The sequence below is a fragment of the Eucyclogobius newberryi genome, unplaced genomic scaffold, assembly GCF_026437365.1.
Source record: "Eucyclogobius newberryi isolate DKJ021-1_F unplaced genomic scaffold, fEucNew1.0.hap1 SCAF_3, whole genome shotgun sequence".
NCBI lineage: Eukaryota > Metazoa > Chordata > Actinopteri > Gobiiformes > Gobiidae > Eucyclogobius > Eucyclogobius newberryi.
Window position 1 is genome coordinate 24,016,546 of NW_027315945.1, and position 71,617 is coordinate 24,088,162.

Below are 71,617 nucleotides of genomic sequence, written 5' to 3' on the forward strand. Positions count from 1 at the left end.
TTAAGTATCTGGGGGAAATATACAACACTTGGTGCTTCTGTTGAACAGAGGTGGATAGAGAAGCAAAAATGTGTAAGATAGTAAGAGCAACGTGACTTATATTCTATTCCATTAGAAGTACAAAATAGTTACCATGAGCCTAAAAACGTAATATATATATATATATATATATATATATATATATATATATATATATATATATATATATATATATATATCAAATCAAATCAATTTATTTTTGTAAGGCCCAAAATCACAACAACAGTTGCCTCTGAGGGCCACAGGGAGAAATGAATCAACAATGTCTGTGGTGGCGATGGAGTCAGACAATGTCTGTGGTGGCGAGGGACGATGTCCCAGGGTCCTCTGTCCTTAGACTCTCCTTCTCGGCCAGGAAAAACTACAAAAAAAACCTCTTTGGGAAAAAAGCGTAGAAACCTGGAGGAGTTCCAGTGAAGGAGAGATCCGACTCTCACAGACGGACACGAGGAGACTGGAGCTGGACCCACTCTTCAGGCAGATGAGGGACCGACTGAGGCGAACTGGACCCACTCTTCAGGCAGATGAGGGACCGTCGGATATATATATATATATATATATATATATATATATATATATATATATATATATATATATATATATATATATATATATATATATATATATATATATATATATATATATATATATATCCGACGGTATATATATATATATATGTTTTTTATGAGTTAATGTAGGCCTAAATCGGACAGAAAAACAAAAACATAAAACATAAAATATTGCACAGATGTTTTTTTTTTTTTTTGTAGTAGACACCTTTAAAGACATATATCTTATAGCTGTCATGGACTAGAGGATATAATCAAAATGTTGGAAGAAAAGAAAGAAAGTTGTCCAAATGTTTTATGGAAATCTAAATATCTTATCTAAATTATTATAACGATGCAAAAAGTATATGCACTATGAAATGGTCTTGAGATTTGAATTTACAAAAAAAAACATATCATGGAATAGCATAATGCAAATTGCAAAGGAACCGTTTAAATGTGTTAAAAGCCGTGCCAATTTAAAATAATAAATAGACTATACTATTCACCCTCTCAATTGTCTAATATGGGTCCATTGAGGTCTAATTTATGTGCAAAGTGTCATTCAGCTGAAGGAACTCTAATGCACATGTTGTGGGTCAGAAAATCCTACATTTATGTCTTAAAACGACTAAGGAAGCCACATCATAGCTATTTATAGACATTCCAATAACACCACAGACACGTGTTCTTGGTGACTTGCATCAATTTAGTCATATTTCAGTAAAGAATAAAAACATATTTTATTATTCTGCGTTATAACCAAAAGAATAATACTAAAAAAACGGATAGTCACAGACAATGCACACATGCTCTAGAAATTACATTGTTGGAAAAAACAGCAAGATTAGCAAAATAATGATGCAGATTACCAAGACACATGGGAAACAGTTTCTATTCAATCCATTATAAAAAACTTATATATTCTTTGTGCAATTCTTTGAGCATTATATGTGATTCATTGTGAACATGAGGCCAAACTCTGTATATGTAATTGGAGGGATAACAGTTTGAATGTAAAAGATATGCACAATTAACAAAGAAATACAAATCTAGGTTACAATGTACACAAAACAAAATAATTTGGTTTCTTTTAAATGCACCTGCCAGAACTCCTATTGGCGCTTCGGAATTTGAGACGGTCAATATGTTACCGGTTGAACTACGTGTACAACAACTAAAATTAAATATTTTTCATAACATTCTTAAAGGTAACGCTCCAAATTATTTATCAAATAATATTCGCTGTACACGTAGCCAGCATAACATCAACACACATTCCAGCACATCATCGTTTGGCAAATCCACTTTTTTATATACTGGAATAAAAGCCTGGAATCAATTGCCTAGTCATGTACAGCATGCTCAAAATAAGTCTCATTTTGAATCTCTAGTCAAAACCTTTTTATTTGAATGTCTAAATAGCCAGGAATCAAACTTGTATGTATTTTATTAACATCTTTTACATTTCCTTTTTACTTATTATACAAGGACCACAATGGTCCTTGTGCTTTTTTGTGTTATCCTGGCTTTTTAAATTGTATTTACATGTGATTTTATATATATATATATATATATATATATATATATATATATATATATATATATATATATATATATATATATATATATATATATATATATATATATATATATATAAACCGAATAAACATATAAGAATCCGCGGTGAGGTTTGTCCGCCAGGGGTCGTGCGAGGCCCTGGTTACGGGGTCAGGGGACTTTCAGCGTCTCCTCGGATGCTACCGCCGCGCATGCGCACTGACCCGGGAGAGGAGTCGTGGCTCAGTTAGCATCAGTGCTAACAGAGTGGATGGGAAACACCGCGCTGAAGAAGGCGTCGTGTGCACAGTAGGCTGCAAGATTTCGGCGACTTGAATATCCGCAGCTAATCCCCGAGCAATCGTTATCTGCCCATGCTGTCCCGTAAAGGAAGATAACGCTAATAGCACACACACTGCCTCTTAAATTAGCATCGTGCAAGAGAGTTTAAGTGCGTCGCGCGTCAAGAGGCTTCCGTGTCTTCGTCCGGAGTTTGTTTGGTTAGAAGAAAGCGGCATTTCTATCTATACTTTTTTACATTATTTCAGCAAAATGAGGTTGCCTAATAAACGTAACGTGGAAGGAGATGGAAAGAAGATGGACCAAGCTCCCCCGACAAGAAATCCATTTGTGCACATCTTGAAATACACCCCTATGGAGAAGGCAAAGGTAACCTTTTATAATGTCCTTTTAGATTAGAAACAGCAGCTTGGCATGGGATTTGACCAGAGCATCTCAGAAGTGCTATTATAACATGTTTCTTGATGATTAATTACCTTCAGCCAGTTGAGCAGTTAGCAACAAAGCTAATATTAGCCACATACATGTTGCTCCTACACAAGCTACGTCTTCAAGTGGCCATGTGTAAACACAAACGGGTCATCCTAAAATACCCTTGGATAAAGCCAACAGTTTGAATAGATGTGTGACTCCAAACAGCAGATATTGTATTAAGTCTAATATCGATGGTGGACTGGGTGCGCGGGGTTTGGCCTATCAAACTGACTATGAAACAAACATATTCAACACTAGCATTAGGATTCTGTGGTTTTATTTATGTAGTTTGGGACACGTTTCCCCAGGGGTAAGCATGACCAGGCTGGTGACTGCCCGTTAGGAGCATGTGTCTTTGTTGATGGTTCCCAGAGTGCATTCCTTTGAACAGCAGAGGTTCAATGAGCTGACGGAGTCAGTCATTTGTTTCTACTTTGGATTATTAGTCCAAGCTCTTAATTGATCTAGTACTTGAAACAAGTTTGTAAGTAAACACAAGAGGGTAAATTCCAGTGTTGTAACACTGATTGTGCACAAAAGTATAATCATAAAACTGATAACTTTTCTAATAATACTGATTAATTATGGCCATTAATCCGTTTTATCACTGAAGTTGGTGCCTGACCAAAGACAAGGGTTCTCTGTAGATAAGAAATGGATTTGCTCCCTGTAGTGCCTTATCAAGACTAATATTGACAAAAGATAAGTGCTGCTATCACAGAGTCATAACACACTCTGAGATAAACATTCACTATTGCCACCAACCGCTGGGCAACACCACAGAGTGTAGCGTGTCATGTTCTACTGAACTAAACTGTTGGCTTGATATCCCTTTCATGAAAAGTAGAGGCTGGCCCTGAGCTGCTCTATGCTTGCAAATGTACTGTTTTGTATGTTAAATGGAGAGATTTGAGTAACACTAATTATGATGTCTTCTCTTCCTCTCCTGCAGATAGCAATAATGACAGTCACGCTGTTTCCTATCCGGTTGCTCATGGCTGCATTCATGATGCTTCTGGCCTGGCCTTTCGCCTTTTTGGCCACAGTAGGACGCCCCGAAGACAGTGTCGAACCTCTGTGCTTTTGGCGAAGGTTGGTGTATTTTTTAAAATCTTGTGCATAGTTTAATTGTCTATCACATTTGCATGCATGTCTGGTTAACTTTGGATTGTTTTTGTTTTCAGGCTGGTGGATATCATTCTGAAGATCATCATGCGGGTCATGTGGTTTGCAGGAGGGTTCCATTGGATCTCTGTAAAAGGTCAAAGGGCGCTGCCTACGGAAGCACCAATCCTAACCTTGGCGCCTCACTCTTCATATTTTGATGCCATTCCAGTCACAATGACAATGTCCTCTATTGTCATGAAGACAGAAAGCAAGGACATACCCCTCTGGGGCAGTAAGTAACATCTTTGTTTCAAAACAACTTTGAAAACGACACTTAGTTTGTGGTTCTAACAATATCTATGTTCACAATGCACATTGCATTTATGAGTTGTTGGTGACAAAATGCCATGTGCTTGCTGTACTTTTGACAATTACATTGGCACAGTTGTATCCAGATTAGACCTGATCAGCCACAGTGACGTGAGAAGTGTCTAGGAGAGCTTTAATCCTCTCTGGTCACTGGCAAGGGAGACGGAAATGTGCTCTTTCCTGACTTTGCCTCTCTATTTAGTGTTGGTTTTGTAAATGCTGAAAAAGCATACTCACTAGGGCTGTGTATTGCCAAGACCCCCGCGATATGATATCCCGATACAGGGGTCACGATATGATGCGTATCCCGATACAATTCCCTCATTACAATACGTATCCCGATACATTTTTTTTTTAAAAGGGTCTTAAAAATTTACCAAATGGGTAATGTTTTTACTCTGGATAAGAAAATTTATGAAATTTCATGTTTATCCACAAAGCACTTATTTACAAATCCATTCTGCTCTAATAACTTCATACATCGAACCAACTGATCTAAATATAAATATAAGGAACACATTCTAGTAAAGTATTGCATGTTTCTTGCCAAACGAGAGTCCATGACTATATATATATATATATATATATATATATATATATATATATATATATATATATATATATATATATATATATATATATATATATTTATATATTTTTTTTTTTTTTTAACACAACCCTAATGCTCACTTTGTAACACAGATATTATGTCTACCCTTACTTTCAGCATTAATAAAGTTCATCCGGCCAGTGTTTGTTTCAAGAACTGATCAAAACTCAAGAAAGATGACGGTTGAAGAGATCAAACGTAGAGCCCACTCCGGAGGTGACTGGCCCCAGGTACATGAAATCAAATGTCTTTCATCGCCAACTACAGATCCTACACTCAAAATGTGCTGTAAAGGCATAACTACCAGTAACCTTTATGTTCATTTCTATAGATAATGATTTTTCCAGAAGGAACGTGCACAAACAGATCCTGCCTGATTACCTTCAAACCAGGTATCTAAGTCACTGTAACTTTTAGTAAGGATAATGTCTTTACAAACCATGCAAATATTATATGTTGCTACTTGTCTTTTGTACAATAGGTGCATTCATTCCAGCTGTCCCAGTGCAACCTGTAGTTATTCGATATCCAAATAAACTGGTATGGTTATGATGCCATTATTCTGGCTATGAGTAGTTGTTAATCATGCTTTTTAATTCATGATTCTCATTTCTTGCTTTTCTACAGGACACAATCACATGGACATGGCAAGGACCTGGGGCGTGAGTATGAATTAAACTTATTCTTTGAGTTGGTACATAATGTGGTACCAACTCACAAATCTGATGGTTAACTGGTCAATCCAGACTGTAATGGTATTGAAAATTCCCCATGGCACGATATGTCACCCACTTTCTCTAAAAGTGTGTTTTAGTGAGACAAAGTCGATGCATTATTAATAAAAAATTTAAAACAAATAACTAATGCATTGTTGTCACAAAGCTTACAAATGTTTCTTAAAATGTTTTAACAGGTTTAAAATTCTCTGGCTGACCCTCTGCCAGCTTCACAATGAATTTGAAATAGAGGTAAGCAGTTTGAGGTCGCTGTTAGTTTATTAGAGTTCAGTATTACTAGTATTTTGGCTTGTGATTGTTTTGATTGTGCCTTTAACTCTAGTTTATAGAAACTTATTCTTTGAGGGTCTGCTCCCTAATGTTCATTTATTTAAGACTACATTTTGCCGTCTTTGTGTTTTTAAGTTTCTTCCCATCTATACACCATCAGAGGAAGAAACAAAGAACCCCGCCCTCTTTGCTGTTAATGTGAGACGGATCATGGCCAAGTATGTCCAAATAGTGTGTCTGTGTGAACGTCCTTTTTTGCTACATTTCTGTGTTCAAGAATGTGTGCAAAGTCATTGCTGCACCTGTTGATTATTGCATTGAACATACTACCTATAATCATGTGACTGAGCGATCACCAGAGTTAATTTACATACTCCTACAGGCGTGCGTGCGTGCCTCCATACATTGATCCAGTGTTGTTGTCTCTTTGCTGTGCTTAGAGCTCTAGGGGTCCCGATCACAGACTACTCATTTGAAGACTGCCAGCTGGCCATGGCAGAGGGCCAGCTCAGACTGCCCGTCGACACCTGTCTGTTGGAGTTTGCCAAGCTTGTCAGGAGGCTGGGGTAAGGGACACAAATTACCAGTAATATATGAATGCTACAATGTAATGGTCAGATAATACAAGCTGGCAGAAGCCAGCTACAAGAGGAAGATGGAGGATCAGCTGCAGCAGCAGAACATTCAGGGAGTGTGGAGGAGCCTGAAAACCATCTCAGGCTTCAAAGTTCCCCCTGAGGGGGACCTACAGCGGGTGAATGAACTGAATTCTCACTTCCTGAGATTTGATCAATCACCCATCCCTGCACAGCTACATGCTCTCTCTCCCACAGCTTGACAATGGCCCACACCCGTTCCTCTTCACACCTTTGCTCTGGCCCATCAGCTCCCCACTCCACCCAGACTCACCCATCCCCCCAGCACACTGTCCCCCTGCCAACCACTGACTGTCACAGCAGCACAGGTGAGGGGTGAGCTGAAGAGGATTAAAGTGAGGAAGGCAGCAGGACCTGACGACATCAGCCCCAGGCTCCTGATGTCCCGCGCAGATGAACTGTGTGGAGTTATGGAGCATGTCTTCAACATGAGCCTGAAGCTGAGGGTGGTACCACAGGTCTGGAAGACCTCCTGTCTGGTACCTGTGCCCAAGACACCGCGCGCCAAAGACCTCAACAGCTTCAGGCCAGTGGCTCTCACGTCCCACCTGATGAAGACACTAGGGCAGCTGGTCCTGGACCACCTCCGCTCCACCGTTAGCTCAGCCATGGACCCGCTGCAGTCTGCATACCGGCCTGGCATTGGAGTGGAGGATGACGTTATCTCCGTGCTGCACCGCTCTCTCTCTCACCTGGAAAAGCCTGGCAACTCTGTGAGGATCCTGTTCTTTGATCTCTCCAGCGCCTTCAACACCATCAGCCGCTGCTCCTGAGGGACAAGCTGGAGACGGCTGGTGTGGAGTATGACCTGGCAGAGTGGATTCTGGACTACCTAACGACCCCAGTTTGTGAGAGCACGGGACTGTGTGTCTGACACTCGGACCTGCAGTGTGGGGGCGCCCCAGGGCACTGTCCTCGCGCCCTTTCTCTTCACCCTTTACACTGCAGACTTCAGACATGACGCAGACAGCTGTGTCCTGCAGATGTTCTCTGACGACTCTGCCATCATCAGACTCATCACGGACGACGATGATGCGGAGTACAGAGGACTGGAGCTGGACTTTGTGGACTGGTGTCAGCGGAACCACCTCCTCATCAACGCGGAGAAGACCAAGGAGATGGTGGTGGACTTCCGCAGACGCCACCCCACTGCCCCCTCACCAGTGAACATCCAGGGACGGGACATTGAGAGAGTGGACCTGGGTGTTCATCTGAACCACAAACTGGACTGGGCTCATAACACAGACGCACTGTACAGGAAGAGCCAGAGTCGGCTCTACCCCCTGAGGAGACTCAGGTCTTTTGGAGTGACAGGGCCACTCCTGAAGACCTTCTATGACTCTGTGGTGGCATCGGCCCTCCTGTACGGTGTGGCCTGCTGGAGCAGCAGCATCACAGAGAGGGAGAGGAAGAGGCTGCACAAAGTCATCAAGAAGTCCAGCTCCGTCCTGCGCTGTGCTCTGGACTCTTTGCAGGAGGTGGAGGACAGAAGGATCCTGGCTAAACTCGCATCTATGCTGGACCATGAGTGTCACCCCCTGCAGGACACTGTCCGCTCTAGAGAGCAGCTTCAGTGAGAGACTGATCCACCCTCGCTGTGTGAAGGAGAGGTTTCGCAGGTCTTTCCTTCCTGCTGCTGTCAGACTTTGCCACAAACATTGTTAGCCCTGAACACGTGTATACTGACATAATCATGTGCAATACTGAACTACTGAACTTTTTAATTAAGAATATAAGAGTTTTTTTATATTTAGTTATTTTCTATTTTTCCGTACCTACATTGTGTTGCAGCACTGGAATTTCCCCACAGTGGGACAAATATAGGCTTATCTTACCTCAGTGGGAAAGATTCAGCTGTATCTAAGATGTTCAGTATGTACATGATGATGTTATCAGTATGAACAGAATTTGTCAAAACTTGTCTCGGAGACCTAGGCTATATTTTGCATCCGATCTTACGGTAGTGTTGACGAGTTAATTTGCTGACATCCAGCATCGGTGCCTCTGCTGAAGGTGCTGGGTGTGAGCATGCCAAAATATGAGGAGGAGGGATGCAAAAAGGAGAGATTTCGCAGGTCTTTCCTTCCTGCTGCTGTCAGACTTTATAACAAACACTGTTTGTCCTGAACACTCGCAACACTGTCATATTCATGTGCAATTATGTCCTGACACATATTCATGTGCAATTACTGTCGTGATCACATGCAATGGTATTTATTTATTTATGTTCTCTTTATTATTTTTCCCCTCCATCCCTTGTTGGGAAATGGGAAGTTTTGTCTATAGGAGTTTTTGTTTATAAGAGATCTTCTATTGAGAGTGTTTTTCAAACTTCCTATAAGTTATCTGTTCTTTTCTTCTGTATCTACCTCTGTATCTACCTGCGTTCCAACAATGAAATTCCCCCATGTGTGGACAATAAAGGATTATCTTATCTTAAATTGAGGGCGTGGTGTGCCGCAGTCTGAATGGCCAGCATCATAACTAATCAACTTTAAAACTAATGCAGTCGTATTACTGTCTCCATATGGACAAAATGAGCATAATAATAAACACACATTATACATTATAAAATAATAAATACAATCCAATTAGGACAGTCTGTTTGCCTTAAGTAGCCTATAGGGACTGTCAGCAAAGAAGAGGTACGTCTCGTGTAAGATTCATTCAATTGAGTTTCTTTTTCAAAACAACACAAACAATTTCATTCACAAAACAATATACAATACAAATTAGATTTTTTCCCCACTCACGTAAAAACTGCGTAGTTACACACTCTTTGCTGGACACATCTTCCTCCTGTACGGGGAACTCGGTCAAGTGCTCCACTGTTGGACACCTGGACTCGCATGTGGTCAGCTTGGAGATGAACGTTTATTTGGGAAAATGGATAAATCCCCACCATCTCCGTGGACATTTAACCAAAAATCCTTGTCCCAGTCCATGTAAAACTGTCTACTTCACTTGGCTCCAGAACCGACCACAGTGGGCTCTGTCCTCACGTCCTCTGGACCACGCAGCCTTCCACTGAGCTGTCGTGTGCAGCTGTCGTGTGCAGCTGTGTGTAACTGCGGTGCTGTTCTGCACGCGACTCATGCAGTCCTTGTTGTCCTGGAGCTGGCCTTGGTCTAGTGCGGTTAAATTGGGACAAGCTCATCGTGAGCGAATGCTCTAATACCCAGGGGTAACTGACTGAGCCACACGGTTACACACAGTTGTGCCCCTTTCACGTGAGTGTACAGCACTTTTTCACCCCCGGGGAATGGAGTGTATGTCCTTTATGTATGTGCTTTTTCCCAGTCTGCCCGGCCTAAACTGAGACAAAACCAGATCCAAAACTTGGAGGCGCTGAGCACAGAATGCACCGCCCCCTGGCCAAGCCTCCTGTTGCCCCTAAGATCGGGGGAAGTACAGCTCCTAGTGTTGAAAGGAAAAATGTCTTGTGTAAACAGAAGGCCACATGCCATTTCTGCAAAACATCCCTTGAATCTTGTCCGTGGCATTTGCTTCAGAGTGAAATTATCCTCCCAAAGAATGATACAATGTTCACTGTGAGTAAAGGTGTAATATCTACACTGGGTATTCATTGTTTTCTTTTTTTAAGGCTGAAATCCAAAAACGCAGAGAAGGATCTGCAGGAGTTTGGAAACAGAGCCAGGAAACTGGAGGGTCAAAAACTAAGTCTAGAGGATTTTGCTCAGTTTCTGGATTTGCCCGTCTCTGACATGCTGCGGGACATGTTTGCTCTCTTCGATGAGGTAACCGAGCATTTATAGTGTTTTTCTTATGTTTTGATATCTAACTACTATCTGTACTGGAAATATCCCAAAGTTGATGAACTGTCTTTTACCCGTTTTTACTATTTTTGCTTGTTTTTGTTCCAGCATGAAGACAACCGTATTGACGTCAGAGAATATGTTATAGCCTTGTCTGTTGCATGCAGACCTGCCAAAACTATGGATACATTAAAACTGGCTTTCAAGGTGTGTTTTGTTGATATGAAGTTACTGACCAAGTTCATTCTTACTTAAGGTGTTTGATTCCTTCCCCAATTTAATCAATTCTGATGCATCCGTAGATGTTTGAGTCGGACAATGATGGAGCCATCACAGAGAGAGAGTTGTCTGTAATATTGAAGACCGCTTTAGGCGTGTCAAACCTGAGTGTGTCACGCCTCTTCTCCTCGATTGATTCAAAAGACACAGGGAAGGTCACATATGGTAAGAAATGTATCTAATATTTATTTTGAATTCAAAATAAATACAGATCATTGTGATGATTCTGGGGTTTGGCGCTCTCTTGTGGCACTTTCTGCACAGACCTGTTCAAGCGCTTTGTGGAGGAGAACCCTGAGTTTGACGAGGAGTACTTGTATGTAGTAAATCCACAGCTCCAGAGAGGCCCCTGTCACCAGAAGAAACCAAGTCTGTCTTCCCTCGCCTGTCTCAACCTGCCTGGCATCGCCACCACCAAAACTGCTAACGGTATCTTCTGCCCAGATTTTAGTGATGCTAAAACAGATGGACTCAAGAAACACAATTGACTTTCCTGTGCATTTAAGGGAGCGAGCGACACTCTCCTGGTGAGAGTGAAGTGTTACAGCAGTTACATATTTGAGTAGAAAGGGATGATTTTTCAATAGTTAGTTTACCTGAGGTTTTATTAGTATTCTGTAAGTGTATTTTAAAAGTTATTTTCAACAATATATTTTTGTTATTATACACAGGTTTTTATTTTGACAAATCAAAGATTTAGAATTCAAAACTTGGACTTTGAAAGGGCAAGCACTTAAAACACCCACAGGGAAAATGTATGGTGTGCACCCTCACACATAGTACTGACTGTGCATGCGACTCGAGGAGGGAGAACATGACAGACGCCCATTTAATCTATTCAGTATTTGAGTTTTGATTTGTATTTCTACGATTTCTAAGACTCCTGTCAGCTGCCTTGGTGACCTTAAAGTGCAGATTGCATGAGCTCATTGTTCTGAGCGTTTATGACAAATCTTTTATTTTAAACTGAGACACCACTGACATTCTCACCTTTTGAAGCTGATCGTTTCATCTGGTAGATTTGAGGTGACTCATGTCTATTTTTTATTATCAGAAATTGCTGTGAGCGTGTTAATGTATTTATAAACACATATATTAATTTAGCTCAGGGTTCAGCAACAAAAAAACCTATATGATGTCATCACTTTTGACAGTAACAGGGATGTGTATTTTTCCATACTCCAGTTCTTCCCAAACATTCCTCATCCTTTTTTGTTTGAACTGTTAAAAAGCATCCTGTGGACCAAAAACACATTAAGTGACAAATGTATCACCACATACTGTTTGTATCATTCTTTTCTTGTCAAAAGCTGTAGCAGCTCAAAGGAAGCACATCCATTTTTGACTAACTTGTGACTATTTTCTGCAACATGCTGCAATTTTTATTTAATTTTCATCTGATCTGAAAATGTTTTATAATTTCTATTTAATCTGGGTGCTGTTTGTGCCTATCACTTGTACATTTACTCTTTACTATAGTTTTTATTTCTTTTGGACGTATAGTATTGGACGTCAGATCTTATGCTCATTTTAGTTGTACATTTCTGTATTGAAGGAATTTTAATGTAGCAATTTATTTCAACATTCATTTAAATAATACTATGGCTGCATTTTTTTACAGAGAACAACATTTTAACATGTAAATATTCCGTCACCTAAAATATGACTTTCACATTCAAAATATGTATTTACTCATTGGATGTATTATTTTCATGGGACAAACACTATTGTAAAAGTAAAAGGAAAACTTTTTCTTTTGGGATTAATGAACAAATCGGTCTTGGACATTTTATCATAGGAATTTGCCAGTCCAAGATCTTCACATTCCCGTCAAGTTTATTTTTTTCTAATTTTGAATTCTTGCATCTCTTGAGCATTTTCAAGTCTACACTTTAGAAAACCCCTGATGTGTACCAAACATTCCAAATGCTGGACATTTTGTGAATGTCTTTGATATACATCGTATTCTGCAAGACTGGATTTTATTTTCACTGCCATATCAAAGATTCATGATCTCCAGATTGTATTGATACTTCAAAACTAACCATGTTTTTCTTTCTTTATTCTCTTTATTTCATAGTGCAAAGTGATAATGTATAACCAAATTATTGCTGAGTAAAGTGCATAAATCAAAATGTAAATGTCATTAGAAGCCGATGGCCTTGAATCTACATAGTATTGTTATTAAAAAACGAGAATGTATAGACAATCTTGTCACAATCAAACCCAACCCCACACTGTCGTACAGTAGATCTTTTCCTCCACTTTGTTTCAAGTCTGTGTGCCGTGGGCGATCCTGAGTGCTGAGCCTCGTGACGGTCGCTATGACAGGCCCCATGGCACACACTGCACACGTTCAATGGTTTTGAAAAGTGCCCCTTTCCTATGTGTGTTGAATTCTGCTTGCACTTTAGATTATGTTCATTGCTGTATAAGATGTCGGAACCATTTGTTACAGTATTTTTTCATGTATTTTTTAGTAATATAAAGATCAAAAAGTCATTGTTTGTTACAAAATGGGAAAGTGGCAACTTCCATTGAGATTAATGTAGAAATATTAAACTGACTACAATTGCATGCTGATAAAACTGGGTTCACACTGAAGTCATGTAGGATAATTTGGGCAAAAACTGACTGTGAATTTTACCCACAGAATGTTTAAGTTTCTTTGAACATTTGCAGATTATTGATCTGTTCCTGGGTTTCTGGGATCTGTTGGGATAATACTTTAACTTTGTTTTGTTTTTTTACTTTTGTTTCACTACCTCACTTGATTTGAGGCTTTTTCTTTATTTTATTTTTTTTGTAAAAATGTAAACTTTGCAACAAGACAAAGCTATATTGATGTGACTGCTGCCTGCTGGTTCCAGTTGATCCAGAGGTGAGCCTAAGATGAGAGACTTGTGTGCTCAGCCAGAGTGATGTCTCTTTGATGGCTTATTATGGTTTCAAAATGGTCTGTTTCTCTCTGCAGCTTTACTTTATTTTTCTATACCAAGTTTTATTTTATCATTGGATTTTTGATGAGTCAATACTGCAAGATGCTATGAATTTTGTCTAAAATGGACTGCTATGAAAACTTGTTCATGTGACTCAAACAGAATTAAAATATCAAGAAAAGGTTACTGTGACAGGGCATTCTCCTTGTATAATGCACTACACTATTTGGGGTTGGCTTTACTGGGATCCATTTCTTAATAGCAACAAGAAAAGAAACAAACATTCTTTAAACAAATGCATTTAACATTTGGTCTGTCCTTAATTATTGGTCAAGAACAGTGTCCTGTGGCTCCACCCCCAGGATGAGTTGTATTAATTGAGGCTTTAATGTGTAAAACTGTCCTGTCAGGGCCAACATGCAGGATCTCCCTCTGTGCCTCTTACTTGTGTCTGGGCCCCAGCTGTTGCGTTCATACAAACAAGACACTCGATTATGTCTTTCGTTGTGTTAACGCCATCGGAAACCTCATCTCCAACTGAGCCAACTTCGACCCAACGATTTCTGATGCGAGCCCAGGGCGCTTCGGTGATTGCTCTTTAAGCGCGCGCCGCGGACACCGCGCGCTGGGCGGCAGAATTAATGGCCAATTGATCATTTTGATTGGAGAACAACGAGACGTCTGGACGTGAGACGCGTAAATGTGTCCGTGGGGAGACGCCTGATTGAGTTATTTAGTTTGTGTGGGATTGGAAATAGCAGCCCTGATGTTTGTGCGCGTCATTGCGCGTTATGATTTCATGTGTCCAGGACAGTGCAGTTTGACTTGGAGAGAGTACGTCATATTACAATACTTCGTGTACTCTATTACTATTATAAGACTAGTATGATTTGTCTTTTGTAAAAATCCCCTCGTGGAGACTTGTTTGAAGGTTGGTAAGTTTTAGACGCTACTACAGCTCTGATGTAATCGTAGTTTTAGTTTTCACATGATTCGTTTGTTTAAAAATCAAATTAAACAAACTATATTAAATTAATATGAAGAAAATCAAGTAGCCTAAACTTAGTCAGCCAATCATCCATTTAAGTGAAAGCGGCGCACTCGTCGCGCGCCATAAGGATGAACGCCATTGGATGAAGTGCGCACGAAAACCACGGTGAAGGGTCAGCATCCCCCATCTCCTGTCAGGGACGGGACATTATCATAACTACAGAGCCAACTCTTAATTAAATGGTTTTATTGTCCCAAAAACAACACGTAAAGGTGTTTCAGCGTGAATCTCTATTAAAGCAGTAAAAATGAAAGTTTTAGGCGAGGCTAAAACTTGTCTATGTCTCTAAGCCTACATCACATGTAGACTAAAGCTAGACAGCGCTGTCATTTATGGTCAAAAACTTAAGACAGTTTTGCATGACAGGACAAGATAATTACTACTCTCGTTTGGTCCATGTCATTTGTCTAAAATTCTTGTCGAAGTGTCGTGTCTGAGCCTCAAAGCCATGGAAACTTAAGCCTTTAGGAGATAATATGATGTGATAGCTTTACAATGACAAACTTGGGTGTGTTTCATAAAACGTTTTTGAGTGAAGATGAGACTAATGGTTTGGTCTTGGGTAGGCCTGATAAAATAATATATCATGTTTTTGTGCAAAGTGAAATAAATCTTGATCATACATGTATCCTTGAAAAACAACTTAGGAGGAGGAAAGATGAGCGGGGAGAGGGAGGAGAGTGATGTGTGTGTCAGGGGGTGTGTTGCTGTTGATTGTGGCTCATATTTCAACAGTGGTCCCTCAGACACATCCTGGGAGCCAGAGAAGGTGGGAGGCTTCTCACATCATAGACAACAGCTTTGTGTCATCTTTACCCCGCTCTCCTCTGTCTCTGCTTTGCTCTGCTGCTTCTTTTCTTTACAATAACTTCTCAAGAGCCACCTGCACAAATATGGTTAGAGTCAACACTCAGCGCCCCAGGAAAAGCCAGTCCAGTAGGAAATACTTTTTCTAAAGTCATCCCTGCAAGTCCTGGGAGGTAAGTCTACCATTTCTAACTGTTTATTTTGTGGTGATGGTCTTATAGGGTTTAGACAAGGAGATGATTTACACAATTTAGTCTCTTTTCACTCTCTTGCCAAAATAAATACGATGCAACTGCAATCTCCTTCATAAAAATAAAAATGCTAATTTGTTGAGCAAAAAGCAAGCCACCATTATGGCGTTATCGGCGTTCATTTGTGGCTCCTTTTCTAATATACTCTATTATTATATATATATTCAACAGAACATAAATGTATAATGTTTTCATGAATACTACATATATTGATATATGTTTTCCTGATGATTTCAATTTTAGTTTAAGCTGTGTATTGCCACTGCTCCTCACCCCTCCTTGACAACTCGTTCAGCGGTGCAAAACACATCTCGTCCAAATGTCATCTGTCGTAGCCCCAGAAAAACCCTCCTCCAACTTCATGGGACCCAAAGAGGTTTGTGCACGAAATGGGATTGTTATATGAATTTCACTTGAAAAAGCCTTTGTCACCAGACAAATAACCATAAACATTTAAAATCTATTTAATTTAATGATCAACAGGTTGGTGTTTTTCACTCTTAGATGCTTACATTTGTCACTTTCAGGTTTGTAATAATTATATTTACATTCATGTCATCAGGTGGAGCTGATTCTAGTGAAGGAACAAAATGGAGTTCAGTTCACGTCGAGCACTTTGGTCGGTGCGGCTCCTTCTCAGACGAGTCCCAGTGGGGAAGAGGAGCGGGAGACTTGGGGAAAGAAAATTGACTTTCTTCTTTCTGTAATTGGATTTGCCGTTGATCTTGCCAATGTGTGGAGATTCCCCTACCTCTGCTATAAGAACGGAGGAGGTAAGGCCTTGAAAGTTAGGAGGAAAATGTTGTTTTGTAAGAATGATTGAAACCACAATTGTTGACACGTTCATGTATGCACAGGTGAGGATATCTGAGGCTCTTGAGTTTGCTTGCATTTTTCCTGATGCTTTAAAAGATCAAAAAATACACAAAACCCCACCACAGCTGCGGTGAATAGATTAGCCCTTAGAATTAGTGCCAGTAATTACGGCTGTTTAACATAGAGGGGCCACTACATTTAAGAGCTGTAAATGATGCTGTAGCCTTTCTCAAACCGCTCTGCTCTGCTCTCTTTACTGAGGAGGAAACACGTAACATTATGTATTATCTTACCTTTAAAAGTCTATTCAAATCTTGTCTGCAGGTGCGTTCCTTGTGCCGTATTTGTTCTTCATGGTGATAGCAGGCATGCCTCTCTTCTACATGGAGCTGGCACTGGGCCAGTACAACCGGGAGGGCGCAGCAGGGGTCTGGAAAATCTGCCCCATATTTAAAGGTAGGTAATTACACATAATATATCATATATTCTGTTCTGTGACATGCCCACACACTGCAACCTTATAGAAGCTCACTTTCTTCAAAACAGCATGTACAGGAGTGAGAGAAGACAAATGTATATAAGTATATAACTATAAGTATGCCATATTCTATTAGGGCTGCCAATAATGACTTGTCAAGCTAGTTCTATTGTACTTGAGATTTTTTTAAATATACATTTTAACCCAGTAAAAATTCTGACTGAAGGCCCAGATAGAGAATATTTTGAAATGGTAATGATTTAATAATTATTTGAAAAAAAATGTATACTATTTTTAGTTGTTTGGTGTTTTATAATCTTCAGAATGATTAATCAATTGATTAATTCTATCAGATTAGAAAAGTTAGTATCTTATGTCCATTTCCCAGAATCCTCTGCACCCCTTCTGCACCTGACGTGGATTGACATATTTGATAAAATGATGTTAGAATCAAAACTTTTTAAAATGTAAAGGTAACATCATTATTCATCATTACCGTATTATATCTCCCAAGAACAAGAACAATCGGTAAACTCCTGACCAAGCCTGAATATCTGCTCCTGACAGCTTTAAAGATGGTTTAAATGCAGAGGATGAATTTTATATTGACAGATGGATCAAAGTACACCTTAAACCTTAACTAAAACTCTAAAGTCCTTTGTAAAAACATGGTGTTTTTTTGATATACATTACTTTATCTTTCGTGCTGGCGAATGTCCTCCCTTTAATGTCTACATATCGCCTCGTCTGCCCACATGCGGCTGTCCACATGCCAGTCTCTTTTGTCTACTCGTCTATTGCATTGAGCAGCGACAGCCATTGTTTATCTCCCAGAACATCAGCTTGAGTTGGCACTCAAATGGAAAGCAAATGAAAATTGGGCTTTTAAGACTCTGTTCCTGATTGTGCATTTTCTCAAGATAGACGCTGGCAGGTAACACCGGCTGACTTGCTGTCCATACTTTTCAACACTTCAATAAACAAATTACATGCACCAACACTATTGGTGAAGCTAACACAAAGATTCAAGCAAAAGTTATATGTTTTTGTCGCCAGATGTACTTATAAACTTTGATAACACTCATGAAACATAATACCATTGTTTGTAAATTCTATAATGTAATACTCATGAATAAGATCTGAAAAGTATTGTAGTATATACAACATACCCACAGTACATACATTTTATGGGTGTTTATTTGTTTTAATCTTTTTGAATTCTGTGGTATTCTTCAGATCTGCATATACTGTATATACAGTAGGTTGTATTTGCGTGACATTATAACACTGTAGAATGCCTAGTTCAAAAAATATATGGTAGAATTTGCTTTTTATCTGTCAGAATCCCGTGTGACTTGTTTTTCCGTTACCATCTGATTAATTCAGATATTACTGAATATCTGATTGCTGAAAGTCCAATGTCTTCTCTGTCCATAGAAACGAGCTAGAACTAAAATGTATTCACTGTGGCTTAAAAGTGGTGAGGTAATATGAATATGAACACTACTTATTGTCTGTTGAAAGGACTTTGAGACATAAGTTTATTTGGCAAGTTTGAAGAGCCAATTCCTAACAATATAAATATGTTTCACAATTATATAATCTTATACAGTAGTCCTGACCTCCACCTAAAATGAAAGAAGAGTTTCTTCACTTTAAACACATGTATTGAAAATGTGTATTTAGCATTTGGTCTAGTTTTACACCAAGATTATTTTTTTTAGAACATACATAAAAACAAAAACATAGAGAAACTAAATAAGTTAAAAGTAAAATTAGAAAATAAGGAAGGGGTGGCTTCCAAAGAAAATAAGGTTAAATTGTATTAAATCTAAAATAAAGGTCCCATTTAGTCTAGTGTCTTTCAAATTTGTCCATTTTCAAATCAAGTCCAAAAGTGTTTTTTTTTTTTTCATATTGCATATGTCAATTATGATGTCGGCCCAGTCCTTAATTGTTAGTGCAATTTGTGTATGAATGGGATGGTGGTGTCATAAACAGTCCGCTTTCCCTTTCTATTCCCATTTCTATCCAATATTTTTGTGCAACAAGACAGTCCCAGAACTCATGATTTTGTCGTCTTCCACTGTGAAGTACAAGTATTTTCCCATTCTTTATCATCTTTCTTTTCATTTGAATATATTTAGTAGAGTGGCTGTCCAGCTTAGTAATGCTTTTATATAATTTAGATATTTTTCTTTCTTAACTTCCGATTTGTAAATACCTATAAAAGTCCTGTTTCTCCAGGCCAAAGCTTTCCCTCAACATATCAAAGCTTTTCATGTGATTTTCTTTTACTGTCCGGTAAAGAATTTTAAGATCTTTTATATCCAGGCCTTAAATCTCAGGCATGAGATCCTTATCATAAGTTTAAGTTTTTGACATCATTTTTAGTTTATATGTTTCCAACACAGATTTTATCCAGGGATTCTCCACTTCCTCCTGATGACTCAGCCGTTTATCTTCTACCAATATGGCCTGTACAGGGATCTGCGGCACAACATTAATCTCAATATTTTTCCACTGCACCTTCCACTGCTCTTTTTCTTTTGGTAGTTGTAGAGTTTTTATTTGGACACAAGGTGTTTTACCATGTCATATACGTCTTGAGATTGTTTTATTCCGCTCATCAAACAGCCAGTTGGGAATGGAAGTTGCCAGAGCAATCTGGGCAAAACACTCATTTTAATAGTTTCAATCCTTTGGCTTAGAATGAAATATGGAATAAGGTTAAATTTTTTTATTTTATTTTTTATCTTTCTTTATGGAGGAATAAAGGCGGGTACAGTTTTTCTTTATGGAGAACCACATCCAAATATTTGAGGGATTCCGTTTGCCATTTAAATGGGTAGGTCTTTCTAAAAGTCAAAGGGGTCAAAGATTTTTAGATTTTTTAAATTGTATCCAGACATTGGGCTAATATTATCAAGGCAACGTATCACTTAAGATATGGAAATCTCTGGCTTGGTCAAAAACAATAAAACATCATCTGTCGTAAAGAGCCCCAATATATATATATATATATATATATATATATATATATATATATATATATATATATATATATATATATATATATATATATATATATATATATATACATACAGATGCCCAGGTGTTTTGGTGCACTTTTTTGTCTGTTTTTGTGCGTAAATTGTGCATCAGCTCATACACCCGCGGTTTGGTGTGTGTGTGTGTGTGTGTGTGTGTGAGAGAGAGCATATGTTGTCTGTCAGACCTCTGCTGATGTCCTAATCACATGTGTGTCACTGTCGCTCAGTGGGGGAATTACAGTAATTATTAAGACATAGGCATACACATGCTCATATTGACAGTAATTATTCTGATCAACAAGCTGGGTTCCTCCAAGGATCAATGCATCTGAAGAAAGGGACTGAAGGGGGGAATAACATGGCCACATGTTGTGCTAATAGAAGAGATGAGGCGTCGCACAAATATCACATCCACATTACAAAGAAATTGATAAGCCACAGTTGTGTCATGGCTCTTAGCAAAGGTTAACGATTATATTCAGCCTTAGAAGAGTGGTCAGTGTTTGGATGTTGGGAAAGGGTAGATGTATAGATAATTAAAGCATGAAAAGGACATTTGGAGATATTGAGAGGTTACTAGAATCTAATTTGTGTTATCACTCTCTATCTTCTGCTATATAAATACTACAATGTATACAGTGTATATAATGTATACAGTAGGGCTGGGCAATATGACAAAAAATTATCTCAGTTTACAATTTCAGTTAATTTTGTCTAATTAAAAACAAATAACTTGCAATATATATTTTCTTAACATCAACACACTTTTAATAATGCCATTTAATATGCTTTTACTGACAGAAGATTGGCTGCCTTGAGTTAAATTACACAAACTGAATAATGACGATTAGATATGTCTGAATCAGGTTTGATTAATCACACAGCCCTAGATTAAAAATATAAACTCTGTTTTTCCACAGGAGTTGGATTCACGGTGATCCTCATCTCCTTGTACGTGGGCTTCTACTATAACGTCATCATCTCGTGGGCGCTCTACTACCTCTTCAACTCCTTCACTGGAGATCTGCCCTGGGTTCACTGCAACAACTCCTGGAACAGCCTCAACTGTGCCGACTGGGCCGACAACAGCACGCTCAACAACAGCCTCAAGAACACCCCCGCTCAGGAATATTTTGAGTGAGTTCAGGATAGTCGAGTTAAAGAGAGACTGAACTCCTAAACTCCGCCCACAGCCACAGTCCAAACGGGGCGGGGCTTAGAGGAGTGAGTGAGGGGAAATGAGGGACACTCACGCCCCTGCAGGTATGTGTGTCCCACATGACATCAGAGGCGTGTGATGTTTATAATTGAAAATAAAACAAGTTTAGACATCAGATAGGAACAAAGCTCAGAGTGGAGCAGGTGCTTAATCCTAGATCAGCTTTATTCAAACTATGGCCCAGGGGCCAAATGCAATCCTCAGTCCAATTTCTGGGCCCTCAACCGTCTTGCAATATTGCATTGTGATAAAGACGTAAGGTTAATGTTTCTTGCATTTTTAAAGGCGTGGCTTCGGGACGCTGCCCTCTGTGAAAATATGTTTGGACACCACTGTTTTCTCTGTTGAATACAATGTTGCATGACTCAGAAAATATGAACCAACCAAGAAAGAATAATAACTGATACAGTGCAGAATATTGGGTGATAAAATGTTTCTTTGTGGAGGCTGTTCTGGACTTCCATATTTCAGCAGCAGCTTAGCTTTGAAACTGACCAGGTGTGGAACGGCTCAGCGGCTGCTGTGTTGTGACATTTCAAGCATTTCATCTACGCAAGTTGAAATTACAGAATTTCTACAGAACCACCTGGGAACAGTTTTCTGCTGAGAATCATAGACATATTATTATTAGGGACTGATTTACAGCTTTCAGCCTTTGTACAAGTATTGATCGCAATGGTTCACAGTTAGCTATTTAGAAGGATTTTCACAAGGCATGAGCGTATCAAATTTAAATGATTATCTACTTCAGTTGTGGCCACAGGAGTAGCTTCTTTTCTTTTCTTTTTTTTTATAGGTAAGGTATGGTAAAGCTCTAGCACATTTAAAATTCAGTTTCCACTGCCCAAAGTGCTATGTGTGCAACCATTAAAATAAACATAAACAGTAACTCAGCTTCTGATAAAAGCCAGCCTGAAGACCCTGAAGATATGTATTTTTAATTGTGATTTAAAACGCTAAAAAATTATTTAATTATTTCTTAAGTTTATATTTTTTACAGAACTAAACAAAAAATAATAATAATAATATCAATGAAGATTTCTAAAAGGATTTACATACAGTAACACTTTCCCACTGCTCAGTCACTGCTTCAGCCTTTATATTTACCTCATGTTGAGCTGTGTTAACACTGTATAACAGGATGGACATGCAGAAAATCCACAATAGCATTCAATTTGCCTCAAATATTACTGAGTTTTCAATGATTCTGATGTTTTATGTCTTTGTTTTCTAGACGAGGAGTGCTACACATCCAGGACAGTCAAGGCATTGGCGATCTCGGGCGTCCACGGTGGCAGTTGACTTCCTGTTTAGCTGTTGTCATTATTCTGCTCTACTTCAGTCTGTGGAAAGGAGTGAAAACCTCTGGAAAGGTAAACATTAAAACTCTTCTAAAGATACATACAGTATATAAAATATTTTGGCATAAGCCTGGTTTTGAAGTAGATATTGCATTGAACGTGTTCATATTGTGTTTTTCTGACTCTGCGTGTGTTTTCAGGTTGTGTGGATCACAGCCACCATGCCCTATGTGGTCCTGACTGTGCTGCTGCTCCGAGGAGTCACCCTGCCCGGAGCAATGGATGGCATTAAGGCCTACCTCTCCGTGGACTTTCTGAGACTCTGTGATCCTAAGGCAAGCTGCAGGGAGCAGAACCAGTAATATTTACAAAAGATTACCCTAAGAAAATTATATCATTATATGATTTTTTTTTTTTTTTTAAGTGAACTTTTATTACATCATCTCAAAATATTTAGTAATGGGCTGTTGAAAGATTTGGGAAAAAATGGTGTAAGTTAAGAAATAGACAGATTGATGCACCAGGCCAATAGGAGAATTAGATTAGATAGACACATGGAGCAGTAATTTGCAAAATTACCCCTGTATTCACAAGCGCCTTTCATCTACGGCTGTTGAATGAATTTCCTGCAATTATCCCTAATAATGGCTTTTTCCTCTCCTGTGCCTTTTGTCTGCCGCTTCACACGAGTGTGGTCACTCTGTTTCTCCTCAGGTCTGGATTGAGGCTGCCACCCAGATCTGTTTCTCTCTGGGAGTAGGATTTGGTGTGCTAATTGCCTTTTCCAGCTACAACAAATTTAGCAACAATTGCTACAGGTAAAGACACTGAAAATAAATCTGTTGAGCAATTTGTGCTCAGAGTGTGTGTGTGTGTGTGTGTGTTTGTGTGTGTGTGTGTGTGTGTGTGTTTGTGTGTGTGTGTGTTTGTGTGTGTGTGTGTGTGTTTGTGTGTGTGTGTGTGTGTGTGTGTGTACCTTTGTCTTGTGCTCATTTGCAATACTATATTCATGTTTTAATGTTGTTTTTGGACCACTCAGACTAGAAGTACTATTGTATTTCTATAAATATCAAAATCATCTGACAAAATATCTTTAATACAATTAAAATCTGATAACTAGCCACATCTGATAACTGATATTTGAATATATATTTTTGCCTTTACTACAGAGACGCCATCATTACCAGTTCAATCAACTCCCTGACCAGTTTCTTCTCTGGTTTTGTGGTCTTCTCCTTCCTTGGATACCTGGCTAAAAAGCACAATGTGTCTCTTGATAATGTTGCTCGAGATGGTATGGTCACGGTCCCACAAATTGTTGTATTACTTTTCGTATTTTACACATTTTCCTTTTTAGGTGCGGGATTAGTGTTTGTGATTTACCCTGAAGCCATAGCAACTTTACCTGGCTCGTCTGTCTGGGCTGTTATATTCTTCATTATGCTTTTAACACTCGGTATTGACAGTGCTGTGAGTATGCCGTCCACTTAAATGACTGTATTCAAATGAGGCGGACCTGGATGTGTGACGTTACTGTGTGTATCTGTACTAAGTCTTTTTAACTTATCTAATGTGTAAGACCTTTTTGTTTTAGTATGATCAATGCACTTTTGTTATTTCTGTGTATCCTTGTAGATGGGGGGTATGGAGTCTGTTATCACTGGACTTATAGATGAATTCAAATGCTTACAAAAACACAGGGAACTCTTCACTCTTTTCATTGTCGTAACCACATTCCTAATATCCCTGTTCTGTGTGACTAATGTAAGTATAAAAATCGAATTGTATTATAGCATGTAACTATTAGTTTATTCATTTACTGATTTAAAAATAATTACTTTTTCCATCTGTCTTTCAGGGTGGCATGTATGTGTTTACGCTCCTGGACCATTTTGCGGCAGGGACATCAATTTTGTTTGGAGTGCTTATTGAAGCTATTGGCATTGCATGGTTCTATGGTAAGAGAGACTAACAGAGACAAAGAAGATGATTCATGATTTCATGGTCAGAAAAGCTGATGTCATATTAGAGTCTGATGAGAAATCTGTTGGTATATATGGCTTGTGCCTCAAAGCATCGTAGTTCTATTAGTCATAAGGATACTGCAGCTAAGCAGGTCTATCCCCACTAATGGTTTGTCTTGTTGTGCTGCCGGTCAGGGCCTGGTGCCATGTGTTGTTAGATACAAGAAAATCTATCAGTCTCACAAGAGCTCAGATAAAATAGCCTGGAGGTGCCTCAGTCACTTTAGCGTTGTCCAAACTGTGGTGAACCACAACATGAAAAATATATGTTTTTTCTTTGTCCCTATTGTGTTTGTGAAGCCGGCTGTGTCACCTGTCTTATCTTAATATATTATGCTTCAGGCATTTCAAATAAAATCTAAAATGTAAATGTAAAATGTTGAATTATTCTGATTCAAAATGGTTTTACACATTTTACATGATATGTAGCTTTTAGAGCTCATGTTATGTTCAATATTTTTTACATTACATTCACACTGCTGGAGGGAGATTGGTAAAGGGCGTAATATTGACCTGGGCTCAAGCAGACTGCTCAGTTTTTGTCCCACTTTCAGGTCCTGCCCCTGGCACAACAAATACATCAAGCCTAAGGCATCACCCAACCTTTACATGTTCCTTCCTTCTGACAGGAACACTTAACCTGGAGAAGCTGTGTTCTTTTACTTGGCTGCCAGCCACGGTGCAGTTCAGCTGAAGGAAATATATATCCTGAATGACCACCCACACATTGGGTTGTCATTCAGGATGTATATTTTCTATATCAGATGAGTGTGTAAAACCAACCGATTTGTAAATATAATTTACAAAATGGAAATCTAGTGAAGACTATGTTATCAGTTTTTTACCATAGACACATATTTCAGATGATTACTGTTATGTTGTATGTTCAGGAGTGGATCGCTTCAGTGACGATATTGAGGAGATGATCGGACAGCGCCCAGGCTGGTACTGGAGGCTGTGCTGGAAATTTGTCAGTCCCTGCTTCCTTTTGGTAAGACTTAACAACAAAAGCATTTTATGACATTTATCTATCATGTAAATATTACCATAATAACCCTAATTGCCTTTGTAGTTTATGGTGGTTGTGAGTTTTGCCACATTCAACCCCCCAAGCTACGGCCCTTACACATTTCCTCCATGGGCTAATATGGTTGGCTGGTGTCTGGCGATGTCATCGATGGCCATGGTGCCGCTCTATGCCATCTATAAGATGTGCTCACTACCTGGAAGATTTTGTAATGTAAGTCAAATCTATTATTTGATTATCAGCGTTTACTATGTAAACTACTAAGGGTCACTCAAGAGTGATAAATAAAGAGAATGATGTTGCCCATGTCAGCTCAAAGTGCAGCTCATAGTTCATATGTGGGCAACATACACGTCGTATGATATTTGGTTCTGTGTTGAATTCTAACAGAGACTGGCTTATGCTATCACCCCTGAGACAGAGCATCATTTAGTTGACAGTGGAGAAGTTCGACAGTTTACGGTATGTTTCAGTTTTCATTTTAAATAAATGTGTATATCATGTACAGTCTGTTTTCCGGCTCAAAACAGCTGTAATTGTTTTGTTTGTTTTGGCTACAGTTGAAGCACTGGCTGGTGATCTAAGGCTATGAAGAAATGGTCTGAAAATGACATAGAAAAATAAGAAGGAGTGTAAGTGCAGACACAGATGTTTATGAAGGTATGCATGCACAGCAATGCAAATGAAAGATGAGAACTGAGAGCCATTTCACTGATTCACTATGAACTAGGGATGTTTTAAAGTGCCAATTATTTTGAGTGTTATGTTACCAGTGAGTGTGACATTTGAGAGTACAGAGTAATGCTGCTAGAAACTGTTGTTTTTCTCTTTATATAAAAAAAAGAAAAATTATATAGTAATTTTTATAGTTTTTATTTTATTTTATTTTAGAAAATTACAAACATCTAGTTATTATGTGCGTTACGATTTACTTTGATTTGATTAAATGTATTTATTTTAAGACATTGCTTATCAACTCTTTTTAGGTATTTAGGGCCAAAGAAAACTGTTTAAATATGAAATAAATTGGTATAGGCTTATTAGCAACTGACCGTCCTGTACTTCAGTATTCAGTATAGTATACAGTATTTCACACAATAAGAAAAGTCACAATTTCTTTATTTTAAACATACACATCTACAGTATTTTAAATCTCTCCCAGGCATCAATATTTGCCAAAGGAACATTTAGATTTATTTCGTATTTATTTCTATTGTACTCTTGAAATTTTGTTTGCGGAAGGTGCCATTTGACTTAAGACTGTCCTGTTTCCAGAAAGCATAAAGCTTTAATTTCTCCGTTTACATAAAATTAATACTATATACATTTTAAGACTGTTTTAAGAGCGTTTTATTAAGCTACAGGTCAATACTGTAGTGCATATTGTAATTAATGAAGTAATTTATGGTCTATGTATACGTATGTACATGTAATGTAGAGAGGCTTGTATTGTACTGTACTGTAACATAAAATCAGATATATAAAGTCTAAATGTTACTGTGAAAGTATGCGTATTAGCCTTACAATTTTCAAATGAACATGTAAGGTTTCTTTTCATGGGCCATGTTGAAAATGATGTCTAAAAGTGTTGCAGACAGGTTTTCCAATCTTTACTCTGTGCTACACGGGTTAATCTGTCCAAACTGTACGCATGTGCTGCTGTACTGTGCCTTGTGGTGAATCTGACTCTATTCTATTGTTTTGTACTGTCAAACACGGTCATTAAATTAGAGTAATACAGTTAACGTGTCTCTTATTTTGATGTTTTTCTAACTACATGCAAAAGAAAAAGGCTAAGGTGTAATGAAGAGTATAATGACTTTGTCCTTTTGAAGCAGGTTCAGCATAACCCTGCATCTGAAATGTTTATTACAGGAAGGTTCCATCTCAAAACCTGTAATTACTGCAGATAACATTTAGGAGCAATTCCCCTCTCAACAGCTTCACAAGTCATTATTGTGACGTCGATACTTTCTAATACTGTGACTGCATAACGCACAGCTCAGAATAAATATTGTGATAAAAGCCCTTGCTTGTCTGCAGATGACCTAATGGAACAGACAGAAATAAACGCTGCGCTTTTCAGGACAAAATGTGTCACTGTCTTCACTTCTGACAATTTCAGCCTTGACCAAGCACAAAATCCCACACTATTTGTAAAACAAGCTGTCATGCGTTTAAAATGGGACTGGCACAGATGGAATAATAAGCACTCATTTTAACACTTAATACAATTCATAATCTACTACTGCACTGCTCCAGACAGATTTTCCCAGTGGCACTAGTTGAAGGATTGGGTCAAATGCAGAGGACACATTGACACACTAATCTAATCTAATTTAGCAACATTTTATCTGATTTTATTATTGCTTACAGGGGAAAAACTGAAAAGACAAACTATCCATTTCTGCTCCGTGTGTTCGTCATGTCATGATGGAGCCATGACAAAGCAATCTGTGAGCTGCACAAATAAAGATGCCATTTTCACATCTAACGAAGCAAAGCAATTATGGATAATTTCTTGTCTTCACTATGACGCTCAGGCTGAATGAGCTGTGCATTTAACAGTGAAGAAACAGACAAAAAATATAGGCTAAAGATTTAGGAATAAAACTGCATCAGGGTCCTGAACAAGGTCAGGAAAAATACTGCACCACTGTCTAGACTAAAGTACTTACATTTGCAGAAAACTACACTGTTTGATTATATTTGGATCATGGTCAGTTACTGAAAATGTTTAACAGCGCCCTCTACCGAGCAGAGGTCGCCACCACACAACTTGCACACAAAGCGTCACATTTTTTATTATTTAAGTGATGCTTATTCAAATAGAACCCTGAATGTGGGTTATTTTATTGTATGAAGAATAAAACACATTTTCCCATCTGAGAAAAAAATAATTAAACAATACTACTTAATGCTGGATAATGTGGGGAGGAAACATGTGTTTTAGGTGGTGAGCAAAGAGCGCTATCTTGTGGCATCAATGCATAGCTCAAGTTCAAGTTTATTTTTTCCCATCAGAAACTAACAATCATTTATTTAAGACTTCTCTGTGTGCATGTGTGTGTATGTGATCTAGGAGGGGGCGATGGCGCAGATTGCCAGCCACATCCTCAGTCTACCCTGGGGCACATGCGGCAGCTGATGGGGAAAACGTGCAGAAGCTCACACATCTCGGCCTATATAAGGCATCTGGAGCATCGTGTATTACAAATAGGTCTGCTATATTTTGCTGTGCTGTGCTTGCGGATTGCTGCGCTGTGATCCTTACTTTAGGCTACAAAAAAATGGGTAAAGCTCCAAAAGCTCCTCCAGACGGGACAGATGCTCTCTCACACTAACAGCGGCCTAACACAAACATGTTTTTTGTCCTTCTTGGCATGTCTCTGGCAACACCGCTTTCCAATTGGTCTCCTGATGCCCAATTAACCCCCGTCAATCTCCCACGAGGACGGAGAGGTTTTAATTGTCCATCCACTCTCCACTAATTTATGAATAAGTCCAAACCTACCACAGGTATTCGCCCGTGTCATCAAAACGCGTTGTGCCACTTTTGGTGCAACGTTACAAATTGGACTGGCATTTGCTACTGATTAAACTGCATGTTGATCACGACTGCTCCACGTGCACGGGCCTCGACTGGGTTACCATAGATACACCCTGATGTTTTGATCCCATGACACCCGGCGCCGAGGCAAAGGGCCAGGTCTCTCTGCGCGGCGCACTTGCGGTTCAACTCTGCAAAGACGCACCTCGCGCACACTCAGACACGTCACATTTAGTGGGAAGATTTTTTAAAATGCTGTAATTTACTAACGCGCCATCATTTTTTACCAACATGCGGTGATGTGATAATGGGCAGCGCGCAATACAGACAAACTGAACTATTATTACTTGACAGCCAAGGATGAACGCCGAAAAGCCCAACTTTCTCTCGCAGCCCGTGGTCAAGAACGTCTTCATGTACCGTAACGGAGACCCGTACTACGAGGCCCGGCGGATCGTGATCAACCAGAAGAGAGTGTGTAACTTTGAGACTTTGCTGCGGGAGGTGACCAGCGGGATCCATCCGCCGTTCGGAGCCGTGAGGAACATCTACACGCCCAGAGGGGGGCACAAGGTGGACCAGCTGGAGAGTCTGCGGAGCGGCGAGCAGTACGTGGCCGCGGGCAGAGAGAGGTTCAAGAAGCTCGAGTAAGACCTGCTCATAACGTTACAGCATGTTTTATGTTGCAAAGCTTTTTTTTTTTTGTTACGTTTGAATTGCATTGATGAATTTGTTTATTTTGAGTGTTGAGTTCATTCCTGGGGTAGATCTATTCTGAAGGGAATTATAAGTATGTGGACTTTAGATAACACATTGTCGTGATAACATATTTTTGAGTGCAATATATGATGATGATAATAATAATAAATATAGCCGCAAGCAGCAATGATCGGCCCTCGCCATGCCGCCGCCACGCCGCAAGAGGAGGGGGCGCTAACGCGCCCCAATTGTCCTTTTATTACATCTACTGCTGAATCTGTGACGCTGTCACATCTTCTCCCCTTTGTTTTACCATCAAAAAGCAATTTTATTTTGAATTCTTGGCAAAATGTGCGGCTTTACCGCACAGACACCGTGACTCTTTGAATAAAAATGTGGATAACTTTTGCTGGTCCACCCCTGAAGATGAGTCTCACCAAATTTCAGGTTAATAGGGCTGACGCCCTAAGAGGAGTTCGTGAAAGTCTAAAGTGTAAACATGTTCTGGCGATTTCCCCATTGGAATAACATGGAAGGTTTCGGTCATCGTTACGGCAACGCCATAACAATTATGACATGGGTCTCATTGACTTTTTTGATGGGGATGCCAAAATTGAGTTGTGTGTCAAATTTCATATAATTTCGCAAAACTAAATATTTAACCTCCATATAAAATCTGTAGGGGGCGCTGTGGCTCCAAATTAATTTATTTCACTTCAAGTAGGTTTAGGGCAAAGAGTTTAACAACTGATTCTAATTTGACGCAATTCGGACTTTATCTGCGCAAACGGCAGAAATGTTAAATTTGGGAGATTTCTGAAATTCTTGCTACAGTTTGCAGCTTTGCCGCACAGAGACCGTGAGAGGTATCAATGTAATTTGGATAACTTTTGATGTCCCACTCCTCAGTAGCATTTTCACCAAATTTCAGCTTTTTAGGGCCAACGCCCTGGGAGGAGTTCGTAAAAGTACGACGTTTGGAAAAACTCCGAAGTCATGTTTAGCCATTTTTGAAGCAATATGGCCGACATTTGGTTCGGCGGACGGCGTTGCCGTAATAATATTTTTTACTTCTCTTGTCACCATCTACCTCTGCGCCAAATTTCATGATTCTACGATCAGATTTTTTTTGGGTCATTTCCCATCTCTCAATGCATTTTTGGTACATTTGGGGGCGCTGACGCGCCAATTTTTTTTAATTTTAGAAAAAGGATATAGCCAGAATGTAGAGAGGCACGATTTTAGAGGTGTGCAAATTTTTGTGACTTTTCGTCAATGTTCACTGGGTGAAAAATAGGGGGGTTGGTCCCGAGAAGAAGAAGAAGAAGAAGAAGAAGAAGAAGAAGAAGAAGAAGAAGAAGAAGAAGAAGAAGAAGAAGAAGAAGAAGAAGAAGAAGAAGAAGAAGAAGAAGAAGAAGAAGAAGAAGAAGAAGAAGAAGAAGAAGAAGAAGAAGAAGAAGAAGAAGAAGAAGAAGAAGAAGAAGAAGAAGAAGAAGAAGAAGAAGAAGAAGAAGAAGAAGAAGAAGAAGAAGAAGAAGAAGAAGAAGAAGAAGAAGAAGAAGAAGAAGAAGAAGAAGAAGAAGAAGAAGAAGAAGAAGAAGAAGAAGGAAGAAAGAAAGAAAGAATAATATTCCGATGCGAAAACAATGTTTCCCATTTTTCAAATATCATAAACTATACATTTTCGGAAAGCGCTCGCGCTTTCCTACCTCATGGTGTGGGTCCCTGGTCACTGACGGGTACTTTCGATAATTTTGACTGGGCCCTGCCCACTTTGTGTTTTTGGCCCTCTATACAGTAATAATGTTCAATTTTTGCATTGCATGCTTATATGCACGGAACATGCAAGAGATGGGGAACGTATTCGTGAGGTACTTAGCGCAAATGAGTGCTTTACATTGGGATGACAACCTCTCGTTTAGTGCGAACTTTTGCACGGGCTTCGCCCGTTTACAACGGTAATGTTCCATTTTCCTACAACTAATTAGTATGCACGGGGCGTGCATGAGTGGAGGAGTGCGTTAGTGAGTGTTTGGAAGTGGGCGAGCGCTTCGCGCTCGATTTCGCACGGCCTTACGAGACTAATAGGCCTCTCGCCAGCTTGTGGCGCTCGGGCCTAATAATACCTTTGACACTTTGACATATACAAAAAGGGGGGGTATTTACAGACAGGGGGGGCAGCATGTACAGTACACAATAATGTACACAGTCCGAAAAAGAACATATAAAATTAAAGCCGCAAGCGGCATCCAACGGCCCTCGCGGGCCGCCGGCCTTCCGACTCTGCTCTCTGCATTTTACAGAGTTGGCGCTAACGTAATTGTCTAAGAACTAAGACAGCGACACATTGGACATGTACAATGCTGTGCTTAACCAGTGCAAATGAACACAAATGTCGGTCAAATGTGCAGCTCCAGCGCACAGAGACCGTGACACTTGGAATAAAAATATGGATAACTTTTGATGCTCCGCTTGTGTAGATTATTTTTCCCAAATATGAGCTTGATCGAGCTATTGCCCACAGAGGAGTTCATTAAAGTGTGAAGCATAAATGTGAACATTTCAAGGATTTGGCGTTTTTCCCATTTGTGACAGTATATTTGCAGCTCCACGGCACAGAGACCGTAGCACTTAAAATCAAAATATTGATAACTTTTGATGCCCCATTTGTGTAGATGATTTTCCCAAATATGAGCTTGATCGGGCAATCGGCCTAGGAGGAGTTGGTGAAAGTGTGAAGCGTGAAAATGTGGTCATTTTAGAGATTTCGCTGTTTTCCCATTTCTGACATATATTTGCGGGTCCGCCACACAGAGACCGTAGCACTTAGAATCAAAATATGGATACCTTTTGATGGCCCGCTTGTGTAGATGATTTTCCCCAAATATGAGTTTGATCGGACAATCGCCCTAGGGGGAGTTTGTTAAAGTGTGAAGTGTAAAAATGTGGTGATTTGAGCGATTCTACGATTTTCCCATAAGGATAACATGGGATGTTTCTGTCAATGCTACGGTTACGCCGTACAAAATATGACTTTGGCTCTCATACTTGTATGATCAGGATGGCAAATTAGAATTTAGTGCAAAATGTCATGTCATTTGGAAAAACTCTATTGTTTATAGGCCACTCTGAAGGCCAAATAGTCAGAATTCTGGGAAACGTTTGCGGCTCCGTCGCACAGAGACCGTAAAAGTTATCCTTAAAATTTGGATAACTTTAGATGCACCACTTGTCTAGAGGACGTACACCGATTTTGAGGTTGGTGGGCAAAACGCACTAGGAGGAGTTCGTTGAAGTGTAAAACATAAAAATGTGGTAATTTGAGAGATTTTGCGGTTTTCCCATAGGGATAACATGGGAGGTTTCTGTCATCGCTACGACTACGCCGTAAAAATTTAGGCATTTTTGTGATTGGCTTTTGTGATCGGGACGGCAAAATAGAATTTTGGGTAAAGTTTAGACAATTTTGGTAAAACTAATTTTTGACCTTCAATGTTAATTTAAAGGTCACTCTGTAGGGGGCGCTATCGCGGCCATTTCAATTTTGTCAGCCTAAACTGGTCCAAACTAGAAAGTTTAACAACTGATTAAAATTTGGTCCTAATCGGACTGGTTTTGATCAAATGGGAGCAATTTTTAGATCTGCAATATTCCAAAATAAGTTGACCAATTTTGCGGCTGCGCCGCACACAGACCGTTAAAGGTATCTCAAAAAATTGAATAACTTTAGATGCCCCACTTGTCCAGAGGACGTACACCAATTTTGAGGTTGGTGGGCAAAACGCACTAGGAGGACTTCGTTAAAGTGTAAAACATAAAAATGTGGTAATTTGAGAGATTTTGTGGTTTTCCCATAGGGATAACATGGGAGGTTTCTGTCATCGCTACGACTACGCCGTAAAAAAATAGGCATTTTTGTGATTGGCTTTTGTGATTGGGACGGCAAAGTAGAATTTTGAGTAAAGTTTAGACAATTTTGGTAAAACTAATTTTTGACCTTCAATGTTAATTTAAAGGTCACTCTGTAGGGGGCGCTATCGCGCCCATTTCAATTTTGTCAGCCTAAACTCGTCCAAACTAGAAAGTTTAACAACTGATTCAAATTTGGTCCTAATCGGACTGGTTTTGATCAAATGGGAACAATTTTTAGATCTGCAATATTCCAAAATAAGTTGTCCAACTTTGCGGCTGCGCCGCACACAGACCGTAAAAGGTATCTCAAAAAATTGGATAACTTTAGATGTCCCACTTGTCCAGAGGACGTACGCCGATTTTGAAGTCGGTGGGCAAAACGCCCTAGGAGGAGTTCGTCAAAGTTTGACGTAAACAAAATGGCTAACTCAGCTTGTTTTCATTTTCAAAGGAAGATGGCGGCCATAGGGTAAGTCTGGGGGCGTGGCCACAATAATATTTTCTTTTTGTCCTCACGAGAGGAATGCGTGTCCCGAATTTCGTAGCTTTACGACAAAGTTGACCTCGGGGCGTCTCCCATAGGCGCAATGTATTTTGACTTTTGTCGGTGGCGCTGTCGCGCCATTTTTTAACGAAAAAAAAAATGGCCCAGAAAAAATCAAATTTTTCGCCGATTCTGAATTTTGGGCAAAGTTTGGTGAGTTTTTGAGCATGTTCAGGGGGTCAAATTAGAGCTCAAAAAACAGAAGAACAAGAAAAATAAAAATAATAATATTTTTAGCAAAAACAATATAGCCGTTTCCACTATAACAACAAATTATACATCGTTTGAAAGCTCTAAGCCTTCCCGATGCCGCCATGGGGTGGAATCATCATTACGAGCGCTTACGCGCTCGTCACTCCCTATTCCGTCGGGATGCCCCGCCCACTCCCCATAGACTTCCATTGATTTGAGCAGATACAAGCATGGCCCATGCCTTCGGCATGGATTCTCGCATACGGGACGATGCCAGGAGGGTTTTTGAAGGAATGCAGCGCTTCACGCTGCTGTTGTCAACAATTAGTGAATGGGCTACGCCCATTCACTAATTGTTGACTATTTCTGTCATAGCAGGAGTAAGTATGCATGATCCATGCCTTCGGCATGGGCTAGTTCACTGTACTTGCCAGGGGCGACGGGGCACCAAACATGCGGGCTGCGCCCGCATGTTTGGTAAGACAGTTGCAACGCTGCCTTCGGCAGCGTTGCGGGAGCAATAGGCCCTCCGCCCTGCTGGGGCTCGGGCCTAATAAACAAGACAGAAGAAGTTTTACTATTATTATATTGCTGAGGAAAAAAATAATATTGAAACTACTTCATGCTCCAATTATCCTGAATCTTCATAAACTGGTAAACCTTTTGTCTAAATGTGCAGCTTAACGTAAAGAGTAGAATAAAACACTGACACGTTTGCTTTTATTATGATATCACAACAAAACAGTAAAGATTTACGCATTATTAATATTGGACACATAAACATATTGTTCCCTCTAATATTTATTGAACGATAAATTGATATTAATTGGCCAGAAATAACCTATTCCAGATACTCGAAGTCACCAGCCACTGTACTCTAGATCTTAAACAAATGTATTTCCAAATGATACTTGCAAAACAAAATGTACTGACTATATAAATGCTGGCTATATAATTATGTAAAAGTAAATATAACGTCTCAAATCTTTCATTTCTAGTTATTTAGAGATTGGCCCCAGAAGAAAGAAGACGTTGCAGGCTCTTCCTCTCCTGGTAAGTAAAAATGCTAAATCCAACCTCTTTTATTCTCCTTGGATTAAAAACATGCAGAGATAAAATAGAGTTAGTTCATTAAGTTTTAATATTACAGTCATACATGAGTTGAGCCAGTTAAGTTGAGCTGATAAATACTTTCGGCTGCAATGGAACAAGCATCCATAATTCATACAGGAGTGTCAATCAGCCGTTTAATCTGGGTGTCCGCACGAGGAATATGCTCAGGTTCCACTCACACTTCTGTAATACCAAACGCTGTATGATGACACTGGAGAGAACATACAGGCCTGGTGGATTCATTACTATTGTAAACAAGTCGTGACATCAGCAGCCGCCGGCAGAAAAGCTACACCCAGCACAAGAATACACCAACAATTAGAAAGCACTGATCGCTTTTGGGACTTCGGGTCACAACAGTCATTTCTGCATGTTAGCCTTCAATGTGATATATTTGGGAACGTCTTCACAGCCTTCTGCCACTCAGGGCCTCAGAAAGATTAGTTAAGCAGGTGTGGCGTTCAGAAAGTCCCTTCATTTGTTCTGTCACTTAGATGTAGGCTCAGTGACAATGTAATATTCATTTATGGATCGTAATCACCCTATTTTATGCAAATGTGCTAAACTGTTATGATGTAACCGTCAAAGTAAGAGCAACCTGAAGTCAAAAGCCTTTCTGCTCGCAATGAATCGCTGTTTTGATGTTGTCATATTGTGATTCAGTGCTTCTCTGTGTAATGGAGTTCTATGTTCAATCACAGACGCTATGCACTCCTCCTATTGGTCGGCATCTGAGTGAGCGACAGGTGTGTTCAACCAATCACAATGAAGTGTGAACTCAACTAAGAGGAAGATTAAAAGTAGATATCTCTAAAAAGCTGATTTGCGCTGCTTGAATAAAATTTATATTTTTTTAGCATAAGGCCCATCCCAACTATTTGTGGCAGCTGCAAATTCAGATCCAGCTCAGGCCTTTCTTTGTGGAGTTAGCATGTTTTTCTCCGTGTCCAGGTGGGTTTCTCCAAAAAACACCTAACTCCTCCAGCTATGGTGACTAGAACAAGTTGTGGACCTGGGTTGCACGCATGGCTCCTGACTGGCTGCCTCGGTGGTACTGAAGGATAGGTCAAATGCACAGGACAATGTTTCCCTATGGGCACAATAAAGTGTACCTTAACCTTAGCGAGGGAACTGAGGATTTGCAGTCACAATTCCACAAAGAAAAAGAGAAATAAAGAAATGATCGTTCCGTGCAAATAACACAAATCAAATCAGAAGTGGCGTCCTTAAGCTTCATAATGTTGTCTTCTCAGCTCGCACTGAGAGGCTAAATCACCACAGATAACCTCGAGCTCTGTGCTGTGCGGATCTACTCTGATTACCTGCTGAGCAAAAGGAGCCAATTTAGTTCACAAGGGCCTGGCCCTCGTCACCGGCCCACTTGTGCAGCTGATTATGTGGATTAAGGACAAGGACCATCAAGGAACTTCAGCATTTGTTGGTCTATTCTTTCATTTTTATTAATGTACATAAAATGCTAACTACAGTATTTACACAATCCCTCCTATGAAATGCATACAACTTTCAACAACAGATGAGGAATTCCATCATAATGTTGCTCTATGTCATGTAGAATCATTCACCTGCATGCAGCAACAATATAACATTTGTCAAGTATGTAATGTCATATTAGAGTCCTTCTATTGTTTATTTGTTAATAGTTATGAATGTGTTTTGGGGCTGCAACACCTTTTTTTCTTGTTGAATTCTTGTGTAGTCCCTGAAGCCCTCTGTTGCCTGGATGCACATCCAGATCCCACAAGACTTTTTAATAGTCTTTCCTCTCTTATCTGGATCTCTGAGGGCAGGATCTCAGCGTGTTGTCACACACGCAGGGATAGTTCTGTTGTTGGACCGGGCCCCAAGCGCTGCTTTTCTTCACCCTTACAACCTCCAGGATTAGAGGGGCCTCATTCTTTTGCTGTCATAGAGATAAAATAGATTCTCTGTGTGTTGACAATACATCATTCATTATGGCCTCCAGGGACACAATTCTTTTAATGTCGCAATATCCTGTTTTTATTGCCTTGGGTGAGTGAACAGACAAATACAACACAACCCCAATTCACAAAAAGTTGGGACAGTGTTTTGACATTTATCATGTCAAAAATATAAATATTATTTTCAAGATTATTTGGTTAATTGGTAATCATGATTATTCAGACCACAATTTAGCTATCCATCCATCCATCCATTTTCTACCGCTTGTTCCCTTTCGGGGTCGCGGGTGACTAGAGCCTATCCCAGTGACTTTGGGCCTTAGGCGGGGTACATCCTGGACAGTGGCCAACTTGTCACAGGGCTGACAGACATAGACATAGACACACAGATAACCATTCACGTTCACTTCACTCTCACATTCATTCACTAAGGCCAATTTAGAGTCACCATTTTGTCCTAACACATGTATGTCTTTGAACCCAGGGTAACACGGGGAGGACATGTAGACTCCACCCAGAGAGATCATGTGATGTGGGTCTGATCCGGGAATCGAACCCATGTGCTAACCGCCTTTGCCACCGTGCACCGTGCAATATATTTATTGTGATAATTGTAGGCAGCAGTAGACATTTTAAGTACTTTTTCATCCGGAAAGGTTTATATTATGAAGCTAGTGAGGAATGGTAAAAGCAAATTAAGGATTTCACTGTCAAAGTGCCAACAATTGTGAATAATCCTAACATCACAATGTTTCTTTGCATAATAATAATAATAAATATAGCCGCAAGCGGCAATGATCGGCCCTCACCACGCCGCCGCTACACCGCCGCTACGCCGCAAGAGGAGGGGGCGCTAACGCGCCCCGATTGTCCTTTTATTACGCCTACTGCTGAATCTGTGACGCTGTCACATCTTCTCCCCTTTGTTTTACCATTAAAAAGCTATTTTATTTTGAATTCTTGGCAAAATGTGCGGCTTTGCCGCACAAACACCGTGACTCTTTGAACAAAAATGTGAATAACTTTTGACAGGTATCAATGTAATTTGAATAACTTTTGATGTCCCACTCCTCAGTAGCATTTTCACCAAATTTCAGCTTTTTAGAGCCAACGCCCTGGGAGGAGTTCGTAAAAGTACGACGTTTGGAAAAACTCCCGAGTCCTGCTTAGCCATTTTTGAACCAATATAAGATAATATAAGATAAGATAAGATATTCCTTTATTGTCCCAATATGGCCGATATTTGGTTGGGTGGACGACGTTGCCGTAATAATATTTTTTACTTCTCTTGTCACCATCTACCTGTGCGCCAAATTTCATGATTCTACGATCAGATTTTTTTTGGGTCATTTCCTATCTCTCAATGCATTTTTGGTACATTTGGGGGCGCTGACGCGCCAATTTTTTTTTAATTTTAGAAAAGGGAAATAGCCAGAATGTAAAGAGGCACGATTTTTAGAGGTGTGCAAATTTTTGTGACTTTTCGTCAATGTTCACTGGGTGAAAAATAGGGGGGTTGGTCCCGAGAAGAAAGAAAGAAAGAAAGAATAATATTCCGATGCGAAAACAATGTTTCCCATTTTTCAAATATCATAAACTACACATTTTCGGAAAGCGCTCGCGCTTTCCTACCTCATGGTGTGGGTCCCTGGTCACTGACGGGTACTTTCGTTAATTTTGAGTTAGCAGTTGAGTTATGCACGGTGGCAAAGGCGGTTAGCGCTCTTGCCTCCCAAGAAGGAGATCATGGGTTCGATTCCCGGACCAGACCAACATCACATGATCTCTCTGGGTGGAGTCTGCATGTTCTCCCCGTGTTATCGTGGGTTCTCTCCGGGTTCTCCGGCACCTCCCACCATCCAAACACATGCATGTGTTAGGCAAAATTGGTGACTCTAAATTAAATTGGCCCTAGTGATTGAATGTGAGAGTGAACTGTCTGTAATGTCTATGTCTCTGTGTTGGCCCTGCGACAAGTTGGCCACTGTCCAGGATGTACCCCGCCTAAGGCCCGAAGTCACTGGGATAGGCTCCAGTCACCCGCGACCCCGAAAGGGAACAAGCGGTAGAAAATGGATGGATAATGATAATAATAATAATAATAATAATTAGAATTATTCATGAATAATAATCATAACTCTAAAATGTTATATTGTGACATCATTATTCTCAAGAGAATAAAATGCATAAATAGCAGATGTTAAAACATTTGACTAAGTTTAAAGTGTCACTTTTCTGGATAAAGGGGCCACCTGTTTGTTCTTTAGGTATTATTGCTTTGTCTGGAATTACATTTGTCACTGTATGACATTAAACTTATCTATATCCATGGAGGCAAGCAGGTACAAATCAGATCTGTGGAGAGGCAAGCCCAATCACGCCAAGAATGAACATTTTCTAGTGTTTAAGTAATTAAAACATCTGTAAGTTTGATACTGTGGAACATTCCAGGAAATGCATTAACACAAGAGAAGTTACACAGTGCACCTTTAACTACCCACATCCTTGTTTATTTATTTTCTTAAGGATTTTATTGGCCGTAGGCTTTATTAGACGGAACAGTATAGCGTGGAAGGGGGATGAGACTAGGGAAGGACTGTGATAAAATGTGAATATATGATTATATTTCTGTGATGTATTTTATCTGCATAATAATGATATTTTATCTGCATCATTAGTCTAAGAGAAGAACGGGTGTGTGACAAACTGCATTTGTTTGTGAAGGTATCATAAAGATGGGCCAAAGAATGTTGCCCCAGGGGGGGAGTTGCACCCCCCCCTTGCAGGCTTGATCTCTACGGAAAAATACCAAGTGCCTTGATGTGAGGCTGACCAATGAGAAATGTGACCCGCCTATTCCAGAATATCTAATAAAACCAACCAGCATGGGAAAAAACAGGGTGAGACGCAGGAGGATCACGCAGGCTGCTTACCACAGCTTGCGTGATCAGTCCCTGCTTTTTCTCCCAAGCTTGCCATACAAATGTCTGATATTTCTGTGTCGTTTCATATTCTAAGTTGAATTGTGTTCTCGATGTGTTACGGAATAGCATCAATGTATGTCTAATCCCAGGACAAGGACATTGCAGCAAACTATCGAGAGCCAGGTTCAAACTCACAACATGAACACGAGCCACTGAGCAGCACTGTGCTGACCTTTTATGTGACCATACCATAGTACCATAGTAGCCTTTGTGTTAACTGTTGTTCACACTTGCTACATGTTGGTTAACCACATTTGCGCAATCATCAGTTTTCCCCTTGACAATTCGCTGACTTATCCCTGCAGAACTTTTCCCTAAAGCTCCCTAACGTCAGATGTACTCAGGCACATCCTGTTTTTAAGTGGTGCCCTAAACTCCAATGGGACTGCTCCACTTCACCATCAGTAATAATAGGCACAGAATGTACTTTGAATAGGCACCTGGGCAAACGGCTCTTACACGTGACAACCACTGACTTTGTTTTACAGGCAAAACCACTACCACAAAACAGGATCATGGCATCAGCACGATTTCTGAAGCCTATCAAGGAGCCATGCCCCATATTGTGAGACTTGACATATTTAAACAGTGTAGTTCATTGTAACGTCAACATTTCCTTTACTTTCTTAAGTGTTGTTGCCAATGGTGATGTCCTGAACCCAGCCATGAGGCTGCTGATCCATCCAAGGATCCTGGGACAGTTTGATAAGGTTCTGGAGCTGGTCACGGAGAAGATGGGCTTGAGAGTCCTGGGGGGAGTGCGCAGGTACTGTGAATATGATTTATATGTTTTTATCATGTTTTTACGATTAAAAAAACCCATAATATGCACACAACTATAGAACTGCATTACACACTATTAAGGAGTTTAGCCATAACGAAAGCTGCATTTGACCAACACATTTTATGTGGCTTTTTGGTTTGAAAGGTTCAAAGAAAATGGCAGAAGTTTCCAGATTTGTTATAGTTTATGTACAGCACATTTTATGAACAGGATTATACATTATATTATACATACACTTATTATACACACTATGGCCACAAAAACACAAGAAACATTTAGCTCTAAGAGAAATACATGAGCAGAAATATATTTTTTTACTACTGAACTAGGCTGAACTACTATAATACAAGATAATAATACAATCCATTTCTGGGCAATATAAAATCCTATTTTGGGCAATATAAATCTTTATTTAGGACGCCATAGGATTGGCTGAATTCAATGGGACAATTAACAATTCATAGGAATTTTTTAGGAATTTGCAGTGCACGGTGGCAAAGGCGGTTAGCGCTCTTGCCTCCCAAGAAGGAGATCATGGGTTCGATTCCCGGACCAGACCAACATCACATGATCTCTCTGGGTGGAGTCTGCATGTCCTCCCCGTGTTACTGTGGGTTCTCTCCGGGTTCTCTGGCTTCCTCCCACAGTCCAAAGACATGCATGTGAATCCTATGCATGAGACCCTAGTGAATGAATGTGAGCGTGAACTGTCTGTAATGTCTATGTCTCTATGTCAGCCCTGCGACAAATTGGCCACTGTCCAGGGTGTACCCCGCCTAAGGCCTGAAGTCACTTGGACCGGTTGTTCCGGAACAACCGGTAGAAAATGGATGGATGGATATAGGAATTTGCACCTCAGGTCTTTAATCTAGTTTGCAGCTCTGTTTCTGAAGCATTACATCTGTTTTTGTGTGTTTAGTCTGTACATATACGAGGGCCAACAGGTGACCGATGGTTCCCAGCTGGAGAGTGGTCAGCTCTATGTGGCCGTGGGGAGAGACAAGTTCAAGAAGCTGCCGTACATCGATCTACTTTTCTCCAAACCTCAAGGGATGAGGAGGTATACTGGCTGCACTCCTCACAAGTGACCGTTACAATTTCACTTCATTTGTTTATTCTCTGTATTAAATGGATATTAAAGAATATTCTGTTAGTTTAAAGATGCCACATCAACTTTTTCTTATGTTTACGTTGCCTGCCACATTAATAGATGCAAAAAGCAATCGTAGCCAAGTGCTGATGCTCTTTAATTGTATATTTGCATTTGTCGTTATGTGCACTAATTACCCCTCCAGGACCAATCTTTACTCTGAGGTGCTTTCCTTGGGCAGTATGCATTTCATATGCATTATTATTTATGGACAAATAAAGGGTTGCCCTCAAAATAACAAGTCGCAAAACAACACAAACAGAAGTTGTTTGTTTATTGTTAATGGCAGTCAGACTTGTTGTCCTTCTCCATGGGATTCATCATTTACTTTTGTTTACAGAATGAAAGCTTATTATCTACCACCAATCTACAGAATGTCAAAGCAAAATGGGACTGTAAGTAAAGAAATTTATGCTTTACAATTCCTAATTAGCAATAACAATAATGTTATTTAATTATTAAAATATAATATAACAAATACAATAATATATCAATTTAAAAATGCATTGTTTATTTTGCTGAGAATGTTGTTTTTAATCATCTGTTTCTGCTCAAGATTAAAATAGAACCTTATTGTTTTCATGGAATTTATTACTGCCACATAACCAAAAGCTAAAAACTCAAGCTTTTGGTAATTTAGAAACATGATTTTTTCACACAATGTGTCATTCTTTTATTATACATATTTTCATTTTTTCTTGCTACCAAATGTTTTTCAGATAAGTTTCCCTTCTTTCCCCACTGATATCAGGGTAAGTCTATGGTGCATTCCAGTGACAGCGGAGACACGGACTCCAAAGCCTCTCCTCCAGCTCTCAACGGCAGCAGTAAGGAGCAGTTGTCCGCCATCGTCAGGGAAATCTCTCAAGCTCGACTCATCTCACTGAGGAAGAAGAAGAGTGGACAGAGCATGGCCCTGGGCAGCACTGACCAGGGTAGGACGGGCAGCACTGACCAGGGTAGGACGGGCAGCACTGACCAGGGTAGGACCAACAGCACAATGCAGCACACATTTTATGCATCTTAAGCACCGTTTGCATGATGAATTAAATAAAACAGGAGTATCATGGTCAATTGACAATACACACTATATTTTACTTTGAAATAACTTTAAGAACATGACAGGATGCAAAAAGATTAAAAAAATCTAATAAAAAATCAGTAACAAACTTTTCACTTGTCTTTAAATCTGACCTAATTTATTGGAATTGACAGACATTAACATTATAGATTAAACAATATCACTACATCACCCATTATACACATAAATGTAATTGCATTAAATATTTATGCAATATACAGTGTTGATTCAAACCTTACATAAGCTGCTACTGCTGAAAATGTCCACTGAGTGGCACTGTTGCTCTTTTCAACTATGAATGCAAGTGGCCCTAGAATGATGACATTAATCGCTTTTACAAGAAACACATTACGTCACTTTCCCAGCTTGTGGTTAGTCCGTTCAGACTCCTGACAAAACCTCCAATGCCCCCAGGTTATAATGTAGTAAAACATTAAACGTCAATACATTTTTATGGTATTATTTTCATTGTGTAAGTAAGCTAAAGATTTCTGCTTATTCCTTTGTTGTAAATTTGGTTTCTTTCCAGACCACTGAGCTTATTGTACCTGGTTGTGTGTGGTGTGATAAAATGACGTCACCCTGTAGCGAATGATAGATGTGGCCTGTTTTCTCCTCTGCTGGGAGACCTGACGGCACATGCCTAAAGGAGCATGAAGAATTGCTTTAGAGGAGATAGCATTTTGCATGAAACTGCATCTTAGAGAGGGCATATGCGTGCATAGTACTAGTACTGTCAACCTCAAAATTCTTCAAATTCTATGTGGCATGTCACGTCATTGGCTTAGACAACCCTGTGGCCTGATTATTGGTCCCCTTGGGTGACATTGAGCAAAGATTAAATTAACAGAGTGACTGCTCACAAAACAAGATCAGGCACGAGACAAGAGCACTTGAAATGCTTAAAAACATTTCACATGGTTGTTCACCCTTGATTGTTTGACCTATAATGGCATCTACTTGACTTTGTGGTTATATTCAGTCACTGTTGTCTCTGTCCGTGGTCCTGAATGCAGCTTTAGACTTTGTATTCTCTATATCTCCCCCATAGCGTTTTTTTGTTCTATGTTGGTTAGTTTGTTTGGGGACTCGCCGCCACACAGTTGTGCGGTTTTGTGTGCTCACTGAGTATAAAGTTAACACACTCTGTACTGCTGCCAAGATGAAATGCAGCCAAAAAGTTGTCTCACTGGTAGAAGTTAGAGAAAGATCACAGCATGGCTCCAGCTCAAAAACAAAACAACTAAAATCACACCAGGAGCATTCATACATTCAGCCTTTTCCTTATAGCAATTATGGATGACTGGAGCCTGTTGTAGCAGCTGTGGACCTCAGGCGGTGTACTCCCTGGACAGTTGTAGCCAACCTTTCACTCTCACATTCATTCTTCTTCTCTTTTGACTGCTCCTTTCTTCTTCTGCGGTTGCAACAGTAAATCATCTGCTTCCATCATCCCCATTGATTGGTTTGATGCAGACGTCTGTACTGAATATCAATTTGGTGTATTGCCTTTCCTGAAGCATTATAGTATTTTTGATTTATTTTACTAGCTTAATTTCAATACAAAAAAGGTGTTTTCTTGCTCATTTAGCATTTATTTTAGGTAAACAATGCATTTAAGTTTAATCTTGGTTTAGTCTTGGTTTAGTCCTGGTTTAGTCCTGGTTTAGTCCTGGTTTAGTCCTGGTCTAGTCCTGGTTTAGTCCTGGTTTAGTCCTGGTTTAGTCCTGGTCTAGTCCTGGTCTAGTCCTGGTCTAGTCCTGGTCTGCCTCTCTGTGGCATCAGACTCTCCGACCATCTCTCAATCACACGCCGTACACACTGGTCTGGGATTGGGAACTCACTCTTTGAACCCTTTGTGCACAGCCACATTTGAAACTCCGGACGGTCAAAGTTGCTCCTTCTCCATGGCGGACGCTCCGTTAGAAAATGTTCATAGAACAAATGTGTACATACTTAGAGCTGCGCTAACACATACACGTCTACAGACAGTTAGAAGTACTTTCAAAGGACCCACGCTGTTAAAATGGAACGTCTAAGATTGCCCATTGAAAGAGAGAAGCGTTAACCACTCTGTTACTGTGCAATTAGTAATATTCTCTGGTGGTTATATAATTATTCTGTTGGAGTAAATGTAAAATAACTATCTCTGTTTTGAAATGGACACTGTTTTTCTTTGACCAGGCTGTGTCTTTTTGCACTGCTCCTGGCCTTTTCTGTTCATTAGAGTGACCACAGTGCTGAGCGACAGCAAAAGCAAAAACCACAAGTATTGTTGCAAAGGTCACCAAATGAATCCAACTTTAAACATGACCTAAACCTTAAACAACAAGGTTCCTCATAACCGCACTTTCTATTCGCTCGGGGACAACTTGACCGACCTATTTAAAAACATGTCCCATTTGTATGGAGCAATTAGCAATTGTATTACTAAAAATGAGTTGGGGATGTTTATCAGAAGGCACCTTTGTGACGATGTGCCTTGGTTAATTGCCTGGAAGGATGGAGAAGAAAATGAAATGAGAATTGGGGACTGACAGGAACGGCAAAGGGGACATGCCATGTGAAAAGAAAGTTGAGAAAAAAAATGAACATGGTTTCCAAATGTGTAATAAAAGGTTGCGATGATGAAGGCCGGGCATTATGAAGAAAATACTTCCAGAGTACAGGTGGAAGTGAGCATTGACTATAATGAAACAGCCTTAGAAGCCATAGAGACAGCGGCGGAGGAATAAAAAGCACACAAGATATTGAAGGGAGGGGGTAGGTGGGGGTTCAACATAATTGCCTTTCATTTGGATGATCTCTCCATTTAGAGTCATCAAAGCAGAATTTTACTTGCCTCTGCCCCTTGCTGAGGCCAAATTACAGCTCGGGAAATCAACAAAAGAACCAGGGTACTCCAGGAGGCGAGGTGGACTGGAGCGGAGAGGGAGAGAAAGAGAGGGTCTTTTGACAGACGTGGGCCAGGGGTTTTACTGATTATACGTGCCCGTTGTACATGCCTTGATGTAGTGCATTAACGCAATCTACAGTAACTCAAGGTTGCTTTTTATTGATTCACATGTCTTGGGTTTATGTAAGAACTGATGTCTGGTCTTTGTGTTGAATACGGAATTAAAATAGCCCTGAAGTGCTGCTCTAAACATGTAGGAGCACTTAGCGAGCAGTGATGTTGTTTTGCCATGTAAACTTTCAGCATTACTGGACAGATGAACAGATTGAGTACATATAGGTTTGCAAAGGTTACAACTGCAAGAAAACATCATATTGACGTATTTAAAACACACAGGAAGAATACTATTTAATGTTCATATGGGGTTTCCATTTAGAGTTGCAATAGCTGATTCAATTTCAGAAACATTTTATTTCCAATGCACTTTGATTAAAAGTAAAAGATGTTTGAAGGGATGTTTCTAGTTTTCAAAAGATACAAGTCTTAGAAATATTGCTTCATATTCATTCATGCTGAGGTGCCGTTCCCTTTACACATCCAGCCAGATCGCTCAACTTCTGGTGTCATGCAAAGTGAGGGAGCTTTGGGGAATTAGCCCTGTTAGCATATGTATCTGCTTGGCCTGTCAGGGAGGAACAGTTCAAAACAGTTTGCAGAGGAAGAGAACATGCATAAAGGGTGGAATGTCTTAAATCATGTGTCATTGGAGAGGCTAAGTATGAAAGACGGTGACTTTTTATATATATATTTTCTTCTACTTCAGAGAAAGTATAGTTTGCTTGCTTTAGAAGTCTGTTTTAATTTACATCATTTACATTTGTGTGTGTGTGTGTGTGTGTGTGTATGTGTGTGTGTGTGTGTGTGTGTGTATCACATGACTAACATCTCAGACAACATCCTCTTCGTCTTCCTTTCATCTTTCTCTTTTCATGACAGCAAAAAAAAGGTCGTCTATGACCCTTTGATGGTGGATTACTGGATAAAAGAGGAAAGTAGGTCTATAATCTCCTGTATTAATCTGTTAACATGTGTTTTAGCTGTGACATGTAGCAGAAGTGGAAACGGAAATGGCACACAAAATATAGGTTACATTTTTGTGGTTGAGAGTGGCTTTCATTTCTGATCTTGACATCTGAAAATGCAAAGATTTGAACAAGCATTATACATTTTAAAACATGAAATATGTTTTGATTTGAGTGGGTTTACAGAGCGTTTAGCACTTCAGCCTCCCATCAAAGATGTACATTTTAGTCTAATATTAATTTACATGTATTGCACTCCTTTTGTTGTTGTGGAATGTCTTTTTCCTACTTACATCAAATACATTATGTTTAGTTTGTTTAAATGTCCTATAGTGACTGTGATGAATACATTATGGATGGACCCACTTAATACATTAATTGTTTCATAGTTGAAGGAAATTTACATTTTTGACACACTCACTACACTTATGCTACATTTCTTTTAGATGTGTGAAATTCATTCATGACTAATTGAAGCCGAGAAATCATTTATGGTGAAATGTGAACATTCAGGTTGTATCTGTAGATGGAGCCGGTGCTCCTTAGCACTATAGAAGTCCAAAATGTAACAGGATCTGTCAAGAGTGGTGCAGAGAATGACATTTATGAACTGAGTTTCCCCAGAAAAGTTATTGTAGTTTATAATCACTTCATCCTTTGTGCTTTATTGCTTTCTTTCCTTGATCAACAGTCATTTATAATCTTGGCTTTCATAAAAGTGGCAGCCGGTGCAATTTATAAGAGTAATTATAGCCACTTAGAGATGCATCCTGGTTGTAGCTCACTCTGACTGATGAGACGCAGCATCATGTCTCAATTGCAGGTGTGCCCTGCATGTGTTTCGCTGAGAATTATGTTGTTTTGCAGCATATATACACATGAATGCACACAGCCTCACTGCAATGGAAAAAAAACAAAATCCAATGCCTTTAATGATGAGCCTGAGGAGCCGGCCTAAATGTTGTATTTAATGTGGTTTAACTGAATTCATGTTAAGTTGTTTGGAGTTGTAGTACTAGCTGAGCCTCTGCTTACTGCTTACAGACACTTGGTCTTACGGATAATGAATGCAAGCGATTACCATAAAATATTCTTAAAGAGGTCCCTTATTATTACCATAACGTTTCATCTCCTACCATGGCTAAACTTCAATCAGTTTTGCATTTGAAATGCATTAAATGTCTCCATAAACTCTTGTAATCTCTGCCAAGTCATTTTTCTTCTTCAACTGGAAAGTGTAAAAGAGGAGCCTAATATTAAAGATGGTAATGATTTCTGTTTTGTCTCTGAGTTTAGGCTTGAATTTTCAGTCTCAAAGTGTTTTAAAGCACTCTGTAATTATGTTGTTTACCAGAGCGTATACAGTATTTCTTTAATGATGGTTGGGGTTAATTACCATGAGGCTTTTGATGCACATGCCCATATCAGACTAAAACTGTACACTCATGTTGCACCTCCACTTACCTAATGCAGAGCTGATTGCTTCAATTAAAAAGTATTTAGTTTGTAGCGAGCATCAGTATAATGCCCCTCATTAACACCAGCACTCACATACTGTAAATAACACAAACATAGTGAGGTCTGTGAAGGTTTGTGTTTTCAGGTGCAAACAACTTATGTTGCGCCTCAATTGCACATTCAGATTTGCATCAATCAAGGCTTATATTATACATCTATGTTGAATGGACTGTTTTAACAAACTTCAAAAGCAAGCAATTTGACAAATGGAGGGCACAGATTGTTACATTTATTATCAGATTTAATGCTGTATATTTTGAAATCAAAACATCATAAGAATACGACTGTCAAAGTGTTTTGTGACAAAGCACTACAGCTTCTTTACAGTACACTGCAAGTGAAAGCACTATAGATATCATTAGAAAGTTCAACCACTCAGATTGAATGATGTAATAGTGAGAATACAGACAGTAATAAAGCCCCACAGTGCAGTTAAACTATGATGATGATGATGATGGAAAGCAGCTAATGTCATATGTGTATTTAAAATGAGCTCCTGACCTTCACTGCTGCCTGTCGCCTGCTCCTCATGCCTCTCTTAAATGTTTACTAGCTCTCTCTGGCACACTTCCATTGTCTGCTCAAGTTGTTTACCTGCGTTTATGACAAGAACAGTGCTCGTTTCCACCACTAGATGTCACTCCTGCGCCGTTAGGATGCAGCCAATGCTTTGAATGAGGCTGAGAGTAAATAAAAGCCTCTCATTATGTGAAGAAAGGCTGAGATGGTTTTATGAAATGATGTAATAAGTCTGGCTATTTATTGATAAGGGAAATAATGTCTTTTGCTTTTATTTGGACTGGAGGTAGGATGAACTTTCAGGTTTAGCAGCAAATAAACTTTTTACAGTTGCAGTAAAACGTCTGAATGGGATTGAGAGGATTATCCGCTAACTGTACGTCTCTGTAACTGTGTGGTGTGCAGATGATGTGAAGGGGAAAGCAGAGGGGAAAGACACAGAGGATGACCTTCAGAACCAGACAGAAGAGCAGGTATGTTGTTACTCCCATCCAGTTTTAATCAAGCTCCAAATCGTTCGTTGTTGGTCGTTGGTTTTAAGAGAATTAATTAACCAAATACATTTTTGACCAGGAGGAGTCTTCAACATGCCTCACAATTGACGACTCGGAACTAAAAAGAAATACAAACCTTCTCAAAAACAGGTCTTTTAAACGTGACAATTAAGCAAAATCGAACACCGAACAAATATATAAAGTATACATTCACATTTCACTCTAGTTGGTAAACACAGTAATACAGTTTACGCAGCTTCACAGGTTTAGAGATGACAGTAAGTGAATTAACATGACAAAACAACAAAAAGTTGCCTCATTGGCCTCATTCACTCAAAGGGAATAAACACTTTGATATTGTCAGACGACACGGAGCAACACCTTTAGTCTGAATATTACAAATATGAACTTAAATGTAGGAGAGTTGTCTAGTAGCTACATATGTCATGTACAGTTTACACATTCAATTATTCATCCACTGCTGCACATTAACCCACGTCTTGGGGGACTGTTCACAGCTACTTTGGGCCTGAAGTAGGGCAAACAATAGCCACAGACAGATGGAGATCATTTTAATGTATTAAGCGATTGTTTCTAAAAAATAAAATACATACTCTTTTCAACAATAACAATACTAGATATTATCTATAACCTCAAATAGAGAAGTACATTGCATTGAACACAGTTGTCAAAGATTTGTGGTGTATATTTTTGTACTCTTTGTCGACAACGACGACGACAACAACAACAACAACACATTTGATTTAATAGGTGCCTTTATGGACGCTATTGCAGTGTACATTTCTGTATTTGGGTGTTGACAGATAGTAGTTGTTTGTTAGTAGTAGTTTTTTGTTTTTTCAATTAGAATAATCTATTTAAAATTTAACCTTATCGCGATTTCTAAAACTCCAAAAACAGAATTATACTGAACATTCATAACACTTCTATATCTGAATGTATTTTCCTATGTATAGTCACCATCAGTGGATTTCAACACACAGTATACACTTATTACACTTTATAAAATGTCTTTACAGAACTCTTCACCAAACAATAAAGAATCTACAAATGGAAACGACTCGCCCTCAGACAAGACCCCCATCGCATCTGATGTGGACGTGCTAAAGGAGGACCCCGGTGACCCCGCAGGAGCAGACATGCAGGAGGACTCAAACGGACAAGAAAACTCCCCGTCAGACGTGGTCAATAATGCAGGCACAGATGAGAAAAGCAGTGTAGAGGAGGGCACGAGCCAGGGCCACCGATCTAGTGATAATGAGAAAGAGGACGAGGATTCGAGCCAAGGTGAACAAAATGATCAAGACAAAAGTGCAGAAGGAGTGGAGGAAAGAGACCGGAGGAAGGGGGTGAATGGCGGCCATGATGGAAGTAATGATGCAGACACAGGGGAGGAGCAGAAAGAACGGAAAGAAGACAGCAACGACCCGGAAAAGGCCCCGGCAGATAATGAGACCAAAGAGGCTAAAAGTAGCAATGCTAACAGGGAAGAGGTGGGGAAAGACAGTAGCACAAATGCAGAGCAATCAGGAGAGGTCAGCGGAGAGGTCAGCAGAGGAGATGATGAGGTGAAGAGTGAAGCCGGGTTAGACGTGGACAAGAAAGAGCCAGACACTGACAAGGAGAAGGAATCAGAGAATAATTGATACTGCGTTTTTATAAAAGTAGTGCTAAAAGATACTCAAAACTACCGTGTCAGAGTAAATATATAGAAAACAAAGCTGTGAAGTATCATTCAATAGACAACCTCTTAGGTCAAAAAGCACACCAAAAGTTTTATAGAAGTACAGGGTCAATATAAATATGTATGTGATGTTTTCCAATATTATTCATACACTGATCGGGCATAGCAATATGAGCTTAAAGGTGCACTATGTAACTTTTCTGATCGAGGGTCTGCCACCGGCTTATCTCCCGGAATGTTACACACTGTGACATTAAATATATCCATGTTTATTTTGTTCGATTACAGTTATTGTGCCTGATTTTTACTGTTTTAGAAAAGTGAAAAACAAGTTCATGTTCAGGTCCAAATGTATTGCTCCATTACTGCATTCCAAGCATCCTAATTATTCACCACAATACGTTTGACGTCATGATGAAGCTAAAGACAACTAGCATGCTAATAGCGCTCTTCCTGTTTCGACAGACAGCACACAGTGGTCTTATTTTACCCTACGACATATCCGCACTGGGACAAGACAGATTTGACTATAGTTACACTTAACCTGTAACTTGCGCTGGTTGCATCACTTGCTTGTCTCCATAGGGATTGACATGTTTAATGCTGTACTAAGGAAGACTGTAGGCAAAGTAATAATAAACATAGTGCGGCTTTAGAGGACATAGCAGAGATTATTGCTTCATTGTGAGACCCGGTACAAGTGGGTGGAAATATTAGGCAACAACTGAACTTGTCAAAAATGTTGATGTGTTAGAAAAATGTGCAAATATAACAGCACGTTTGACTGGCCAGTGTCGAGATAATGGCTACAGAAAATAGAGGGTCATTAGAAAATATTATCGCCACTTTCACCTGATTATTGTACATCCAAAATTGGTATGTACTCTTCAGTAGCACATAGTAATTACATTGTCTTGCCTTTTTTATCACAAGTTTTAATAGAGTTGTGAATAAAAGTAAGTCACAGTTGGTTGTAAAGACATGTGCGTAAGATTTCAGTTTTTGCAGTATACTGAATTATTCAAATACGGTAAATATTCCACGAATAATTTATTAAGGTTCAAAGCTGGTTTAATTTTAAATAGGCTTTTTTAGTTTTTAAAAGGAGTAGAAAGAAGTGTAAACGTGTGAATTTTTACAATCAGGTACTTTTCATTTCACAGCAGTTGCCTCGTTGGACGTTCCAGAATTGTTGAACAGAAGGTTAAAGAATCAAACAATGAAACAGTCAAAAGCTGATTAAACAATGTTCACAGGAATTTAGCTAATTGTTTACTGTCCCAGCATCCCCTGTTCTTAGACCCTCTTTCTCTGTAAGGAAAAACTACAAAAAATCTGTGGGAAAAATATAGTACTTCAATAAAATGATAATAAAAAATACTTATTAGAATATTAATATTTTATTGATGAACCAAAGATAAGGAAATACTACTGCACTTCTAATGCTACATGTATGAATGTTTAGTTGCCTAAATGTATGCAAAATAAAAAAAAGAACATGTCTTCAAGAACATTTTATTTATTTTATTTCATTGGTTGATGTGTTGGCGGCAAAGAATATAATTGTATATTGCCTAAATTATTATTATTATTATTTTTAATAAATAAATGCATAGGTATATGCATGGATGAATTTCATTTTGCTGTGGGGGTCCAATGTGGCTTGCATGTTTTTATGGGGATGTGCCGGCATAAAACGTTTGGGAACCTCTGTTTTAGACTATACATTTTACCAAAATGTTACTCTAAGTCGGCCTATAAGAACTGGCTCACAGCTCTAATTATTTCAAACTAAAATATACCAAAGGATGTTTCAATGGATGACAACATGGAAAATAACATGGAAACCAACTACAATTGGGACACACTCAAGAATTATTTTCAACTTCTTTAGTACACAGGTCTGGCAAAACATCATGACCCTGCCCACTATGGAAGGTGTTTTTTGTAACATTTAACTCTAAATGACCAATACAAATGTAAGAAATCATTTATTCTCCTTACAATTTCTCTGACTTTGTAATCTTCATGTGTCATAATGCAATGCTTGATTACCTCATATTTTTCAGTCTCCTTTTTTCATTCATCCTAAAAGCATTTTCCTATAATGAAGAGTTGAACAAAACTGTAACCTGCCGCTCACCACCGAAAGACTGTGAACCAAAGTGTGAAGTCTGATCTAATTCTGTGCACGGCCTCTCTGCCCACCATCCGAGCAGTCGACCGTTTTATGACTCAATGTCCCACAGGAGCAACATCACGGCTGGAAGAGAGAACGACATAAGGAGCAAGGGCCATCCAGAGTGACTCATAGAGGTGATGATCCATGCGCTGCTATTTGTGGAGTTACTATCAATTCAGTGTGATCCCCTGCAAGCCCCAGAGTACGCCTGTGGTGGGTGTGTAGTTAATAACAGCATCCTTTTTTCCTAAATGACTCCCTTGGTACCGCGCAATGGAGCTTCCAGCCTAATGAAAGTGTTGTTTGTTGCGCTGAAAGTTACAAACATCTGGACTGTTAGAGAATTGGAGAATTGTTGTAACATTATAAATAAAATTATCTTATTTGCAGAAACACTTTCCATTAATTTTGGACTTTGTTTGGTCCTGGTTTGAGCCCAGTTTAGTCATGATGTAAACTTGATGTCTTGTTCTTGTCTTGATCTAGTTCTGGGCTCAGTCCCAATTTGAACCCAAGTGAAAGTGTGAACAGGCCCTGACACAAGGCAAGGTAGACTTCATCTTCTTCATAGGAAAACCCTCCAGAGCAGAACCCAGGACCAGTCTAATGATGTGGTCTGTGGTCAGAAGAAACTATTTGGAGGATTAGCATATTGGTTTCAATGTATGTGTGAATGCGGAAAACTCAACCAAACCCTTAAGGTAAACGTACACTTTATTGTCCCATTAGGGGTGAACCAGAGACCCCAAAACCCAGGCCGCCCAAGAGATGAAGCTGTAACTTTCTTGCTGTGAGGCAAGAGTGCCACTAAACCACTGTGCAGTTGTAGTATTTGTATCATTAAAGGGATTTTTGATATGTTAGATTACTACCTTCACAAAAAAACATTATTGTACTTCTTGGTTGGCCATGGGCAGCAGCTGTGACGTAGAAGTCATTTTATAACTGTCACTGTAACCTATAGCAACAATGCAATAAACAAGGGCCAAAGCTCACCAATTTTAGACAGCAGAAATGATTTGACAAACAATAAAAATATATATGCATACATTTAAATTGACTCTGCATCTTGGAGGGAATTATATGTATTATGACATGGATAAAATATTTATTTTTAGAACTCAGCAACTACTTCATTTTTTCTGAGCTTTTCTTTCCAAACTGCCATTTAACTGATAAATACAAATATTAACCTCTTCTAATAACTCACCGAAGTAATTTTTTAAAAAAACATAATATGATATGCAACATAGTGTCAGTAAATAAGACATAAAATGCTTTCTGATATGTTAGTAGTCATAGACACAGTTTTAATATATTATGCATTTGATTAATATATTGTTATGCATCTTCAGACTGCAGGTAGGTTTCTTTTCTTATTTTTAGTTATTAAAGTGAAGGAAAAGTTAGATTTAGCTTTGGTCAAATACAAGAATAAAAAAAGATCACGACATGTACACCAAAACTACTAATCACCATTACGGATGAACTCACTGTGTTGTTTTGTTCCCTCTGCACCAATAATTTAACTGTTTCCTTTGTCCACTTTTTTCTAACCAAATTAAATCGTGTTTTGTATTAGTTTGAACACAAGACTGCTTTAATGTTGTCTGGAGTTTGGATTAGTAGTAGTATAAGTGTTATGTAATCACACCACAGCATTAAATTGTGTCAGCATTTTTTCTTGAGATGACTGTATCTTTATATGGCACTGTGATTACTGCACACATGTACTTATAATAATAAGTAATATAATAAATACAAATAATGAAAAAAAATGATATAGAGAATTAATCAAAGGAACATCCACTACATATGTAAAATCTTCTTCAAATGTGTCTTATTTGGTGAGTTTGAATGTGTTTTGTTTTAAAGTTACATGTGATGTAGCTTCAAGTCTTGTATGGGGACAAGAAGGCTTTGTAAAATGAACACAGCTGCTGTTGTTTGCAGAGCCGCGTGTTTTGTTACACATTTGTGGAGGTGATGCATCCTGGGTATTCATTTTCCACCAGCTTAAAACTATGAGCGTACAATTATATCCGCTGACTGAGGAAACTTTGTCTGTTTGTGCAACTGGCCTTTGTATTCTACACCTGCCTGTTTTGCTTTTGTCACAGTTCAAGTCAATTAATCCTGTCTGAAGAATTATTGGTAGAGACAAGGTCAATTGGCTAATAAAGCTAATGGCAAAGAGACATTAGCTGAAACGTAAACTTTACGTTGTATCCACATGTTGATGAAGTCTGGGACCAGGAGCTGCGAATGGAAATGATATGTTTAGGTCAAATCTGGTACAGAAAGTCTCTGTCGGTCATGGGATTAATGTATCTGTACATCGTCCCATCCAATAGACTAAACGTATCTGATCTGTTTGAACAAGAAGTACAAAAAATATAGATTTTACATTGAAAGCTTAGCATAAGTGACTGTAATGAGCTCAATTCATTGCATATTTTCCATGAATTTTACACTAGTCATTAAGTTTGCTAAAAAAAAAAAAAAAAGGTCCAGAGGCTGTGTGATTGTGCTTTGTATTCTTGGCATATTGTTTAGTTGAGATAAAAATAAAAGAACCTATTAGTTGTGAAGCCAGAACGACTAGTCATGTAAGTTGACCTTTTCAAAGAAATGCACCTCAAACACATGACACTGATCCCCTTCATGAGGTCTGTGTCTCAGCTCTCAGATTTAGCATTCGAGGGCTGGACATTCTGGACTTTAGACAGTGTGACTGGTACTTTGCCTTCTCCTGGAGTGGGGGCTCTCATTATGGGGGTCCCTGATGGAAAAGGAGTAAAGAAGGACATTTAGTTTTTGTTTTTTTCCAGATTGAAACAGAAAAATCTTACCAACTGTTGCTTGCAGATCTGCCAATCTTTCTTTAAATTTCTGCTGCAGATAAAGCTCTTCTTTGGAGTAGCCTTTAGCAAAAGCAGACAACAAAAGACCAACTGCCATGGCCGTGCCTCCCACACAGAACAGGATCGCTCCAGTCAGTTTACACACATCCAGTGCTCGATTGAAACTCACTGCTTGGCTGTTCAAAAAATAGAGATTTTTTGTACATAACAGAAAGAAATATATTTAAAATTCTCTCAAAATGCTAAGACATATTTGTGTTAAGAGAGACAAACCTGTCCACAAAAAGAAGATCATCTTCACCAAAAGCCTCAATCCTGACTGGAGTGGCATAACCCACCAAAACCACTATGAAGCCTGCAAACAGGACCAACGCTCCAAACGCGAGACAGACCTGCAAATACACAGGCTGAATATGTAGAATCATTTTAAAAACATGTCATTAATGTTACCTTCCAGAGTAAAGAGCTCCACCTGCTTGGCGATCTCTGAATCTGAAAATCTTCATCACGTTCCCAAATTGAAGCGGTGCATTCCTCATAAAACTACCATTGGACACATTGTGGTTAGAACAACATTTGTGCTCAGAATATCATGGCACTAGCCTCATGTTTGTACCTGATGTAGGTAGGAGCGGACGCCGTACTGCTGGCAGTGGCCCGTGGCCTGGGCTGGGTCTGTGTAGTCGGATCCACAGATCTCTGTGCAGGACGTCATCCTTCACATCTGTCGATCTGCTGCAGACACAAACTGATCAATGGAAGAGTAAACACTGTTCTCAAAGATTTTGCCAAACTCTTTGTGTTGAAAAAATAGTGCCACGGGTATCAGAGCCCAGAGTCTGAGATGGACTTACATAACACAGTACAGTCGGGATGGCTGCCTCAGTACATTGAGAATAACGATGCATTCCCTCTGTCTGCTTCTATCAAATAACCCATGGAACATTACATTTTCTGCCACTTCAGCGCCAACATAGCCATGGCTGGAGGCACACTGTAATTTCTTTCTCTGGAAACGTTCTAAACATAGAGTCAAGCTTTGTGTACAATTCACAGATGATGTAAAGAACTTGCCTTGTAGCAGCTCAGGTTATTACGGTATATCTTTGGTTTGCCAAACTTCGGACTCACTTTCGTCTCTGAGAGTGAAAAAGCTCAGGATGAGATTTTGGTGAGTGGAACTTTCTTAAGAAATAGGAGCTTTGTTTACCAGCTGTTCATTACTCACTGGTCGTCTTCTGAATGTAATTGTCAAAAGTGTGCTTTATTCTCTTTGCATTGAAAAGTTGTAAAACTGGACACACACAGCGAGCTTTAAAGGTTCGGCATGCATTAAAGATTATCAACGATGAGATTCAGTAAAAATGAATTCTTCTTCAACCCACAAAGGCACGCAGGCCACATTTATCTCTTACAATAATGTGAAGTATGTGTGTAGAATAAAAGTACACCCAATATCCCACTTCGACTTCATGTATAATCCGTCATAGCGCCTCATTAGGATGGGCAGGATGGACCAATGGCCTCCTGACACACACCTGCGTCACAGTCACGTGACATGAAGCAGGTGTATTATTCTTTAATTCAGTCAAGCAAAACGCGCACACACGGATATCTTCTGCGCGTTTCAGAAATAACAATCACACTGCTCTATTTATACGCGCGGGTCGTGTCCTTCTTCATCCTGTAACCTCCACGACCTCTGCCGCTTCAGCCCATCTTTGAGCACCAAACACAAGAGGAAAACACACGCAGACGGAGCAGACGTAACATGTGACGCCATTCAGAACAATCCTGAATCCACAGGGGGAACACAGCAGTTCAAGAACACAACCTAAAGCATCGATTTAAATGACATGATGCACGTGGACGATATAAGTGCAAATTATAGACACAAACCTGCGTGACCAAGTTGGATTCAAGACAACGCAATAGACACAAAAAAGACAGGAGAAGTGCAAAGAAGCGTGATGTCAAACTACATGAAAGGTCAGGATGTCTTTTGCGTTCAGGCGCACGAGACGCTCCAGATGTGCGGAGCGACAAAGCGCGCGCGCAGATGACTTCGGCGCACCAAACATTACAATCCTATAAAAAAAAAAACACCACAACAATCACCACGACACGCACCCGTCATTACCTGGAGGGTGATCGCTCGCTGTTGTTTCCTCAGCCGGCTCCCATCACTCTACGGTCACCCCTCTCATCCACTGTCTCCCCATCTCCGCTTCCACCGATGATTCAGGTTTCCTCTCTCGGCCCCCACTGCGCACGCGCCGTCTCCTTGGCAACGCGTGATTCAGTGGCGAATATAAATAACCAAAGGCCCGAGACGAGGAGGAAGTTGGAGCGATTAGTGTCATTCCCGAAGTCGACGGTCCCAGATGCGGTGACGCGTGTGAGGTGAAAGGTCAGATGAAGTGTGTGACATGTGAAACGCACATTACACAACATAAGCATGTGTTGGAGGCAGAGAAGTCAAGCAGAAGACGTGACTCAGGGGTGTAGCGTGAAGGCAGCATGTTCTCTGTGCAAATGCTCATTACCCCCACTCTGCACGGGCCCTTGGTGTCGTTCACCCCCAGATCGACAGTGATCTGTGAGCGTGATCTGAGCACAAACTTTCTCAGTGCTGCTCTCTGTGATGGTCAGTGCTGCTCTCTGTGGTGTCATGGTCAGTGCTGCTCTCTGTGATGGTCAGTGCTGCTCTCTGTGGTGTCATGGTCAGTGCTGCTCTCTGTGATGGTCAGTGCTGCTCTCTGTGGTGTCATGGTCAGTGCTGCTCTCTGTGGTGTCATGGTCAGTGCTGCTCTCTGTGGTGTCATGGTCAGTGCTGCTCTCTGTGGTGTCATGGTCAGTGCTGCTCTTTGTGATGGTCAGTGCTGCTCTCTGTGGTGTCATGGTCAGTGCTGCTCTCTGTGGTGTCATGGTCAGTGCTGCTCTCTGTGATGGTCAGTGCTGCTCTCTGTGGTGTCATGGTCAGTGCTGCTCTCTGTGATGGTCAGTGCTGCTCTCTGTGGTGTCATGGTCAGTGCTGCTCTCTGTGATGGTCAGTGCTGCTCTCTGTGGTGTCATGGTCAGTGCTGCTTTCTGTGGTGGTCAGTGCTGCTCTCTGTGGTGTCATGGTCAGTGCTGCTCTCTGTGATGTCATGGTCAGTGCTGCTCTCTGTGATGTCATGGTCAGTGCTGCTCTCTGTGATGGTCAGTGCTGCTCTCTGTGATGGTCAGTGCTGCTCTCTGTGGTGTCATGGTCAGTGCTGCTCTCTGTGATGGTCAGTGCTGCTCTCTGTGGTGTCATGGTCAGTGCTGCTCTCTGTGATGGTCAGTGCTGCTCTCTGTGGTGTCATGGTCAGTGCTGCTCTCTGTGGTGTCATGGTCAGTGCTGCTCTCTGTGGTGTCATGGTCAGTGCTGCTCTCTGTGGTGTCATGGTCAGTGCTGCTCTTTGTGATGGTCAGTGCTGCTCTCTGTGGTGTCATGGTCAGTGCTGCTCTCTGTGGTGTCATGGTCAGTGCTGCTCTCTGTGATGGTCAGTGCTGCTCTCTGTGGTGTCATGGTCAGTGCTGCTCTCTGTGATGGTCAGTGCTGCTCTCTGTGGTGTCATGGTCAGTGCTGCTTTCTGTGGTGGTCAGTGCTGCTCTCTGTGGTGTCATGGTCAGTGCTGCTCTCTGTGATGTCATGGTCAGTGCTGCTCTCTGTGATGTCATGGTCAGTGCTGCTCTCTGTGATGTCATGGTCAGTGCTGCTCTTTGTGATGGTCAGTGCTGCTCTCTGTGATGTCATGGTCAGTGCTGCTCTCTGTGGTGTCATGGTCAGTGCTGCTCTTTGTGATGGTCAGTGCTGCTCTCTGTGATGTCATGGTCAGTGCTGCTCTCTGTGGTGTCATGGTCAGTGCTGCTCTCTGTGGTGTCATGGTCAGTGCTGCTCTCTGTGGTGTCATGGTCAGTGCTGCTCTCTGTGATGGTCAGTGCTGCTCTCTGTGGTGTCATGGTCATTGCTGCTCTCTGTGATGGTCAGTGCTGCTCTCTGTGGTGTCATGGTCAGTGCTGCTCTCTGTGATGGTCAGTGCTGCTCTCTGTGGTGTCATGGTCAGTGCTGCTCTCTGTCATGGTCAGTGCTGCTCTCTGTGGTGTCATGGTCAGTGCTGCTTTCTGTGGTGGTCAGTGCTGCTCTCTGTGATGGTCAGTGCTGCTCTCTGTGGTGTCATGGTCAGTGCTGCTCTCTGTGATGGTCAGTGCTGCTCTCTGTGGTGTCATGGTCAGTGCTGCTCTCTGTGATGGTCAGTGCTGCTCTCTGTGGTGTCATGGTCAGTGCTGCTCTCTGTGGTGTCATGGTCAGTGCTGCTCTCTGTGGTGTCATGGTCAGTGCTGCTCTCTGTGGTGTCATGGTCAGTGCTGCTCTTTGTGATGGTCAGTGCTGCTCTCTGTGGTGTCATGGTCAGTGCTGCTCTCTGTGGTGTCATGGTCAGTGCTGCTCTCTGTGATGGTCAGTGCTGCTCTCTGTGCTGTCATGGTCAGTGCTGCTCTCTGTGATGGTCAGTGCTGCTCTCTGTGGTGTCATGGTCAGTGCTGCTCTCTGTGGTGTCATGGTCAGTGCTGCTCTCTGTGGTGTCATGGTCAGTGCTGCTCTCTGTGGTGTCATGGTCAGTGCTGCTCTCTGTGGTGTCATGGTCAGTGCTGCTCTTTGTGATGGTCAGTGCTGCTCTCTGTGGTGTCATGGTCAGTGCTGCTCTCTGTGGTGTCATGGTCAGTGCTGCTCTCTGTGATGGTCAGTGCTGCTCTCTGTGGTGTCATGGTCAGTGCTGCTCTCTGTGATGGTCAGTGCTGCTCTCTGTGATGTCATGGTCAGTGCTGCTCTCTGTGATGTCATGGTCAGTGCTGCTCTCTGTGATGTCATGGTCAGTGCTGCTCTTTGTGATGGTCAGTGCTGCTCTCTGTGATGTCATGGTCAGTGCTGCTCTCTGTGGTGTCATGGTCAGTGCTGCTCTTTGTGATGGTCAGTGCTGCTCTCTGTGATGTCATGGTCAGTGCTGCTCTCTGTGGTGTCATGGTCAGTGCTGCTCTCTGTGGTGTCATGGTCAGTGCTGCTCTCTGTGGTGTCATGGTCAGTGCTGCTCTCTGTGATGGTCAGTGCTGCTCTCTGTGGTGTCATGGTCATTGCTGCTCTCTGTGATGGTCAGTGCTGCTCTCTGTGGTGTCATGGTCAGTGCTGCTCTCTGTGATGGTCAGTGCTGCTCTCTGTGGTGTCATGGTCAGTGCTGCTCTCTGTGATGGTCAGTGCTGCTCTCTGTGGTGTCATGGTCAGTGCTGCTTTCTGTGGTGGTCAGTGCTGCTCTCTGTGGTGTCATGGTCAGTGCTGCTCTCTGTGGTGTCATGGTCAGTGCTGCTCTCTGTGATGTCATGGTCAGTGCTGCTCTCTGTGATGTCATGGTCAATGCTGCTCTTTGTGATGGTCAGTGCTGCTCTCTGTGATGTCATGGTCAGTGCTGCTCTCTGTGGTGTCATGGTCAGTGCTGCTCTCTGTGGTGTCATGGTCAGTGCTGCTCTTTGTGATGGTCAGTGCTGCTCTCTGTGATGTCATGGTCAGTGCTGCTCTCTGTGGTGTCATGGTCAGTGCTGCTCTCTGTGGTGTCATGGTCAGTGCTGCTCTTTGTGATGGTCAGTGCTGCTCTCTGTGATGTCATGGTCAGTGCTGCTCTCTGTGGTGTCATGGTCAGTCCTGCTCTCTGTGGTGTCATGGTCAGTGCTGCTCTCTGTGATGTCATGGTCAGTGCTGCTCTTTGTGATGGTCAGTGCTGCTCTCTGTGATGTCATGGTCAGTGCTGCTCTCTGTGGTGTCATGGTCAGTGCTGCTCTTTGTGATGGTCAGTGCTGCTCTCTGTGATGTCATGGTCAGTGCTGCTCTCTGTGGTGTCATGGTCAGTGCTGCTCTCTGTGGTGTCATGGTCAGTGCTGCTCTTTGTGATGGTCAGTGCTGCTCTCTGTGATGTCATGGTCAGTGCTGCTCTCTGTGGTGTCATGGTCAGTGCTGCTCTCTGTGATGTCATGGTCAGTGCTGCTCTCTGTGGTGTCATGGTCAGTGCTGCTCTCTGTGGTGTCATGGTCAGTGCTGCTCTTTGTGATGGTCAGTGCTGCTCTCTGTGATGTCATGGTCAGTGCTGCTCTCTGTGGTGTCATGGTCAGTGCTGCTCTCTGTGGTGTCATGGTCAGTGCTGCTCTTTGTGATGGTCAGTGCTGCTCTCTGTGATGTCATGGTCAGTGCTGCTCTCTGTGGTGTCATGGTCAGTGCTGCTCTCTGTGATGTCATGGTCAGTGCTGCTCTCTGTGGTGTCATGGTCAGTGCTGCTCTCTGTGATGTCATGGTCAGTAACTGTCAAAAGATTGTAATGCATGAGAGGTGCCTGATTGGCCCCTGACATGGGATGGACACAGAGTGAGATGTACTCTGTGGTCATGTGCACCCACAGTACAGACTCTGGTATGGTGTTGAATGGAAGCGTGCAGAGGCCAGAGTAACCTTAATGCAGTGGTTCTCGATCTGATGCTGGTGGTACACAAAGGTCCTGTGTTTGTTTCATTTAGAGTCGGTTTGGTTTGTAGACTAAATGAGAATATTTGGGTTTTTACTAGTTTTTAACTTCTCAAATGATGCTGTAGTCCCCCTTTTAGAGCTGGTTTAGACCTGGTAGTACTCGTAGAACTGCATTTTCTCCAGGTGACGCTTTGTGTGAAAAGTTTAAGAACAACTGTCATGTTCAAATCAATTGTTGCAACGCTGAAAAGGGAAAGAAGAATATTGTAAAATAAACAATAGCTCTTTAGACAACCTGAATTGAGCGTCACAAATAATATGAACAACAACAACAATCATACTAATAATGCATTGGATTTATATTGCACTTTACATTGCATTATTAATTGACTCCACGCTCAGTAGTGTTAAGCTGCTATTGTAGCCACAGCAGCCCTGGGGTCGACTGACCGACGTGAAGCTGCCAATCTGCACAATTGGCCCCTCCGACCAGCAGTGGCTCACACATTCAGACACTATGGGTGAAGTGTCTTGCCAGTGAGGACACAAGTTTCCACTAGAGCCACTGCTGCCTCTCTGCGGCACGTGGTATTACGACTCTGATTAGCTTCTGAGATCAGAGGAGATTGTCCTTTGACCAGCAGGAATGACTAAACCTCATAAAGGATCTTTGTCATGAAGTAGAGAAGTGGTCAGACTCTCCCATCATCACTTTCAGTCCTAAGGTAACTGTAACTCTGGACGTATTGAAACAATGTCGCAGCAAATGTGTGTACACTCTGTGGAGGCCAATCCATGTGTGAAACCAATGCCTCATGTTGCCTGATTAATACTGGCATTGTCCTCTTGGAGTATGTTGGCTCCATCTGGGAAGAAAAAGATCCACTGATTAAAAACTCTCTCATTGTATTCATCTGACCTCGTTTTCATCAACTTCGCCGAACAAGCAGTGATTATGTGGGAAGTTCTTATCTATTTGTTTAAAAATATGTTTACTTTATAATTTTGTATCTAGGGAGTGAATATAGCAAATGATCAAACCTTAGAATTTAAAGTTATCATACTTCATCTATCTTTATCAAATATTCACAGTTTTCAGCTTTCTGTTTATGGCAATATTTTAAGGACTTTTGCCGGTTCAAAAGATATATTTTGTTTGGAATTGTTAATCGCTGTGGCAATGGTGCTTGCTTTTTATCACTCTGAACCCCACTGATTGGCTGCATCTCTGCAAGATTTTTTGTTTTTGAAAGAAATATCCAAATTTATGATCCACAAATGTTGAATGATGTCATTACTTGTTAGAGATTGGCTCCACAGACTTGCCACATTCATCATGAGGCTTTAATTTAAGACGTTTCAACTGACAACGATCATGTCATTGGTTTGAATAACAGCTCAACTTTCCACTGCTAATGTGAGAAGATAATTTAACTACTGTTTATTTGTGCTTTACTCTTTGTGCCAATTATAGTTTCATGCGGATTGGCCCATAATTACAGAAATATTAACCATAAACCAGAATGAAAAAGGTGCAATCTGAAAATGAAACGGCCAATTCCACCATAGAAACTGACCTGTTCTACCTCAATTAAACTAGTAATTCTATAACGCTGTGAGATCAGGTGAACTATTGACAAATTGTATTGTGTTTCTTCCCTGTTTCTCTCATAAGCTCTTGTGCTATTACTCTGTCACTTGGCAGCATACATACTAATGCACACTTGTTCTCTGGAAAATGCCCTGTTATTGCTCTGTCTCCCCTCTCTGTGTACAAGCTAAATATCTCTGAGCAAAGAGAGAGAGAGAGAGAGAGCAAGAGAGAGAGAGAGAGAGAGAGCGGGCGGGATAGAGGCGGTCTCTATGGCAACAGCAAAAGGTCACCTTCAGGAAGTTCTCTCTGAGCGTGTGCAGAATGTCAGTTGGATAATCAGGCTTCCTGTAATGGCTGATAACAGACCACAGCTCATTAGAGGGAAATAGAGATTGGGTGGGGGGGTTCAGGGGACATTATTAGTGAGAGAGCAAAGAAACAATAGGACATTTGCACGAGGAGCATGCCACACCCACTATAAAAAAGGATGCTCCTGGTTCCATGATCATCTACAAGCACTCGCATTTTTATGCATCACTGGGGATGAATGACTTAATTGCGATTGATGATTGATAATGCAAATAAAATGTATACTAGACACTTTATCCTATATTTTACACACTGATAAAATTCCAATTGTGTTTTAAGATATAACACTACTACTATTACTACCACTACAAATATTGTTAATATTATTAATAATGATACAAAATTGCATTACTCTTAAATACACTGGCCTAGGGTAGAATAACAGAAGCAAGGATTCCAATCAAAAAATAAAATGACATATTTCACATAATATGAAACAAAATAATATTTATGATGGCCAGCATGGTAGTTAGCTAATTGTAGGATAGAACTCTTTGCAATGATAAAACTAAAAAGTGCTCTTTGTTTGTTACAAAGGACACAGCAGTGAAAGTTGAAATGGAGTGAGGTTTATACCAGGACAATGTGACATACATTATCTTTGACATGGCGGCCATATTCTGACGTAATGGGCGTCTCCATCGTGACCGGAGCTTAACAACATGTTTATGGGCATAGCTCTGCTCAGGTGTGAGTACAGTGCTCAACGGTGACATCATAATCTATACTTAGACTGGTTCTGAACCACACATTTGTATTTATGTATTTAATTATTCCATAGGCGCTTGGTGTGGAGCACAAATGTGACCGCAGAGGAAACAGGTTCATCTGAAACTTTGCTCGATATTGTTTTAGGGATTTCTCTCAGAACAAATCATTGAAGTTGTGTCATTTCTTATCCAACTGCCATTCACAGAGCAGTGCAAATGTTTACTGTGCTGACATCTACTGGCCACCACGAGTCCTGGAGCAACAAGCCAATGTACAGTGTGTTTTCAATTAAAATGACTACGTTAAATGATCAATTAAAATGACTACGTTAAATGATCAATTAAAAATGACTATGGTAAATGATCAATTAAAATGACTATGGCAAATGATCAATTAAAAATGACGGTAATATAGAATTCATCGATAAACCCACGATGTAGTGAACTAGTCTGAAAATAAACAACAAATGTGTTGTCTTAAAACGCTGCTGATCAGTTCTGAGAAAAATTAAACAATGACTTATTTCCAAGTTTAGTCTGACGTGATGAGATGACAATGGTGATCACTTATGTTTCTTTTAGTAACTGTAATACAATAAATACAAATGCCTGGAAATTCCAACTTAGCAAGTGGGTTGAATGACTCCACAGTACATCACATTACCGTGAGTTGAACCACTAAAATAAATTGACTCCACATTCTAATTTGTTGACGTTGCACTGGTTTTGCACCTTAATTTATTCCTAATCTACTTTCTCAATCAGCCCCATGTGTCATTAGTATTTTTACTTTATGATAGATGGGGGGGAGGAACACACTATCCATCCATCTCAGGAACCCTGCCTCGGCGCTCTTGTCCATTCTTCATCTTATTGATTCATGTGTCATTGTGCCACATAGAGCTGGAAGCCTGGACTTTCCACTTGAGGTATGGTGTATTTCATAAACCACTGACTGTGTGTCGCCTCATTGGAAACGCTCTTTCTGCAACAGACAAAGCTGGTAAAGTAATAGCTTTGTTGTTTCGGACTTATAGCACCAACCGACTGCATTCAGTGCTGTACAACTTCATTTGTTTTGTATACATTTGGTTAAAAGGAGTTCATAAAAAGTGTATTGACTGTGAGATGCGGCGAAGATCATTCTCAAGGTCTTTATTTGATGCATATTGTTGTATTCAGTCTGTGTCTGTCTTCCTACACTTTAACTGTGGTTCAAACAGATGTTATTTGGGTCTGATGTCATGGCATGATGTCAGCTTTAAGATTATTTGTAACAGTTTACAGATAATGAGGAAGTACACAGTAACTATTGTATACTTGTATTGTGTACTTGTATTGTATACGTGTCATATATGATGAATATAATGTGACAGAGATCTAAACAAGATGCATGAGAGTTTCTTGGTCAAAGTACACACAACCTAATCCTAAAATATTTGCCTTTGAGTTTGTTTGATTGTGTAGATTGACATAAATACATAAATATAATGTCAATCTTAAGAAACGAAAGTCCAAAACATGATGCTTTTACCACTCTACTTTTAACAACAATTTACCTTTCAGCTTTATTAGTATATTTATTGAACATTTTAACATTAAACAATCCAGGACAGTGAAAAGTACGCACAATAATTGTGTTAAATTAAATGACAATAATAATACAGAGCAATATTCACACTCACAATCCTTCCATTATTCTCTGTTTCTGAAATCTTTTCCACTTGCATCCAGGCTCGGTATTGGCACAATGAGTGTATTAACTAAAGCTAATAATTGTACAAACAAAATTAATAAGAAGACCTGCCAGTAGCAAGTAAATTAACAAAGTACAACTTCAAAACAAAACACCAATGTTGGAGAGACATCAGGCCACTTCTCTCACTGTTTACCAGCTCCATCTAAAGCCACAACAGAAGCAGCATTATTTATGAGCAACATAAATCATTTCTGTTACCTCACTCTAATAGTATGTACTTTTTGGTTTAAATTACAACAACATGTTTACATTTAGCCCAAATAAATGAGACTGTAATCCCACACATGCTGGCCATAACTAATGACATGCGCATACAGTAATAAGACCGTAGCTTTGGGCCATCAGTTTTACTCAGCCTTCAACAAATCCAGTTATGAGAACGCACTGGTTATTTCTCCTGTAATAATTTATTAACAAAGTAAGACGCTTCAGGGCCATATAGACAATTATGTGCTCATGGTAAAAGCACAGCTGGGGACTTCTAAACATATTAGCTACTTTAATATGCCAAGGTGGGACGTGGACAAGAGTACAATGAGATTTCTACATGTATTTCTACTACAACATAAACACAATAACATGAGGCAATTTGCTTTCACAATGGACTAAGACGTTTGCTTTTTACAGGACAATTCATGCATTTAAACGGACGACACAGCTCTGAATGAGCGAGGGCACCGTGTAGAGGCTTTGAAAAGGGGGAAGAAAAAGATGTGTTGATTTTATTATTCTGGGTGTAAAAATGTAGATGTTAGGATGCTTTAGTTGCACAGGAAATGAGATGTAAAGCAATACTTCATATGACAAGAAGCAAAACAGCCAAAAAATAAAATAAAACATAAATAAACGAGGAAAAAAAATAACTGCTTTGCTGCTTTGTTTGGCTCATTCTTGCTTACATTTAAAATATCTCACCAACTTTTTCTGATGTTTCGATCAAATCTGAAGCAGTAGTAGCAGTGGTTTCGTGAATTTCCTTTTGTAAACAATATGCTTCTTCGGGAAAACAATTTGAATTTCGAGCGATTTTGTCGTCTTAGTTACAGTGAGCTACAGTTTGCGTGTATGATGAAGGGCCAGAAAATTTGCTGTTAAACAATGGGCAGTCACTTGTGCTGTGTCTGTGTGTGATCCTCCACTCTCCCATAATAATTTGAATGGGGCCATTTCCAACATTTGGGTTGAGTGGTCATCAGTCACAGGTCTATAGGGGTTGATGTATGGGTCTGGGCTCTAATAGTCTCTGTGAGCTCTCCAGGCACAACATCACTTATGAGCAACACACTTAACAGCAATTAATCAAGCCGGATCACACCCTGCAGACTTGCGCACACTCACACACGCACGCGCACCAGCCTTTTGTGATGGGCAAAACCGTTGAGGTGCTTCACCAAAAAACGCTTTTGTTTCCTAAATTACTGATGTAAGATAATGAGAGCCGGCAGAATCTACCTTTTGGCAACTTTTGTCTGGTCTTCAAATTGGTTTAGAATGGGCTGAAGAGACGTTTAGCGAAAGCAAGTGTCCCGGGAACTACAATAGGAATGAACGTAAACTGTGACTACATGACACTGTTGAGAACGATAGCAGGATTTGTCAAATTGGGGAACGTGTATAGTGTGAATACTATAGTTCCAGTAATAACATTTACATTTATTGTTGTCTAGTTTAATCCTGATTTTACTTTTTAAAATGTTTGGGCCAAAAATGATGTCCAATGAGCAGTAATAATTTGTAAATAAGTGTAAAACTGTAAAAAACGCTATATTGCACTTGACTCCACAGCAATATGTATTAAAACAAAGTCATTATTTTTTATAAGAAGCTTGTAATTTAATAACAGGCATAGTGCAACCAGAAAGAAAGAAGAAACCAGTTAGTGTCCAAAGCCTCCACAGAGTCTGCAGTCACAAGATGCAGCCGGCTGATAGCACTTCTTTCAGCCCATGTGCTTCATCCTCGTCCTGCGTCTTTTGTTTTATTCTGTGTAAACAATTTGAATGAAAAGACGCCCATTTGGAGGATTAAATACGCTTGTCTTGCTCTTAACCACTTTCTTTTTCACTGTGCTTTTTCTCTGCTCTTTGTGAGTGGGTTAGATATACATAAAGAGGAGGGAGCCTGACGCAGAGACAGTCCCATGGTGATACAGCAGACGGTCTCCAAGGGATGTCCTTAAGAACAAAAGCATCTGGAAGAGGCCTCCTTTGCCTTTGCCGTTACTGTGGATACAGCTGCACAGCTTGGCTTTGGAAAGAGCATGCACATTTGGGACAATTATGGAGATCCTATCCAGAAAACACCTGCAACAGGCGACTGCTACAGCACTGATGAGGGTTGGCTGTTTACAAAGCCATATAGCAGCTTTAGTTAATGTCTCAATGTGAAAAAATAACCTATTACCATTGGAATCATGTCTTTATTAACATATGCAACTAGACCTTAAAATTGGGGCTTGGGTTCACAACTCTCTTGGTTTTGTTTTTTCTTCTGTATCAGACAATAGGTAAGGATGATTTAGCTGAGGGTAATTTCCTTGACAGGAAATTAAAACGAGACGATGAATATTCTTAATCCACCCAACTCTAAATTTACCCAAGAAAAAACAATGTCTAGTTTCTCTAAGATCTGAGTCAGCCACCGCAAATCTTCTGGCTTCTAGTGTGCAGTAATTTGCATATTCAAACATATGTTTTATACTTTTCTCTTCCACCCTTGTTTCCCCTCCCACTAAACACATGTACAGACTCTGCTGCAAAACAGATTCTCAATCTCAGTGGGACTTTCCTGGTTAAATAAAGGTCAAAAAATACATAAATATCTACCTTTGTAAACAGACTTGAAAGTTCTTTTTTTATTTATTTATTGTCTACAAAATTCCATTCTGTCCATTCTGAGCCTTAGGAAGGCTTCACCTTTAACAGAGGCCCACAGAATAAGTCAGGGCGTATTTTTTTTACTCACTAAATAATTGGATTTAGGACTTTGAACATTTGACATTCAGATAAAATATTCTTGTCATAAAGTTCTGAATTGAGATATTGTTTGCACCATATTTTCCAGACTGGACTCTTACAAGCGCCACTCGATCTAATAGGACACTTTTCAAAGTTGAGCCACTGAAGCGTGTTGGATTTGCATGTATACAGTGAGCACAGACTGACTGAGAAACAGTGGCAACTGTCGCCACATGACGGCAGGCAGCCATGCTTCACTTCTGGCCTTCACTCCGAGCTCTCCAATTACACGAGCCGTTGCTGCCAAGAGGGCCCCTTTTTTCTCCCTAAAATTCAATAGACCATGGGCCGCCTCCTCCCTCTCTCATACACATACAGTACACATGCACACACTTACACACCAGGCACTCCCAGTCTGGTCTCGTGGTGCACCTGCCTCCCCTCACTCTCCAGGCCAGCTCAACTCCTATCAAAGGAGATGAGCTCTTTTCTTCCAGAAAGCTAATCCAACACCTGTCTCCAGGCTTTAAGTCTGGGAATAGAGGGCCTGCGTGTCGAGTACAGTGTATAAGAAGCACAGAGAGAGACTGTTTTTTGTGAGATCAAGAGCAATAGTGCGCGGATTTGAAAATGGACATATGGAGACTACATGGCAGACAGTATTCTTTTTGTCCGTAATGGAGTATCAAAGGGACATTTGGGAAGAATAGATGTGGCTTTATTTTGTGGGCAACACAAAAGGCCCAGAGGATTTTCCATTCTCACTGTAACTGTTGAAAGCGACAGGCAGCGAATCCAG

At 40.3% G+C, this 71,617-nt stretch overlaps 4 protein-coding genes across 7 annotated transcripts; 3 read left to right on the forward strand and 1 right to left on the reverse strand.

Moving 5' to 3' along the window:
- The first annotated feature begins 2,357 nt into the window (after positions 1-2,357).
- On the forward strand, positions 2,358-13,850 carry LOC140374513 (lysophosphatidylcholine acyltransferase 1). Its single transcript, XM_072461438.1, has 14 exons — positions 2,358-2,816; positions 3,874-4,013; positions 4,106-4,320; positions 5,125-5,237; positions 5,339-5,399; positions 5,489-5,547; positions 5,635-5,669; positions 5,921-5,975; positions 6,150-6,232; positions 6,455-6,580; positions 10,275-10,428; positions 10,555-10,653; positions 10,749-10,890; positions 10,990-13,850. Exons 1-14 carry the CDS (start codon positions 2,700-2,702, stop codon positions 11,211-11,213), a joined length of 1,623 nt encoding a protein of 540 aa, XP_072317539.1. The 5' UTR covers positions 2,358-2,699; the 3' UTR covers positions 11,214-13,850.
- Positions 13,851-15,474: 1,624 nt separating this feature from the next.
- slc6a3 (solute carrier family 6 member 3) lies at positions 15,475-26,515 on the forward strand. Its single transcript, XM_072461436.1, has 16 exons — positions 15,475-15,695; positions 16,017-16,149; positions 16,336-16,546; positions 16,914-17,045; positions 21,041-21,257; positions 22,574-22,712; positions 22,841-22,975; positions 23,355-23,458; positions 23,810-23,934; positions 23,998-24,110; positions 24,276-24,404; positions 24,499-24,598; positions 25,555-25,655; positions 25,737-25,904; positions 26,082-26,153; positions 26,252-26,515. Exons 2-16 carry the CDS (start codon positions 16,093-16,095, stop codon positions 26,273-26,275), a joined length of 1,827 nt encoding a protein of 608 aa, XP_072317537.1. The 5' UTR covers positions 15,475-15,695; positions 16,017-16,092; the 3' UTR covers positions 26,276-26,515.
- A 3,077-nt stretch (positions 26,516-29,592) lies between these two features.
- LOC140374512 (doublecortin domain-containing protein 2-like) lies at positions 29,593-51,915 on the forward strand. Its single transcript, XM_072461437.1, has 9 exons — positions 29,593-29,888; positions 35,587-35,641; positions 41,114-41,190; positions 41,257-41,391; positions 42,329-42,469; positions 42,900-42,954; positions 43,311-43,494; positions 50,061-50,128; positions 51,190-51,915. Exons 1-9 carry the CDS (start codon positions 29,602-29,604, stop codon positions 51,814-51,816), a joined length of 1,629 nt encoding a protein of 542 aa, XP_072317538.1. The 5' UTR covers positions 29,593-29,601; the 3' UTR covers positions 51,817-51,915.
- Positions 51,916-56,532: 4,617 nt separating this feature from the next.
- Positions 56,533-59,195, reverse strand: nrsn1 (neurensin 1). Of its 4 annotated transcripts, none has more exons than XM_072460810.1 (6): positions 59,041-59,195; positions 57,517-57,635; positions 57,351-57,443; positions 57,174-57,292; positions 56,889-57,076; positions 56,533-56,818 (listed from the first exon to the last, which is right to left on the reverse strand). In XM_072460810.1, the coding sequence occupies exons 2-6, from the start codon at positions 57,613-57,615 to the stop codon at positions 56,715-56,717; spliced, it is 603 nt and encodes a 200-aa protein (XP_072316911.1). In that variant the 5' UTR covers positions 57,616-57,635; positions 59,041-59,195; the 3' UTR covers positions 56,533-56,714. The 4 variants fall into 4 exon arrangements, with proteins under 4 accessions (XP_072316911.1, XP_072316912.1, XP_072316914.1 ...); XM_072460811.1 differs by having other exon boundaries at positions 57,517-57,632; positions 59,041-59,185; XM_072460813.1 differs by having other exon boundaries at positions 57,517-57,632; positions 59,031-59,170.
- Between the last annotated feature and the right edge of the window lie 12,422 nt (positions 59,196-71,617).

Bases quoted from the DNA above. Each gene is read 5' to 3' on its own strand.
- LOC140374513 (XM_072461438.1), top strand. From the start codon at position 2,700: ATGAGGTTGCCTAATAAACGTAACGTGGAAGGAGATGGAAAGAAGATG. The intron at 2,817-3,873 runs GTAACCTTTTAT...CCTCTCCTGCAG, and splicing joins CCCCTATGGAGAAGGCAAAG to ATAGCAATAATGACAGTCAC. The intron at 4,014-4,105 runs GTTGGTGTATTT...TTTTGTTTTCAG, and splicing joins CCTCTGTGCTTTTGGCGAAG to GCTGGTGGATATCATTCTGA.
- slc6a3 (XM_072461436.1), top strand. From the start codon at position 16,093: ATGTCATCTGTCGTAGCCCCAGAAAAACCCTCCTCCAACTTCATGGGA. The intron at 22,713-22,840 runs GTAAACATTAAA...GTGTGTTTTCAG, and splicing joins GAGTGAAAACCTCTGGAAAG to GTTGTGTGGATCACAGCCAC. The intron at 26,154-26,251 runs GTATGTTTCAGT...TTTTGGCTACAG, and splicing joins GAGAAGTTCGACAGTTTACG to TTGAAGCACTGGCTGGTGAT.
- LOC140374512 (XM_072461437.1), top strand. From the start codon at position 29,602: ATGAACGCCGAAAAGCCCAACTTTCTCTCGCAGCCCGTGGTCAAGAAC. The intron at 29,889-35,586 runs GTAAGACCTGCT...TTTCATTTCTAG, and splicing joins GAGAGGTTCAAGAAGCTCGA to TTATTTAGAGATTGGCCCCA. The intron at 50,129-51,189 runs GTATGTTGTTAC...ATGTCTTTACAG, and splicing joins AGAACCAGACAGAAGAGCAG to AACTCTTCACCAAACAATAA.
- nrsn1 (XM_072460810.1), bottom strand. From the start codon at position 57,615: ATGACGTCCTGCACAGAGATCTGTGGATCCGACTACACAGACCCAGCC. The intron at 57,444-57,516 runs GTACAAACATGA...GTCCAATGGTAG, and splicing joins TCCGCTCCTACCTACATCAG to TTTTATGAGGAATGCACCGC. The intron at 57,077-57,173 runs GTTTGTCTCTCT...TTTTTTGAACAG, and splicing joins GATCTTCTTTTTGTGGACAG to CCAAGCAGTGAGTTTCAATC.